Source organism: Pseudophryne corroboree, chromosome 4 (assembly GCF_028390025.1).
Source record: "Pseudophryne corroboree isolate aPseCor3 chromosome 4, aPseCor3.hap2, whole genome shotgun sequence".
Taxonomy (NCBI): Eukaryota; Metazoa; Chordata; class Amphibia; order Anura; family Myobatrachidae; genus Pseudophryne; species Pseudophryne corroboree.
In genome coordinates this window covers 126,565,396-126,637,484 of record NC_086447.1, presented here as the reverse complement: position 1 = coordinate 126,637,484, position 72,089 = coordinate 126,565,396, and the positions used below count along the sequence as shown (strand labels likewise).

General features: G+C 47.1%; 1 protein-coding gene and 1 long non-coding RNA gene across 2 annotated transcripts in view; both read right to left on the bottom strand.

Annotated features, from left to right (window-relative positions):
- Positions 1–12,037, bottom strand: part of PDIA6 (protein disulfide isomerase family A member 6) — a 50,044-nt gene extending 38,007 nt beyond the window's left edge. Inside the window, exons 1-5 of the mRNA XM_063919238.1 lie at positions 11,907–12,037; positions 10,487–10,628; positions 8,690–8,747; positions 7,913–8,039; positions 3,858–3,967 (exon numbers count right to left, since the gene is read on the bottom strand). Coding sequence (XP_063775308.1) covers positions 3,858–3,967; positions 7,913–8,039; positions 8,690–8,747; positions 10,487–10,628; positions 11,907–11,925 — 456 coding nt within the window. The 5' untranslated portion in view covers positions 11,926–12,037. The remainder of the gene's footprint in view (positions 1–3,857; positions 3,968–7,912; positions 8,040–8,689; positions 8,748–10,486; positions 10,629–11,906) is intronic.
- Positions 12,038–49,947: 37,910 nt separating this feature from the next.
- LOC134909030 (uncharacterized) lies at positions 49,948–57,302 on the bottom strand. The gene is made up of 3 exons (XR_010175832.1): positions 54,370–57,302; positions 53,031–53,987; positions 49,948–51,125 (listed from the first exon to the last, which is right to left on the bottom strand). It is a non-coding gene; the product is annotated as an uncharacterized LOC134909030 (long non-coding RNA).
- Between the last annotated feature and the right edge of the window lie 14,787 nt (positions 57,303–72,089).

The window sequence follows — 72,089 nt, the reverse complement described above, 5'->3', positions numbered from 1 at the left end:
ACAGCATAAAGGCTTTTTTATGGTAAGGACGATACGTGTTTGGAATTCCCTGCCTGAGGGAGTTGTAATGGCCGACTCAGTCAACACCTTTAAGAATGGGTTAGATAAATTCCTAATGGATAAGGATATCCATGGTTACGGGGCATAGTCACGCACTATGGTTATTATAAAAAAAGAGGGGTAAAATGTAACGGCAGTCATCAACTTCAGTCAAAATTTTATACAAAATAATTGTGCATAGGAGACCACAAATAGGTTGAACTCGATGGACAATTGTCTTTTTTCAACCTTAGATACTATGTTACTATGCATTCCTCTATTGTCTATGCAAGCTCCTAATCCTATGTAAATTTGATAATTCATTTAATTATAAATACTTAAATATTACCAACTTGTGTAGAATCTATAGATAATAAGAGTGGAGGTCACCTAGGGCCTAATTCATATCTGACCGCAGCAGCAAATTTGTTAGCTAATGGGTAAAACCATGTGCACTGCAGGGGGGGGGGGCAGATATAACATGTGCAGAGTTAGATTGCGGAGGGTTATATTGGGGGTCATTCCGAGTTGTTCGCTCGCAAGCGGATTTTAGCAGATTTGCTCATGCTAAGCCGCCGCCTACTGGGAGTGAATCTTAGCATCTTAAAATTGCGAACGATGTATTCGCAATATTGCGATTACACACCTCGTAGCAGTTTCTGAGTAGCTCCAGACTTGCTCGGCCTCTGCGATCATTTCAGTGCTTGTCGTTCCTGGTTTAGAGTCACAAACACACCCAGCGTTCGCCCAGACACTCCCCCGTTTCTCCGGCCACTCCTGCGTTTTTTCCGGAAACGGTAGCGTTTTTTTCCACACGCCCATAAAACGGCCTGTTTCCGCCCAGTAACACCCATTTCCTGTCAATCACATTACGATCGCCAGAACGATGAAAAAGCCGTGAGTAAAATTCCTAACTGCATAGCAAATTTACTTGGCGCAGTGCGGACATTGCGCATGCGCATTAAGCGGAAAATCGCTGCGATGCGAAGATTTTTACCGAGCGAACAACTCGGAATGACCCCCATTGTTTCTGTGCAGGGTAAATACTGGCTGCTTTGTTTTTACACTGCAATTTAGATTTCAGATTGAACACACCCCACCCAAATCTAACTCTCTCTGCACATGGTATATCTGCCCCCCCTCCCCATGCAGTGAACATGGTTTTGACCACTAGCTAATAAATTTGCTGCTGCGATTAGATCTGAATTAAGCCCCTAGATGCTGTATACAGTGGTTCTTAAACTCCATCATGTCTCTAGCAGTCCAGGTTTTAAGGATATCCATGCTTAAAGACAGTGTTGAATCATATTGACCATGGTACCAAGTAAGCTACCTGTACTGAAGCACGGATATTCTTGAAACATGGACTGTTAGCGAGCCTTGAGGACCAAGGGCCTGATTCAAAGATGGATGTAAACAGATTTGTTTTGCAGTGGAGCAATTATTGGTGGACTGTGTATACATGTAAGTTGCACTGCACATGTGCTGCAATGGTCTAACAGTGGTGGCAGCCAGTATTACTTCGCAAAGATGACTGACAGGAAGCGTGGGGGGGAGAACCACAGGGGAGTGGCGACAAAGGCAGGTGTGTCACAACGGTTTTCTTCCATACACCACTGTAATGGCTCTGGTGTCTCATTCCTGCGGCACAGCTTTGTGACCACTGTGCTACTTAAAACTCTGATAGTAGACTGATCTGTGATGGATGTGGTGTCTTTGTGCACAGATTTATAAAAGCAGTTGGTGGGCATCTTAATACAAACAGTCAGAAGTGACATTTACATATTTTCGCAGCTGCCAATGCATTTGCATGCCTTTCTGAATCAGGCGCCAAGTCTGGGAACCACTGCTTTATACATTCATCGTCAAGCTTGATAAATCCTAGTTATGGGCTACAGTACTTTCTTAGGAATGGGGAGACGTCACTGTTGGATAGATGAACACATATGCAGATCCTTTTTAAACTCATTTAAACATAAACGAGCTCCAGTTTGGAACCTATAATGGTCCATTTAAGACTGGCATGAGATGGTACTCTTGCGGCATCACTACAGGGGGATCCGAACACCTGCTCAGAAACTCGCTCCATACCAAGCCTTGTTCCCTTCCCTACTCGCTGTATGCACACATTGGGCTTTTACTTCCACACAGAGAGGGAAGCCTATGTCACATGCGCACACTGCCTTCCTTGGGCAATCCGCTACAATAGGTACCAGGATGAGTAGCACAACCAGCCCGCTGCCCCTACTGCAGGGGCTAGTATCAGCTCTCTCTACCATCTAATTTATTGCCATTCATTTTTATCATCTTAAAGTTACATGGGATTTTCTTGTTAGACGGAAATTAATATTTAAGAAAGGACCTTTTAGGTTTGGGAAGTCAAAGTTCCAAGAACATTCACGTTGGCATATGACCATATAGTAAATCTGTCCCGACTCACCATGCTGCTTTCTCCACTTAAACCCCAACATAAAGGCATTCTGATGAGCTGTTCTGCGCCCTAGCCAGCAGTGCCACAATAACTGGCACTGCAGCAACATTGCTTCTGGCATGGTAATAGTTTTTCTGCCAAACGAGGGATAACTGCGCATAATGGGGTTGGTATTGCTATCCCAGCGCACATTATCCCAACGCTGAAAACCCAGATGGAATTTGGTATTTTAATGCTAATCTACCCCTCCTGCAGCCTTACCCTTACTGTCCCCTCCCGGCACCCACAGCCTAACTCTATCAGTCCCCTGCCGCAACCTAACCCTAACTGTCTCTTCAACCTAACTCCAGTGCTTACCATCTGGACCAGTTTGGATTCTTACCATCGGGATGGCACAGATAACATTCCGACCATCGGTATCCTGAGGACTACGATATATTAACTACATTATGGCCCTCATTCCGAGTTGTTCGCTCGCAAGGCGATTTTAGCAGTATTGCACACGCTAAGCCGCCGCCTACTGGGAGTGAATCTTAGCTTCTTAAAATTGCGAACGAAAGATTCGCAATATTGCGATTACACATCTCGTAGCAGTTTCAGAGTAGCTTCAGACTTACTCGGCATCTGCGATCAGTTCAGTGCTTATCGTTCCTGGTTTGACGTCACAAACACACCCAGCGTCCGCCCAGACACTCCTCCGTTTCTCCAGCCACTCCCGCGTTTTTTCCGGAAACGGTAGCGTTTTTTCCCACACGCCCATAAAACGGCCTGTTTCCACCCAGTAACACCCATTTCCTGTCAATCACACTACGATCGCCTGAGCGAAGAAAAAGCCGTGAGCAAAAATCCAAACTTCATAGCAAATTTACTTGGCGCAGTCGCAGTGCGGACATTGCGCATGCGCACTAAGCGGAAAAACGCTGCGATGCGAAGAAATTTTCCGAGCGAACGACTCGGAATGACCTCCTATAGTCATGCCTGAAAATAAGCACTACTACATCTAGAGCACCAAGAGGAACAAAAGCAAACAAACTTAAACGGAGTCATCCGTGACTGCACAACTATTAATAGCTCAAACAAGGACATGTTTACTGTTACACATTAAAATCAGGATTGGGTCTGACATGTATAATCCGATATAAAACTTTCTGTACAGGTAGGCTATACAAATAGACAAGATGCAATGGGACTTCGACACTGTACATGTAGTACATTTTTGGTGGCTATGCCATTCAAGATATTTTTTTTGAAGAGAAGACCAGTCATTATGTCTGCACTCACATTTCCCGGCAGCGGTTATCTAGATGTTATCATGGTGTACCTCTGCAGCTCACCAAATAAAACAAGCAGGACCATACACAAAGTTCGCCTTGGCTTTGATACCTACCTGTTGCTTTCCAGATTCAGATCCTCCTCCTCTTCCACTCAGCCTGTCCTTCGCCATTGCCCGGAGCGCATTTATTGCCGAATCCACTATGCTCTCACTGGTTCTGCCGCCTGTATCGGGTTATATGAATATGTATAGATTACCTACCAATATGTGCACACCACTCCCATACAACAGGGTGCACCTCATCAGATTATGTAGCACCATTCCAAATCATTCTACTATTTGAAAGTATTGCTATAAGCTGTATCTACGGTGAATCGCGGTCTCTTACTAGGTCCCTCTATAGAATTCCATATCTAACTATAAAGGTAATATTTGGAGTGCAGATAGTGTGTTTTATTATGGATTGGGGTAAATAGTTTAAAAAAAAAAAAAAAAAACTATTCCCCTGAGGAGGAGTTTTATTTACCCCCAATGACATTCAACATAAATATAACTTAGGAGCACTCTAGAGATTATGGGGGAAATTTATCAAGCAGTGTCAAGAGTGGCAACAAATCAGCATTAAGGTACATTATATCCCCCACCCCCCTACATACCATGGGTCAGATACATTTTCTGCTCAGGCAAATAAAGCAAATCTTGTGTGTGTATAAAGAGCATTATCCACTACAGGTATTAGACTATCTATTCCTCTCCCATATTAGGGTGCGGTCTGTAAAGCTTGAAAGTTACCACAGCACCTAGCTTTTCTGGAAATCCTTTTTTTGGGATCCCCCTTCTCCAAGCCTACTTGTACATCAGATCCTAATAGAACTGTGGTCCCTCACAGCACAGAGGAGAGACACCATTAATTCATGGGAGTGTAAGACGGTGGATGGGAAAGTCAGATTTCCACTTCTAAGGGTGACCTAGACTTATTGGTGATGCAGACTCCAAGTGGACAACATATTTCAGATCTATAGCTCAGAAGAGTGATTGGGACAATACATTAAATCAAGAGCTTTAAGTGTAATTAAGTACAGGAACACATTTACAGATGCCAAAGTTATTCATTGGACAATAACTATTGCTCAGAACGGCAGCACTTAGGCAGGTTCAGATTTCTCCATAACAGACCCTTCCAAATAGGGATGTATAAAAAGGGAAGGTACTCACATTAAATAACACGATCCTTCAATATACTATATACTGTAGGTAGCTATACATTAATTTAGTTCACCGTCTCCAATAACCGCTAATAAGAACAGCATATAGATGACCATCCTAGTATACACTACCAGCAATGCATGATACATCCATACAGATAATTATCCCGGCTGCATCTTTAAAGACATGAATTTAATGTGAGATTTAACTAAAAGAACAAACTTTTTAGGTTAAATTACCAGTCAACCTATAATTTAAAAGAACCTTGGCACAGGGTGGGATCTCATTGATAACATTATAAGACAACTGGTTGAATCAGGATACATTGTACAGTGTAGGAACTGCTGGTTGATCGAGGAGGATCAGCAGTAACACAGATCACTTAAGTTCTCCTATGATATAGATCAGTGGTTCCCAAACGGTGTGCTGTGTCACCCAGATGTGCCTCGGGACACTTGCAGTGGTGCCCTGTGTTGGTGGTCCAGGACCAATTCAAATTTATGGTCACCGTAGTAGACACAACCAGTGCTTGTGGCTGCCAATCATAAAATATGTGGACAAACCGAAGAGAATCTTGTCCCTCACCACATAACTGACCCTAAGGATGACATATAAACACAATTTCCTTAATTGAATATTTTTTTCTAAATTTTTCGATTAGAAACTTTTGGCCTAGGGGTGCTGCGTAATAAAATTCTGATCCTCTAGGGCGCAGTGATTCAAAATTTTTTTTTTTTTAGGAACCACCGATATAGTTTATATGAACATAGAACAACCTTTCTATGACACAGTAGTTACAATGAGAATCATATACTGTATATCATACATATATTCAGGGCCGGTTCTGGCGCTCTGAGCGCCCCGGGCGGCGATAGGGGGCGTGGCTTTGTACAGGGGGCGTGGTCATTTACGTCCCCTGTACACACTGAAATGATGTGCGGTGCGCGATGACGTCATCGTGCACCGAACAGTAAAGGACCTCTCCACGAAGGGAAACTAGACGCGTACGCGTCTAGTTTCCCTTCACAGCAGCAGCAGGTGGGCAGCGGGGGGCACACAGCAGCAGCGGATCTTGCCCTGGTGCGGCGCCCTCCGGATGGCGCTCTGCGCCATCCGGAAGGCGGCGCCCCGGGCAAAAGTCCTGCTTGCCCGTGGCAAGAGCCGCTACTGCATATATCAACAGCATAGCATTATTTTAATCACCTATACTCCTTTCAGACATAAGACCCGGGAAATATACGGGTACAACCTAGTCTATCAACCCGGGAACTTCCCGGGTCTCAGTCTGAGAACCCCATTCACACTACACCTAAAAACCCAGGAAATTCCCGGATCAGATGCATTCACACTGAACCAATGTCTGCTCTGGAATTTGGTGTGTATTTAAAGGAGACCGTTTCATGTATATTATTTAGCCTTTGATATTTGTTAAATGCCAAATCTGTAGTTTTATATCCTAATTAAATTTTTCTTTGAAGCTATGCTACTTACTAGGTAATTCTATTTTTTCTTACTAAGGTGCTCCCGCTCACTCAGCTATCAGCCAGTATTACCATTCCTCAGTTTCAGATCTGCCCTTCTCATGTGCGAACTTCCTGTAAGTATACAGCATTTGCATAGTCTCATGTGTATCGTCTAAACGTGGCTGGGTTATGTTATAGCCATTAACCGAACAGCCAATCAGACCCTTTTCTTCTAACACGGGTCTAAAAACCCAGGTTGGATGCGTTCACACTAGAGCAGACTTGGGTTTTACCCTGGAAAAATCCTGGCAGAAAGGAGGGTTGTGAACACGGGTCTTCAGCCTGGGTCATTTCTGTTCACACAAAGCAAAAACCCAGGTTGACGCACGTTCACAGGCAAAAACCCAGATTTTTGCTGTATGTCTAAAAGGGGTATCAATTTATTTCTCATTACTTACAAACTTAATTTAAAACATTTTGCTTTCAATAAAAAAAAAAGAAAAAATTATATATATATATATATATATTTTATTAATTTTTTAATACAGTATTTATATTTATTAGTGAATTATTAGGTTCCCAAGTGCACTGCCACAAATAACTTTTTAATTTTTCAAATTTTGCATTAAATGTAAGAGTTATAGCAGTAGCACGTCCATATAAGAAAAAATAATATAGAAAAACACATTTGAACTTTTTGGCTATAGGACCTCTCAATTATTTGAGTGATATCCACTCTCGTGCGGGTTAATTGCCTTGAGTACACATTATCATTAATCAGCTGTAGCGTTATGAAGAGACATGACCATCAAGCAACACAATGAACCCAGTAATACTTTGCCTGAGATAACGTAAAAAGAAAATAGATTTTATCAATATTTTTAAACAAGACCACAATTACCACAAATATCATTAGATTGATGACATGGTACTAACTATTTAGGTTTTATTTTTGTAGAAACTGAATAAAGTAGACATAATGCTTTGTATTTCAGTTGGAAATGTACTTGGCAGAGTACAGATGGAGCTTTCGTTATTCAGGCTCTTTATGCGACTAGGCGCGCCTGCCAGGGGCGCACCTAGTCACTGTGAGCGTCTCCGTCTGGACGGGCACGTACACCCAGACGGAGACGTGCCCCATTCACATGAATGGAGCGAGTCTCCGTCCACGCGCCTGGACAGAGACGCTCTGAATGGGAGCGTCTCTGTGCACTCCAGGCGTGACTAGGCGGACGGATCGCCTAGTCACGCCTGCGCCTCGGTCAGGTGAAAAGACCGATGCGCCATCTGTAAGTAGTCATAATTCCAACATTGCATGTCGATACAGAATTTTATGGTTCGGTTGAGGCCACAATTAGAGTTATCCTGTAATTCGGGTTAAGCTCAGTTAGGTTTACGGTGGACATTGTGAATGTTGATATGCCGTCAGTATTCTGAATGTCAACATAATATACCCACACCCACTGGTATCACCAACAAAAAAAGAAAAACCTCACTTACCCGAATATTCTTCTGGCTTGTTCTTATTAGCACCAAACACTTTGATAGTGGGGTAGCCTCGCACAGAATACTGAGAACCCAAAGACTTGTGCTGATCACAGTCAACAGCTCCCAACTTCACAATTCCCTGTCACCAACATAAAACATTTGCGTCAACCACATCCAACACCCATACGTTTAAACACATAACAGAGCTAATATTGCCAACAAGCAATATTGATTTTCTTATATATTACACCTTTGTGAACTGCAGTACAGAACAACCAAGGGCTATGCTAAAAACTAGAGACATCACAAATGAATCAGCTGGATAAGTCTGAAGTGTTTTGACAGGCTCTTAAACCCTTTGTGTCAAGAAGTATTTTATACTTTCATGACAAGACCATAATTCAGTTTTATCAGGTGCTTGTTAAATCGAAATCTAGATTTTTCTGCTGAAGCAACATACGGCCACTAGGACCACCGGCTGCCAACATTACTATCAGAATTTGCTCTGCTATACTTTTTAAAAACAGGCTCATTAACCCTGTGGGCCAAGAATCACCTCCACGTTGATATGCGCTATATCTTTTCATCATATGAGGCAGCACTGGAAGATACAACTAAAGGATATAAATTAAGGAACTAAAACTATTAATGAAAAAAGTAAAAAAAAAAACAACGTTCCTGCAAATGAGATACATTGTAGTATGGAGAATATTGCATTTTCGCAATTTTACGTAGGAAAAAAAAAAATATATATGAGAAGACCCTCTGTGGTTGGAGACTTATATTTACCGTCAAGGCAGTGGCAGCTTTCTTCCATTCAGGGGTCAGTGCCTTACAGTGCCCACACCTTTAAAAAGGAACATCATATTCAGTCACACAAGAGAGCCACGACTTAGAAAACTGATTATAGTTATTAATGTACAGTTTAGCTGGTAGATAATGCCCCAGTCTCAATAATATTTGAAACCACAAAACTCAATGTTCACTTATTTTCTGTTTCCATCAGACTTCATGGGATGATTAATTCCTTCTTAAGCTAGTCGTTTGTCCATGAAAAGTAATAGGGTTTGGCGCTTTTCCGAAAAGGGATATGAGAGACAGAAGACTTTTATTCAGGGTTCAGATTGTCCTACAAAAATCAGACGCGTCAACCAATACATCTACTGACTGGAAAACCACAGTACTTTCCCAGACACTGATCTAGAACTCCACTATCCTCAATTACCCACTGTCTGTTATGTAACATGTTCTCAATGTCTTCCACAACACTGTACAGGAGTACATACAGGCAGAGCCGGCCATAGGTATAGGCAAACTAGGCAATTGCCTAGGGCATTTGATATGCCTAGGGGCATCAGCAGCTTCTCCTGATTAAAATGATATGCGGCATGCCTATATTCTGTGTGTAGCATTTCATATGCAGATACAGCCACAGTGGCATACAGTATATAGGCATGCCACATATTTTATTCAGCAGAAGCTGCTTGTGCATCCTAGCCACATAGCAATGCAAATAAGATGCATTTTCATTAAAATAATGTGCCAGACGTCAGCATTGAGGCAAGATTTAGGAGGACACATCTGTATCCAAGCAGAGGCAGAGGTCACAGTGTTCGTGGCAGTGTGAGTGCTGTGTGCATGTGAGTGGGTTGGTTGTGCAGTAGTGTTCAGAATATGTGTAAGGAGCATTATGTGTGTCATGTAAAAATGCATTAATAATGTGCAACATATGTGTAAGGGATACTGTGTCATTATGTGTATAAGGGAATTAATAATGTGCGGCATATGTGTAACAGGGTAATACTGTATGTGTGTCATTATGTGTATAGGGGACTAATAATGTGCAGCAAATGTGCAGGGGGCACTGTGTGTCATGGCACTATTAATGTGCAGCATATGTGTAAGGGACATTATGTGTAAAAGGGCATTAATAAAGGTTGTCATAATGTGTAAGGCACATTATGTTTATAAGGACATTAATAATGTGTCTCATATGTGTAAGGGGCCTTATGTGTATAAGCTGCTCTACTATGTGGCATTGCGTATAGAAAGGGCACTACTGTGTCCTCTAATGTGAATAAGGAGCAATAGGGTGTGGTGTAATGTGAATAAGGAGCAATTCAGTGTGATGTAATGTGAATAAGGGGCTCTAATGTAACGTTTATAAGGTAAAGTGATACTACTGTGGGATGTAATATGAATTATGGACACTATCGCATGATCAAATGTGAATAAAGTTGCAGTACTGTGTGGCGGAATTGGGGTTACTATTGTGTGGCCATGCCCCTTGCCAGCAAAAACACACCCCTTTTTGGGCTGTGCGCCAAATGTGCGAACTGTTCCTATTTAAAATATAGGGGGTACAAACACCAAAATAAGGGCTGTTATGGATGAGGGGTGGTGGTGCTGGGAAAGAGGTGCAAGGTCAGAGGCGGAACCAGCGGTGGTGCTAGGGGGCACCATCTAAAATCTTGCCTAGGGCATCATATTGGTTAGGGCCGGCTCTGCATACAGGGCATTATAAGGATTGTAACATATACAAGAGGAAGAGAATGCCACAGAAACAGGAGCCTATAGAACACTCACCACGGAGCATAGAACTCCACCAGCCATAAACTGTCACTCTGGATAACTTCTTTGTTGAAATTAGAGGGGGTTAACGTGACTACATCATCACTGGCAGTATACACACAATTCACTGCGAGAAACAGTGAGCAGATCACTGCACCTGCAAGGAGACAAAACACAAATAAAGGAATTACACACCGAAAACAATATTAACAGCAACATTTAGAGGCGCGAGGTAGATACACACATACATACATACATAGAAGGCATCACCGAGACACTGAAGCACAAGTCTGCAATGGTGCATAACTCCACATCTTATCACTTAGAAGTGGAACACCTGGCACACCCAGGAGGAAACAGTAACAGGTGTAGGACTATACAAGGTATCCCACGTGCACCAGTGGTAGACGTTCTTTCAGCCACATGAAGAGAGCCTATGGACTCTAATGAAGTAGCTTAGCTGGAGGTAGTCAATGAAGAGCTATGCTACTAGACGCAGCGTTCAGACGGCTATCTGTGATGTTTAGAGAAACACAGAGATAGCCATAAGATCAATTCTTACTACTTAAGATTATTAATAAGCCAAGTGAAAGGGTTATGTTATGCAACAGAACCCATTAGTCCAGTGGTCTCTTATGCTTACGAGAAACCACTCAACAGTAACAAAATAAAACAATGTAACCTCACGAGATAGACCATGGTTCTAATGTATAGGTCTTGGAAGAACAGAGGGGTCATTAGGAGGCACAGCAGGCTTACCAGTACACCATAGGGACCTAGGAATCATTCTGACATAGGGGCTCCAAATAAAACACAAATATATGTATAATATAGCAATGTAAACAGACAAGCCATCACTGTGACAGGGATCATTGGGGCTGCCCGTAGCATCCACAGGGGGTAATGCTGGATGGAACCTATGGGGGTACCACATGAGGAAGACTGGGTAACAGGGTTATGTACAGGACACTGTATCCTGTACTGCAGCAAGTGACCTGCTCTGCAACAATGTAGCATATACACAATACAATGTATATACAACAACTGTCTGTGTGTATGAGCACCCTGCAGTACCAGATTCGTGGATATATAGATAATGGATGTATAATGGGACACATGGGCTGCATATAATGTAACTATAGCAATATGGAAGCACCCTGTGTGTATGAGCAACCTGCATTAACTGTATATAGACAGATATATATTACACATAGACCATGGGTATATAAAGGGACACATGGTCTGCATATAATGCAGCCATAGCGACATGGCAACCCCCTGTGTGTAGGAGCATCCTGCAGTAAGTGTATGTATAATATAACTATAGCAATAGGGGCAGCCCTTAGTATATGAGCAGCCTGCGTGTAGTGGTACATAGCTATAGATGATATCACACAGACATTGCACAGGAGGCTGGAGCGGACCCCGGGCTTACCTAGCAGAGTCCCGTCCATGTTGACGTCCCTCCGCGGCTCGGTGTGCGCTGTGTGATTCTCTCCGCCTCACCGACTCAGAGCTACACAGTCACCTTCCGCCGTGTCCGCCGTCCATTGGTCACCCCGAGAGTCCCGTCACTAATATAGCCAATCAGGGGAGGCCGGGTAGCGAGCGCAGCCGCCTGTGACTCTCAGTCAGACCGAGCTGGGAGGATGTGATTGGCCGGAGGACTTTCGGAGGGCGTGGCCAGGACAGGACGCGGTGACGTCATCATAGTAGTTGTTGGGTGCTGAGACTAGTATTAACTTGGCTTCTATATGATATGGATCCGGGTGAGCCGCCTCCTGCGGTCTCCTATCTCTGCCCTTTGCGCTTATCTGCCTTTCTCTACACCGTGCAATTACTCACTTATCGTCTTATCTCATTTGGGTGCGCTGATATTTTACAGACAAAGGAGGGAGGGAAAAATAAATATAAAAAAAATTAGTAGTGGGGCTTTCTGCCTACAGGGTAACAGCATCTTTCATTACAGCGTTATGGCTAGCAATCTTAAAATGCACCTGATGTATAGTTAAATAGGGGGCCATTCCGACCTGATCGCACGCAGCACTTCCTCACAGCCGTGCGATCAGGTTTGAACTGCGCATGCGCAGTGTCTGCATTGCACAAGCGCGTCATTGCTCGGCGACGGGCAGCAACGCCACAAACTAATAATGCGGTCGCAGCGGCGACCGCAAGAAGATTGACAGGAGGAAGGCAGATCCGGGCGGCAACTCACCGTTTTCGGGGAGTGGTGAGTCCAACGCAGGCGTGTCCAGGCGTTTGGAGGGCGGATGTCTGACGTCAATTCCGGGACCTGCATCGCTGGATCGATCGCACAGGGTAATAACTCATACCCTGGTCTTCTTTTACAGGAAACTTTTTTTGCATAGCAGGGCTGCACAAGCGTTCGCAGCCCTGCTATGAGGAAATACACTCCCCCATAGGCGGCATCTAGTTGATCGCATGGGCAGCAAAAAGTCACTACATGCGATCAACTCGGAATGACCCCCATAGGTCTATGAACTAGCGAAAGCAGAAATTTGCACGGATCAAATCCTTATGTAAAATTGCATCGGAAATCTAAATACAGGAATAACCAATGCAGAAGTTATTGCAAGCGTACAACCTGCATGCAGAGCCAGCCCTGACCAATTTGGTTCCCTAAGCAAGATTTTGTCTGGTGCCCTTCCTCCGCACAGGCACATGAAAAAGGGTCATGGTCTCACGGAAGGTCGTGGCCTTGTGGTGCTGTGCTCCCCTTACCCCATTCCACACAGCCTCCCCCTCCCCCCCTTGTGTCTCTGCAGTCCACACAGCCTCATCCCTCCTTGTGTCTCTCGAGCCCACATAGCCTCATCCCCCCTTGTGTCTGCCATGCCACGCAGCCTCATCCCTCCTTGTGTCTCTCCAGCCTACACAGCCTCATCCCCCCTTGTGTCTGCCATGCCACGCAGCCTCATCCCTCCTTGTGTCTCTCGAGCCCACATAGCCTCATCCCCCCTTGTGTCTGCCATGCCACGCAGCCTCATCCCTCCTTGTGTCTCTCCAGCCTACACAGCCTCATCCCCCCTTGTGTCTGCCATGCCACGCAGCCTCATCCCTCCTTGTGTCTCTCTAGCCTACACAGCCTCATCCCCCTTGTGTCTGCCATGCCACACAGCCTCATCCCTCCTTGTGTCTCTCCAGCCTACACAGCCTCATCCCCCCTTGTGTCTGCCATGCCACACAGCCTCATCCCTCCTTGTGTCTCTCCAGCCTACACAGCCTCATCCCCCCTTGTGTCTGCCATGCCACGCAGCCTCATCCCTCCTTGTGTCTCTCCAGCCTACACAGCCTCATCCCCCCTTGTGTCTCCCATGCCACACAGCCTCATCCCCCCTTGTGTCTGCCATGCCACGCAGCCTCATCCCTCGTTGTGTCTCTCCAGCCTACACAGCCTCATCCCCCCTTGTGTCTGCCATGCCACACAGCCTCATCCCTTCTTGTCTCTCCAGCCTACACAGCCTCATCCCCCCTTGTGTCTGCCATGCCACACAGCCTCATCCCTCCTTGTGTCTCTCCAGCCTACACAGCCTCATCCCCCCTTGTGTCTTCCATGTCACACAGCCTCATCCCTCCTTGTGTCTCTCCAGCCTACACAAGTGTCTCCCCAGCTCCAGAACATTGTTAAAATAGCCACACTTATATAATATCTCAATCAACATGAGTGAATCCCGGCCACAGGCCACAAAAGTGTCTCTCTAGCCACCATACTTACCTTCTTTGATGTCCTCTGCCCACCCGCAGCCGTGGCTCCCAGGTGCGTTTTAAGAGAGGAGGAGGCCCGTTTGCCGTGTCCACCACCTGGGCCCCCTCCTCTCTGCCGGGCATCGGCGCAGCGCTGTAGAGAGTCTGAGCACTCCTCTCAGACCCATGCTCAGACCCTAATGCGCATGCGCAGACCTCCAGGTAAATGGCATGGCAGCCATTTTCAGCGAGATTTCTGCAACGCTGATGCCATCTGCATGGGACTCGGGAGGGTAAGTATTAAAAAATGGGTGCAGTGTGGGCCCCCCCTGGACTCAGGGGCCCATGTGCACTGCACTCATTATAAATACACCAGTGTTGGCTCCCCTGCTTTGCCTGTCTCAGGGGTGCTGCTTGATGTCATGACGTTGCACACACTGCTACGATAAACAGCCACCACCAGAGCATACTTGCCGGAGAGTAGAGGCAGCAGATCACTTTGGGGGTGGGACTGGACTGTCATATTATTAGGTCCCGCCCCCAAGCCAGAGAAATGCCTGTGATTCGCAGGTCCGTAGGTAGGGGTGGGGCTAAAAGATGTGATTTGCATTTTTATCCACCCCCTTTCCACTGCAGATTATTTTTTAAAATAATTTTTTCTTTGTCCTGTCTGCTTTAATATGAAGCGGGCAGGATGCAGGCGCTTGCGGGAGAGTCACACACCCTTCCAGGGCTGTGGGGGACTACACTAAAAATTGGTAGTCTCCCACAGCTTCCGGGAGGGTTGGCAAGTATGTACCACAGCCTGAAATTGCTAACTAGACCTTTGATGTCCAGTCTGCCCCCAGGCTTTTCAGATGACCCTAGCATTTTCCTATACTGCCAAGAGCCGGTTGTGCCTGCATCTACTTTGTGTAGGAGCAGAAGGTAAAGTCTACAAAACAAACTGCAGAAGTTGCTGGAAGCGTCTGATATGTGAAGTTCACAATGGTGGGATGACTCTCACGACTGGGTTGCTAACTTGGAGGGGTATTCTCTTTTTAGGAGGGACAGGGCTAACATAAGAGGAGGTGTATGTCTTTATGTTAATCCATCACTTAAACCATACCTAAAGGAGGTTATCTATGAGGGAGACTGGCGATAATGTGGAGACACTAGGGGTAGAAATCTCAAGTGGGGGAATTGATGCAAAAAAACTAATCATAGGCACGTGCTACAAACAGCCGGATATTAGCATATATGAGGAAGAACAACTATTGCAGCAAATCAAAACGGCTGTGGGATTAGGGGACATCCTTGTCATTGGGGATTTCTCTATCGTCCTAAGTGGATGCTGGGGTTCCTGAAAGGACCATGGGGAATAGCGGCTCCGCAGGAGACAGGGCACAAAAGTAAAGCTTTTACAGGTCAGGTGGTGTGTACTGGCTCCTCCCCCTATGACCCTCCTCCAGACTCCAGTTAGATTTTTGTGCCCGGCCGAGAAGGGTGCAATTCTAGGTGGCTCTCATAAAGAGCTGCTTAGAGAGTTTAGCTTAGGTTTTTTATTTTACAGTGATTCCTGCTGGCAACAGGATCACTGCAACGAGGGACAGAGGGGAGAAGAAGTGAACTCACCTGCGTGCAGGATGGATTGGCTTCTTGGCTACTGGACATGAAGCTCCAGAGGGACGATCACAGGTACAGCCTGGATGGTCACCGGAGCCACGCCGCCGGCCCCCTCACAGATGCTGAAGCAAGAAGAGGTCCAGAATCGGCGGCTGAAGACTCCTGCAGTCTTCTTAAGGTAGCGCACAGCACTGCAGCTGTGCGCCATTTTCCTCTCAGCACACTTCACACGGCAGTCACTGAGGGTGCAGGGCGCTGGGGGGGGAGCGCCCTGGGAGGCAAATGAAAACCTTTAAAAAGGCTAAAAATACCTCACATATAGCCCCAGAGGCTATATGGAGATATTTACCCCTGCCTAAATGTACTAAATAGCGGGAGACGAGCCCGCCGGAAAAGGGGCGGGGCCTATCTCCTCAGCACACGGCGCCATTTTCTGTCACAGCTCCGCTGGTCAGGAAGGCTCCCAGGTCTCTCCCCTGCACTGCACTACAGAAACAGGGTATAACAGAGAGGGGGGGCAAAATAAATGGCTATATATATATATTAATATAAAAGCAGCTATAAGGGAGCACTTAATCATAAGGCTATCCCTGTCATATATAGCGCTTTTTGGTGTGTGCTGGCAGACTCTCCCTCTGTCTCCCCAAAGGGCTAGTGGGTCCTGTCTTCGTATAGAGCATTCCCTGTGTGTCTGCTGTGTGTCGGTACGTGTGTGTCGACATGTATGAGGACGTTATTGGTGTGGAGGCGGAGCAATTGCCAAATATGAGGATGTCACCTCCTAGGGGGTCGACACCAGAATGGATGCCTTTATTTGTGGAATTACGGGATAGCGTCAACTCGCTTAAGCAGTCGTTTGCCGACATGAGGCGGCCGGACACTCAATTAGTGCCTGTCCAGGCGCCTCAAACACCGTCAGGGGCTGTAAAACGCCCCTTGCCTCAGTCGGTCGACACAGACCCAGACACAGGCACTGATTCCGGTGGTGAAGGTGACGAATCAACCGTATTTTCCAGTAGGGCCACACGTTATATGATTTTGGCAATAAAGGAGATGTTACATTTAGCTGATACTACAGGTACCACTAAACAGGGTATTATGTGGGGTGTGAAAAAACTACCAGTAGTTTTTACCGAATCAGAAGAATTAAATGACGTGTGTGATGAAGCGTGGGGTGCCCCGATAAAAAACTGCTAATTTCAAAGAAGTTATTGGCTTTATACCCTTTCCCGCCAGAGGTTAGGGAGCGCTGGGAAACACCTCCTAGGGTGGACAAAGCGCTAACACGCTTATCAAAACAAGTGGCGTTACCCTCTCCTGAGACGGCCGCACTTAAAGATCCATCAGATAGGAGGATGGAAAATATCCAAAAAGGTATATACACACATGCAGGTGTTATACTACGACCAACTATTGCGACTGCCTGGATGTGCAGTGCTGGGGTAGTTTGGTCAGAGTCCCTGATCGAAAATATTGATACCCTGGACAGGGACAATATTTTACTGTCGTTAGAACAAATAAAGAATGCATTTCTTTATATGCGTGATGCACAGAGAGATATCTGCACACTGGCATCACGGGTAAGTGCTATGTCCATTTCGGCCAGAAGAGCTTTATGGACACGACAGTGGACAGGCGATGCGTAGAGGAGTTATTTGGGGTCGGTCTATCGGATTTGGTGGCCACGGCTACGGCCGGGAAATCCACCTTTCTACCTCAAGTCACTCTCCAACAGAAAAAGGCACCGACCTTTCAACCGCAGCCCTTTCGTTCCTTTAAAAATAAGAGAGCAAAGGGCTATTCATATCTGCCACGAGGCAGAGGACGAGGGAAGAGACAGCAACAGGCAGCTCCTTCCCAGGAACAGAAGCCCTCCCCGGCTTCTACAAAAGCCTCAGCATGACGCTGGGGCTTCGCAAGCGGACTCGGGGGCGGTAGGCGGTCGTCTCAAAGATTACAGCGCGCAGTGGGCTCACTCGCAGGTAAATCCCTGGATCCTGCAGATAATATCTCAGGGGTACAGGTTGAAATTAGAGACAGAGCCACCTCGCCGTTTCCTGAAGTCTGCTTTACCAACGTCCCCCTCAGAAAGGGAGACGGTTTTGGAAGCCATTCACAAGCTGTATTCTCAGCAGGTGATAGTCAAGGTACCTCTTCTACAACAAGGGAAGGGGTATTATTCCACTCTTTTTGTGGTACCGAAGCCGGATGGCTCGGTAAGGCCTATTCTAAATCTGAAGTCCTTGAACCTGTACATAAAGAAGTTCAAGTTCAAGATGGAGTCACTCAGAGCAGTGATAGCGAACCTGGAAGAAGGGGACTTTATGGTATCCTTGGACATCAAGGATGCGTATCTCCACGTTCCAATTACCCCTCACACCAGGGGTACCTCAGGTTCGTTGTACAAAACTGTCACTATCAGTTTCAGACGCTGCCGTTTGGTTTGTCCACGGCACCTCGGGTCTTTACAAAGGTAATGGCCGAGATGATGATTCTTCTTCGAAGAAAAGGCATATTAATTATCCCATACTTGGACGATCTCCTAATAAGGGCAAGGTCCAGAGAACAGCTAGAGATGGGATTAGCACTGTCTCAAGAAGTGCTAAAACAGCACGGGTGGATTCTGAATATTCCAAAATCCCAGTTAATGCCGACAACTCGTCTGCTGTTCCTGGGGATGATTCTGGACACAGTTCAGAAAAAGGTTTTTCTTCCCGAAGAAAAAGCCAAGGAGTTATCTGACCTGGTCAGGAACCTCCTAAAACCAGGAAAGGTGTCTGTACATCAATGCACAAGAGTCCTGGGAAAAAATGGTAGCTTCTTACGAAGCAATCCCTTTCGGCAGATTCCATGCAAAGGGAGCTGCTGGACAAATGGTCAGGGTCGCATCTTCAGATGCACCTGCGGATAACCCTGTCGCCGAGGACAAGGGTATCCCTTCTGTGGTGGTTGCAGGAGGCTCATCTATTGGAGGGCCGCAGATTCGGCATGCAGGATTGGATCCTGGTGACCACGGATGCCAGCCTGAGAGGCTGGGGAGCAGTCACACAGGGAAAAAATTTCCAGGGAGTGTGGTCGAGCCTGAAAAAGTCTCTTCACATAAGCATTCTGGAACTAAGAGCAATCTACAATGCTCTAAGCCAGGCGGAACCTCTGCTTCAAGGAAGACCGGTGTTGATCCAGTCGGACAACATCACGGCAGTCGCCCATGTAAACAGACAGGGCGGCACAAGAAGCAGGAGGGCAATGGCAGAAGCTGCCAGGATCCTTCGCTGGGCGGAGAATCACGTGATAGCACTGTCAGCAGTATTCATCCCGGGCGTGGACAACTGGGAAGCAGACTTCCTCAGCAGACACGACCTTCACCCGGGAGAGTGGGGACTTCATCCAGAAGTTTTCCACATGCTATTAAACCGTTGGGTAAAACCAATGGTGGACATGATGGCGTCTCGCCTCAACAAAACACTGGACAGGTATTGCGCCAGGTCAAGAGATCCGCAGGCAATAGCTGTGGACGCGCTGGTAACACCTTGGGTGTACCAGTCGGTATATGTGTTTCCTCCTCTGCCTCTCATACCAAAGGTATTGAGGATTATACGGCAAAGAGGAGTAAGACTAGTGGCTCCGGATTGGCCAAGAAGGACTTGGTACCCGGAACTTCAAGAGATGGTCACGGACGATCCGTGGCCTCTACTTCTGAGAAGGGACCTGCTTCAGCAGGGTCCTTGTCTTTTTCAAGACTTACCGCGGCTGCGTTTGACGGCATGGCGTTTGAATGCCAGATCCTAAAAGGAAAAGGCATTCCAGAAGAAGTCATTCCTACCTTGATAAAGGCAAGGTAGGAAGTCACCGCGAAGCTTTATCGCCGTATTGGGCGAAAATATGTTGCGTGGTGCGAGCAGCGGAGTGCTCCGATGGAGGAATTTCAACTGGGTCGTTTTCCTACATTTCCTGCAATCAGGATTGTCTTTGGGTCTCAAATTGGGATCTATTAAGGTTCAAATTTCGGCCCTATCAATATTCTTCCAAAAAGAATTGGCCTCGGTCCCTGAGGTCCAGATTTTTATCAAAGGAGTACTGCATATACAGCCTCCTGTGGTGCCTAAGGTGGCACCGTGGGATCTAAACGTAGTTTTAGATTTCCTCAAATCCAATTGGTTTGAACCACTAAAGAATGTGGATTTGAAATATCTCACATGGAAAGTGACTATGTTACTGGCCCTGGCTTCGGCCGGGAGAGTATCTGAACTGGCGGCTTTGTTTTATAAAAGCACTTATTTAATTTTCCATTCGACATAGGGCAGAGCTGCGGACGCGTCCGCATTTTCTCCCTAAGGTGGTATCAGCGTTTCACCTGAACCAGCCTATTGTAGTGCCTGCGGCTACAGACGACTTGAAGGACTCCAAGTTGTTGGACGTTGTCAGAGCCTTAAAAATATACATTTAAAGGACGGCTGGAGTCAGAAAATCTGACTCGCTGTTTATACTGTATGCACCCAACAAGTTGGGTGCACCTGCTTCTAAGCAGTCGATTGCTCGTTGGATTTGTAACAAAATTCAACTTGTACATTCTGTGGCAGGCCTGCCACAGCCTAAATCTGTTAAGGCCCATTCCGCAAGGAAGGTGGGCTCATCTTGGGCGGCTGCCCGAGGGGTCTCGGCATTACAACTCTGCCGAGCAGCTACGTGGTCAGGGGAGAACACGTTTGTAAATTTTTGCAAATTTGATACCCTGGCAAAGGAGGACCTGGAGTTCTCTCATTCGGTGCTGCAGAGTCATCCGCACTCTCCCGCCCGTTTGGGAGCTTTGGTATAATCCCCATGGTCCTTTCAGGAACCCCAGCATCCACTTAGGACGATAGAGAAAATAAGAATTTACTTACCGATAATTCTATTTCTCGGAGTCCGTAGTGGATGCTGGGCGCCCATCCCAAGTGCGGATTATCTGCAATACTTGTACATAGTTATTGTTACCTAATTCGGGTTATTGTTTAGGAAGCCATCTTTCAGAGGCTCCTCTGTTATCATACTGTTAACTGGGTTTAGATCACAAGTTGTACGGTGTGATTGGTGTGGCTGGTATGAGTCTTACCCGGGATTCAAAATCCTCCCTTATTGTGTACGCTCGTCCGGGCACAGTACCTAACTGGAGTCTGGAGGAGGGTCATAGGGGGAGGAGCCAGTACACACCACCTGACCTGTAAAAGCTTTACTTTTGTGCCCTGTCTCCTGCGGAGCCGCTATTCCCCATGGTCCTTTCAGGAACCCCAGCATCCACTACGGACTCCGAGAAATAGAATTATCGGTAAGTAAATTCTTATTTTTAATTACCCGGATATAAACTGGAGTAACGATTCATGTGCTAAAGCGAGGGGCAGCAGGTTCTTAAATATGTTTAGGGATCACTACTTGTCTCAATTAGTCGAGGACCCAACTAGGGGTAAAACTACCCTGGATCTAGTAATTACTAATAATGTGGACATTATATCAAACACTAAAGTTGGGGAGACTTTGGGTAACAGTGATCACTATATGATCACATTCGACATCAGTTTCAGGAAACATAGCTACAGGGGTTCCACCAAAACTTTTAACTTTAGGAAGGCTAATTTCAGTATGCTTAGATGTGCACTTAATGACATAGAGTGGGAGGTTCAGTTTAATAACAAGAACACTTCGGAAATGTGGGATGTTTTAAAAGGGTTGCTGGATAGCAATATTCATAACTTTATTCCCATGGGCAGTAAACGCAAGAGTATTAAACTCAAACCGATGTGGCTTAACAAGAAAAGGCAGAAATGGATTAAAAAAAGCGGTCTTCCAAAGCATTTAAATCTAATGGAAAGGAGGAGTCTTTCAAGTATTACAAGGAGAGTAATAAGAAATGCAAAAAAGCAATAAGAGCAGCTAAAATGGAAAATGAAAAGCAAATCGCTATAGAGAGTAAAACCAATCCTAAAAAGTTTTTTAAATACATAAACGGTAAAAAGGTTAAAAAAGGAGACTATAGGTCCATTAAAAGATGAATTAGGAGAATTGATAAATGATGACGAAATAAAAGCAGAAATACTGAACAAATTTTTTTCATCAGTATTCACCAGTGAAGAACTGATGGTGGGAGTAGAGCATAACAATTGTGACAGTAATGATTCATGGTTAGATACTTGTTTAAGCGAAGAAGTAGTCCGGGAGAGACTAAGCAAAATTAAGATTAATAAATCACCTGGTCCTGATGGACTTCACCCGAGGGTTCTTATGGAGCTTAGTTCACAACTAGCACGACCCTTATACTTGATTTTCAATAGTTCAATTAGAACAGGCATGGTACCGAAGGATTGGCGTATAGCTGAGGTAGTGCCATTATTTAAAAAGGGATCCAAAAATCTTATGGGAAACTACAGACCAGTTAGTTTAGCATCTATAGTGGGGAAAATATTGGAAAGAATTCTAAGGGACGTCATACAGGAGTATCTAAAGTCCGCTAGGATTATTAGCAAGAACCAGCATGGGTTTGTGAGGGACAGGTCATGTCAGACTAACTTAATTAGCTTCTACGAGGAAGTGAGCAATAATCTTGATCAAGGAAAAGCAGTGGATGTGGTCTTCCTAGATTTTGCAAAAGCCTTCGATACAGTTCGTCACAGGAGATCAAATTAAAGGAGATTGGCCTAGGAAAAACTATTTGCACATCTATAAGCAGCTGGTTGGATAGCAGGGTACAGCGAGTAGTGGTCAACGGGAAGTCCTCAACCTGGTCCCCAGTAGTCAGCGGGATACCACAAGGGTCCGTACTCGGACCACTACTGTTCAACATATTTATCAATGACCTAGAAATAGGCCTGGAAAGCACAGTGTCAATCTTTGCAGATGATACTAAACTGTGTAAGGTAATTAATTCAGAATTGGATGTGGAGTCCTTGCAGAATGATCTATCTAAACTTGTACTCTGGGCGTCTAAATGGAAAATGAGGTTCAATACAGACAAATGCAAGGTTATGCATTTTGGGACTAAAAACAAACTTGCATCCTACATATTAAATGGGGAACGCCTAGGGGAAACAGAGTTAGAAAAAGATTTGGGGGTATTCATTGATAATAGGCTTAATAACCGTACACAATGTCAAATCGCAGTAAAGATGGCAAGTAAGGTGCTAGCGTGCATAAAAAGGGGAATTGAGACAAGGGACTCGGATGTAATCATGCCACTGTATAAGCCATTGGTACGTCCGCACCTGGAATATTGTGTTCAGTTTTGGGCACCATTGTATAAAAAAGACATCAGTGAACTCGAAAATGTTCAAAGGTGAGCTACTAAATTGATTAAAGGCCTAGAAGGACTGGACTATAAGGAAAGACTTACTAGGCTGAATATGTATACACTAGAAAAGAGGCGCCTAAGAGGAGATATTATTAATATCTTCAAATATGTAAAGGGACATCACAAAGAGTTATCAGAGGAATTATTTATTTCTCTGACGTCCTAGTGGATGCTGGGACTCCGTAAGGACCATGGGGAATAGCGGCTCCGCAGGAGACAGGGCACAAAATAAAAGCTTAAGGATCAGGTGGTGTGCACTGGCTCCTCCCCCTATGACCCTCCTCCAAGCCCCAGTTAGATTTTTGTGCCCGGCCGAGAAGGGTGCAATCTAGGTGGCTCTCCTGAGCTGCTTAGAATAAAAGTTTAGTTAGGTTTTTTTTATTTTCAGTGAGTCCTGCTGGCAACAGGCTCACTGCATCGTGGGACTAAGGGGAGAAGAAACGGACTCACCTGAGTGCAGAGTGGATCGGGTTTCTTAGGCTACTGGACACTAGCTCCAGAGGGACGATCACAGGTTCAGCCTGGATGGGTCACCGGAGCCGCGCCGCCGTCCCCCTTACAGAGCCAGAAGAGACGAAGAGGTCCGGTGAAATCGGCGGCAGAAGACATCCTGTCTTCAGACTAAGGTAGCGCACAGCACCGCAGCTGTGCGCCATTGCTCTCAGCACACTTCACACTCCGGTCACTGAGGGTGCAGGGCGCTGGGGGGGGAGCGCCCTGAGACGCAATATAACAGAATACCTTAGGTGGCAAAACAGAATACATCACATATAGCTCCTGGGCTATATGGATGTATTTTAATCCCCTGCCATTTTACACAAAAAAGCGGGAGATAAGGACGTCGTGAAGGGGCGGAGCCTTTCTCCTCAGCACACAAGCGCCATTTTCCCTCACAGCTCCGCTGGAAGGACGGCTCCCTGACTCTCCCCTGCAGTCCTGCTTCAGAATCAGGGTAAAAAAGAGAAGGGGGGGCACGTTTGGCAGCAAATAAATATATTAACAGCAGCTATAAGGGAGTAACACTTATATAAGGTTATCCCTGTATATATATATATAGCGCTGGGTGTGTGCTGGCAGACTCTCCCTCTGTCTCTCCAAAGGGCTAAGTGGGGTCCTGTCCTCTATCAGAGCATTCCCGGTGTGTGTGCTGTGTGTCGGTACGCGTGTGTCGACATGTATGAGGAGGAAAATTATGTGGAGGCGGAGCAGTTGCCTGTGTTGGTGATGTCACCCCCTAGGGAGTCGACACCTGACTGGATGATTGTATTTAAACAATTAAGTGATAATGTCAGCAATTTGCAAAAAACTGTTGACGACATGAGACAGCCGGCAAATCAATTAGTGCCTGTCCAGGCGTCTCAGACACCGTCAGGGGCGCTAAAACGCCCGTTACCTCAGTGGGTCGACACAGACCCTGACACAGATACTGAGTCTAGTGTCGACGGTGACGAGACAAACGTAATGTCCAGTAGGGCCACACGTTACATGATCACGGCAATGAAAGAGGCATTGAACCTTTCTGACACTACAAGTACCACAAAGAAGGGTATTATGTGGGGTGAGAAAAAACTACCAATATTTTTTCCTGAGTCAGAGGAAATAAATGAGGTGTGTGAAAAAGCGTGGGTTTCCCCCGATAAAAAACAGCTAATTTCTAAAAAATTATTAGCATTATATCCTTTCCCGCCAGAGGTTAGGGCGCGTTGGGAAACACCCCCTAGGGTAGATAAGGCGCTCACACGTTTATCAAAACAAGTAGCGTTACCGTCTCCTGATACGGCTACCCTCAAAGAACCAGCTGATAGAAGGCTGGAAAATATCCTAAAAAGTATATACACACATACTGGTGTTATACTGCGACCAGCAATCGCCTCAGCCTGGATGTGCAGTGCTGGAGTCGCATGGTCGGATTCCCTGACCGAGAATATTGATACCCTGGATAGGGACAATATTTTGTTAACTATAGAACATTTAAAGGATGCATTACTATATATGCGTGATGCACAGAGGGATATTTGCACCCTGGCATCAAGAGTAAGTGCTATGTCCATCTCTGCCAGAAGAGCGTTATGGACGCGACAGTGGTCAGGGGATGCGGATTCCAAACGGCACATGGAAGTATTGCCGTATAAAGGGGAGGAGTTATTTGGGGCTGGTCTATCGGACCTGGTGGCCACGGCAACGGCTGGAAAATCCACCTTTTTACCCCAGGTCACTCCACATCAGCAGAAAAAGACACCGTCTTTTCAAACTCAGTCCTTTCGTTCCCATAAGTACAAGCGAGCAAAAGGCCATTCTTTTCTGCCCCGGGGCAGAGGAAGAGGAAAAAGACTGCACCATGCAGCCGCTTCACAGGAGCAGAAGCCCTCCCCTGCTTCTGCCAAGTCTTCAGCATGACGCTGGGGCTTTACAAGCAGACTCAGATATGGTGGGGGCCCGTCTCAAGAATTTCAACGCGCAGTGGGCTCACTCGCAAGTGGATCCCTGGATTCTACAGGTAGTATCGCAGGGGTACAAACTGGAATTCGAGGCGTTTCCCCCTCGTCGTTTCCTGAAGTCTGCTTTACCAAAGTCTCCCTCCGACAGGGAGGCAGTTTTGGAAGCCATTCACAAGCTGTATTCCCAGCAGGTGATAATCAAGGTACCCCTCCTGCAACAAGGAAAGGGGTATTATTCCACGCTGTTTGTGGTACCGAAGCCGGACGGCTCGGTGAGACCAATTTTAAATCTGAAATCCTTGAACACTTACATAAAAAGGTTCAAATTCAAGATGGAGTCACTCAGAGCAGTGATAGCAAACCTGGAAGAAGGGGACTATATGGTGTCTCTGGACATCAAAGATGCTTATCTCCACGTCCCGATATACCCTTCTCACCAAGGGTACCTCAGGTTTGTAGTACAAAACTGTCATTATCAGTTTCAGACGCTGCCGTTTGGATTGTCCACGGCACTTCGGGTCTTTACCAAGGTAATGGCCGAAATGATGATTCTTCTACGAAGAAAAGGCATTTTAATTATCCCTTACTTGGACGATCTCCTGATAAGGGCAAGATCCAGGGAACAGTTAGAAGTCGGAGTAGCACTATCTCAGGTAGTGTTACGTCAGCACGGGTGGATTCTAAATATTCCAAAATCGCAGCTGATTCCAACGACACGTCTACTGTTCCTAGGAATGATTCTGGACACAGTCCAGAAGAAGGTGTTTCTCCCGGAGGAGAAGGCCAGGGAGTTATCCGAGCTAGTCAGGAACCTCCTAAACCAGGACAGGTCTCAGTGCATCAGTGCACGAGGGTCCTGGGGAAAATGGTGGCTTCTTACGAAGCGATTCCATTCGGAAGATTCCATGCAAGAACATTTCAGTGGGATCTACTGGACAAATGGTCCGGATCGCATCTGCAGATGCATCAGCGGATAACCCTGTCGCCAAGGACAAGGGTGTCTCTCCTGTGGTGGCTGCAGAGTGCTCATCTACTAGAGGGCCGCAGATTTGGCATTCAGGATTGGATCCTGGTAACCACGGATGCCAGCCTGAGAGGCTGGGGAGCAGTCACACAGGGAAGGAATTTCCAGGGCCTGTGGTCAAGCTTGGAAACGTCTCTTCATATAAACATTCTGGAACTAAGGGCCATTTACAATGCCCTAAGTCAAGCAAAACCTCTGCTTCAGGGTCAGGCGGTGTTGATCCAATCGGACAACATCACGTCAGTCGCCCACGTAAACAGACAGGGCGGCACGAGAAGCAGGAGGGCAATGGCAGAAGCTGCAAGGATTCTTCGCTGGGCGGAAAATCATGTGATAGCACTGTCAGCAGTATTCATTCCGGGAGTGGACAACTGGGAAGCAGACTTCCTCAGCAGACACGACCTTCACCCGGGAGAGTGGGGACTTCACCCAGAAGTCTTCCACCTGATTGTAAACCGTTGGGAAAAACCAAAGGTGGACATGATGGCGTCACGTCTAAACAAAAAACTGGACAGATATTGCGCCAGGTCAAGGGACCCTCAGGCAATAGCAGTGGACGCTCTGGTAACGCCGTGGGTGTACCAGTCGGTGTATGTGTTCCCTCCTCTGCCTCTCATACCAAAAGTACTGAGAATCATAAGAAGGAGAGGAGTAAGAACTATACTCGTGGTTCCGGATTGGCCAAGACGGACTTGGTACCCGGAACTTCAAGAGATGCTCACGGACGAACCGTGGCCTCTACCTCTAAGAAAGGACCTGCTACTGCAGGGGCCTTGTCTGTTCCAGGACTTACCGCGGCTGCGTTTGACGGCATGGCGGTTGAACGCCGGATCCTGAGGGAAAAAGGCATTCCAGAAGAAGTCATCCCTACTCTGGTCAAAGCCAGGAAGGACGTAACCGCAAAACATTATCACCGCATTTGGCGTAAATATGTTGCGTGGTGTGAGGCCAAGAAGGCCCCTACAGAGGAATTTCAACTGGGTCGTTTCCTTCATTTCCTGCAAACAGGACTGTCTATGGGCCTAAAATTAGGGTCCATTAAGGTTCAAATTTCGGCCCTGTCGATTTTCTTCCAGAAAGAACTGGCTTCAGTACCTGAAGTTCAGACATTTGTAAAAGGGGTGCTGCACATACAGCCTCCTTTTGTGCCTCCAGTGGCACCTTGGGATCTCAATGTGGTGTTGAGTTTTCTAAAGTCACATTGGTTTGAACCACTTTCCACTGTGGACTTAAAATATCTCACATGGAAGGTGTCGATGCTGTTAGCCTTGGCTTCAGCCAGGCGTGTGTCAGAATTGGCGGCTTTATCATATAAAAGCCCTTACTTAATTTTTCATTCTGACAGGGCGGAATTGAGGACTCGTCCTCAATTTCTACCTAAGGTGGTTTCTGCATTTCACATGAACCAACCTATTGTGGTACCTGCGGCTACCAGGGACTTAGAGGACTCTAAGTTGCTTGACGTTGTCAGGGCCTTGAAAATATATGTTTCCAGGACGGCTGGAGTCAGAAAATCTGACTCGCTGTTTATCCTGTATGCACCCAACAAGCTGGGTGCTCCTGCTTCTAAGCAGACGATTGCTCGTTGGATTTGTAGTACAATTCAGCTTGCACATTCTGTGGCAGGATTGCCACAGCCAAAATCAGTAAAAGCCCATTCCACAAGGAAAGTGGGCTCATCTTGGGCGGCTGCCCGAGGGGTCTCGGCTTTACAACTTTGCCGAGCAGCTACTTGGTCAGGGGCAAACACGTTTGCTAAATTCTACAAATTTGATACCCTGGCTGAGGAGGACCTGGAGTTCTCTCATTCGGTGCTGCAGAGTCATCCGCACTCTCCCGCCCGTTTGGGAGCTTTGGTATAATCCCCATGGTCCTTACGGAGTCCCAGCATCCACTAGGACGTCAGAGAAAATAAGATTTTACTTACCGATAAATCTATTTCTCGTAGTCCGTAGTGGATGCTGGGCGCCCATCCCTAGTGCGGATTGTCTGCAATACTTGTATATAGTTATTGTTACAAAGATTCGGGTTATTATTGTTGTGAGCCATCTTTTCAGAGGCTCCTTTGCGTTTATCATACTGTTAACTGGGTTCAGATCACAAGTTGTACGGTGTGATTGGTGTGGCTGGTATGAGTCTTACCCGGGATTCAATATCCTTCCTTATTATGTACGCTCGTCCGGGCACAGTATCCTAACTGAGGCTTGGAGGAGGGTCATAGGGGGAGGAGCCAGTGCACACCACCTGATCCTTAAGCTTTTATTTTGTGCCCTGTCTCCTGCGGAGCCGCTATTCCCCATGGTCCTTACGGAGTCCCAGCATCCACTACGGACTACGAGAAATAGATTTATCGGTAAGTAAAATCTTATTTAAAAGAACACAGTTTAGGACACGTGGGCACTCACTGCGACTGGAGGAAAGTTCCGAACGCAACGGAGGAAAGGGTTCTTCACTGTTAGGGCAATCAGGATGTGGAACTCCCTGCCAGGGAAGGTGGTAATGGCGGACTCTGTAATTGGATTTAAAAAAGGAATGGATAAATTTCTGAATGAAAAAGCTATCCAAGGTTATAATACTTAAAATTTCAACGTGGTTAATCCGGGGGTAACATGAGTTATAGTAGCTAACTAGTCAATCATTATTTAGCAAGTATGTAGAATCATCACAACTTAAAGCAGGTTGAACACGTTGGGCAATTTGCCTCTATTCAACCTCAAATACTATGTTACTATGGCGCAAGTTGTGCACATGCGCAACACATTTTAAATTATATACAAAAATATAACATGAATGTTGGCTAGCGTCCGTGCCCTAGGACTGCACATATTTTAATAACTACATTTTCAAAGTTTGATCTCTCCCCATACTAGTATATGGGGACCGTGAACTGTGCTATGCACAGGAGTTATCACTGATCTCTCCTGCATTACAGCAATGCTGGATTGGTCTGTTACTAAAACATGAAAACTACTGTTTCAACATACTTATTCCTCTTGATGAATACGTTTCTTAATCAGGGTTACATTATATCCATGCATTTATCTTTTAAAGATGGGATCATTGGTATGTGCAGCAATTTCATTATTGTGTGTCCATAGAGAGAAAGCAAGAGAGGGGTATTCTGTGCTGAGGGGTAGGTCAAGCAGGGGGTATGTCCAATAGGGATGGCCATTGATCATTGATAGTTTGCTACCAGTTGTCCATGGTTTCTCCATCGATGAGGAGATCTGATTGCTTGATCCGATTATCTTGCTTGGCGGAGACCAGGTTCATCAACGATGGCTGAGAGTCAGTGATGTTTTCTTTTAATCTCGGTGCAGAGGGGACATAGTTTAGCCTTGCCCCTGGCGGGCTGTTAATTCCTTCCCTGATTTGCCAACCGCGTACCATTCCCCACAGCAGGCATGTAACCATACCCCCTGTAACCATAGGCTTATAGGGGGTATGGTTACATGCCATTGATGTTAAGCACTGATAGTGAACTCAATGGTGACTATCGATGGTTAATGATGGCCAAACCAGGGGTGTGTCTAGCACTGTTTTCACTATTTCACTCTTGGTTATCATAATGTACCCCCAATTTCCCTCATATGATCACTCAATCACCCCCTATATCATCATATCCCCCATTAATGTCCCCATCTCCATCTGCTCTTTTACCTATGACCATATCATGCCACACACGAATGCCCTAATTCATATTATGCAAAATAGAACTCAAACCATTGGTGTATCTAGAATGGTTGGTGAGTGTGTGGTGCACACGGGCCCCTGGGTCCAGGTGGTTAACCATAGCTGCCACCCCCTGAGAGTTATCTGTAGCTACCCCCCTCCCAGATGTTTAGCCATAGCCACCACCCCTGGAGGGTTAGGTTAGGGGAGGGTAAATATACCCCATCCACAGTCGGGATTTCAGCGTCGGGATGCCGGTGTCAGTCACGTGACCGCCGGCATCCCGAATACCTGTATTAAATACCGAACCCGCATAGACAATATTAAGGCAGGATCTTACTGTTGCATATTGTCAGTGATTATTCTTTCGGGTGTGGTAAAGAAGTTAGATATTGTAAAGATACACAGTCAATAGGTCTACACCAGTGGTCGCCAACCCGTCGCTCAAAAGCGATGCATAGCTCGCAGCCGCAATCCTGGTTGCTGGACCCCTGCTGGCTGCTGCCGCTGTCCGACTTCGGTGGGGTAGTCCGCAACTGACTCCTCCTGCTGGTCCGTAACACTCCTCTGCCTCGGAGGAGACAGATGCTAGAGGTCATACTTGACTTCTATCGCCTGACAGGCAGCACAGCGCCATAGCTACCCGGAAGTGCTCAGCGCTGGCGCCAACCAGAGAGGATGCAGCTTTCTACAAAGGTACATCTTCTTCCATGACACCCACAGCATTACACCCGTGGCAACAAGCATTACACACCTGACAATGAGCTTGATACCCAAAGCATGGAACCCCTGGCGATGAGCATGGAACCCAGAACATAAAATCCCTGGCAACAAGCAAGCATGGATTCCGGAGCATGAAACCCATGGAAATGAACGTGGAACCCATGGAAACGAGCATGAGACCCCAGACAATTAGCAGGTCATTTAAAAGTAATTATAGGCCTTACTGTGGGGCATAATGTGTAATGGGCATTACAGTGTGTGGCATAATGTACCACAGGCATTATGGTTTAGTTCAGTGTAGTGTGTGCGGCGGGATCCCTGGATTTAGACCTAAATTGGGTCGGGATTCTATCCCTGGGATTTCGGTATTAGAAAGCCCCCTTGTTTTTCAATGCCAGGCAGTGTTCAGCGCCCTCAGGAGGCTCAGATGCTACCAAGCTCCCTCCTGCCGGCTCCCCATGTCCCATGCTGTGCGCACTGTGTAGCGTGATGTGAAGTCAGAGGTCAGCGCTGCTCGGACAGCACCTCGCCACCTGCAGCCAGTGAACCCACCCGTGCTCTCAGGGGATGGTGAGTAGTTGTGTAGGCTGGGAAGGGGGGAGAGGGGCACTGAAGATTTAATTTTAAAATCTTCAACCGAATCCCGGGATTGATAATTTTTCAATCCCGATACCCGGGATTGAAAAAAAAGGCCCGGGATTGGCCTCCCTAGTGTGCGGGGAGCGAGTGCAGGGTAAGCGGTAGTGTAGTGCAGTGTAGTGTGTGCGGGAAGCAGGTGCAGGGTTAGGGGTAGTGTAGTGTAGTGCAGTATAGTGTGCGTGGGGAGCGGGTGCAGGGTCAGGGGTAGTGTGTGTGCGGGGAGCGGGTGCAGGTTAGGCGGTAGTGTAGTGCAGTGTAGTGTGTGCGAGAGTGGGTGCAGGGTTAGCGGTAGTGGGTGCAGGATTAGGGGTAATGTAGTACAGTGTAATGTGTGTGGGGAACGGAGGCAGGGTAAGCGATAGTGTAGTGCAGTGTGTGAGGGGAGTGGGTGAAGAATTAGGGGTAGTGTAGTGCAGTACAGTGTGTGCGGGAAGTGGGTGCAAGGTTAAGGGCAGTGTAGTGTGTGCGAGGAGCAAGTACAGGGTTAGGGGTAGTGTGTGCAGGGAGCGGGTGCAGGTTAAGCGGTAGTGTAGTGTGTGTGGCGAGCGGTTGCAGGGTAAGTGGTAGTATAGTGTATACGGGGAGCGGGTGCAGGGTAAGCAGTAGTGTAGCGTGTGAGGGGAGCGGGTGCAGGGTTAGGGATAGTGTGTGGGGAGCAGGGTTAGGGGTGGTGTAGTGCAGTGTAGTGTGCGTGGGGGATCAGTACTAATTGCCGCCGGTCGGAATCCCGGCGGTCGAAATACCGACGCCGGAATCCCGACCACACAATCCCGACAGGGGTGGTGAGCGGAACGAAGCCCCTTGCGGGCTCGCTTCGCTCGCCACGCTGCGGGCACGGTGCCTCGCTACGCTCGGCACACTATTATATTCTCCCTCTATGGGTGTCGTGGACACCCACGGAGGGAGAATATGTCGGGATTGTGGCGGTCGGGATTCCGGCGTCGGTATTTCGACCGCCGGGATTCCGTCCGGCGGCATCCTGACCGCATCCCGTGCGTGGGGAGCGGGTACAGGGTAAGCGGTAGTGTAGCGCAGTATGTGTGGGGAGTAAGTGCAGGGTTTGAGGTAGTGTAGTGTGTGTGGGGAGCGGGTGCAGGGTAAGCGTTAGTGCAGTGTAGTGTGTGCGGATAGTGGATGCAGTGCCGTTTCTAGCGGCGGGCGAGCCGTGCAACCGCACGGGGCGCCCGCCGCGGCACTTTGTGACTACTCCTCTCCTCCCTCTCTCTTCCCCCCGAGCGCTCCTGCTCGGGGGGCGGGGCTTCGCGGAATGACGCGTCACGACGCAAACGCGTCATTCCGCGAAGCCCCGCCCCCCGAGCAGGAGCGCTCGGGGGGAAGAGAGAGGGAGGAGAGGACTGGAGATAACCATCGACGGAGGAGGCGGCCGGCGCGCGGGACCCGAAGAGCGGAAAGTTGTAAGTATTCTCTCTCTCTCTCTCTCCTCCCACTTGACACTTGCCGCACTGTGTAAAATGGGGATACCTGCCGCACTGTGTAAAATGGGGATACCTGCCGCACTGTGTAAAATGGGGACACTTGCCGCACTGTGTAAAATGGAGATACCTGCCGCACTGTGTAAAATGGGGGCACCTGCCGCACTGTGTAAAATGGGGATACCTGCCGCACTGTGTAAAATGGGGGCACCTGCCGCACTGTGTAAAATGGGGACACCTGCCGCACTGTGTAAAATGGGGGCACCTGCCGCACTGTGTAAAATGGAGACACCTGCCGCACTGTGTAAAATGAGGATACCTGCCGCACTGTGTAAAATGGGGGCACCTGCCGCACTGTGTAAAATGGGGATACCTGCCGCACTGTGTAAAATGGGGATACCTGCCGCACTGTGTAAAATGGGGACACTTGCCGCACTGTGTAAAATGGGGATACCTGCCGCACTGTGTAAAATGGGGGCACCTGCCGCACTGTGTAAAATGGGGACACCTGCCGCACTGTGTAAAATGGGGATATCTGCCGCACTGTGTAAAATGGGGGCACCTGCCGCACTGTGTAAAATGGGGGCACCTGCCGCACTGTGTAAAATGGGGGCACCTGCCGCACTGTGTAAAATGGGGACACCTACCGCACTGTGTAAAATGGGGATACCTGCCGCACTGTGTAAAATGGGGACACCTGCCTGCGTACTGTGTAAAATGGGGGCACGTGCCTGCGTACTGTGTAAAATGGGGACACCTGCCTGCGTACTGTGTAAAATGGGGACACCTGCCTGCGTACTGTGTAAAATGGGGATATCTGCCTGCGTACTGTTTAAAATGGGGATACCTGCCTGCGTACTGTGTAAAATGGGGATATCTGCCTGCCGCACTTTGTTAAATGGGGACACCTGCCTGCCGCACTTTGTTAAATGGGGACACCTGCCTGCCGTACTGTGTAAAATGGGGACACCTGCCTGCCGCACTTTGTAAATGGGGACACCTGCCTGCCGCGCTGTGTAATATGGGGACACTTGCCTGGTGTAATGTGTAAAAAGGGGACTTTTATTTTTATTTTTTCCCCCTGTGGTGGGTGTGATATCAGACGAGGCCACGCCCACTGTAATGAGACCACGCCCATTTTAATCAGGCCACACAGCCTTGTCGGGAGCGCGCGCGCCGAAGGCGCGCGCATGCTTTTTTCTGGCTATATGGGGGGGCACGCAATTTTTTCTTATAGCAATGGGGGGGGGGGGGGGGCGCATTTTGAAATCTCGCACTGGGAGCCAAATTGTCTAGAAACGGCCCTGAGTGGATGCAGGGTAAGCGGTAGTGTAGTGCAGTGTGTGAGGGGTGCGGGTGCAGGGTAAGCGGTAGTATAGTGTATGCGGATAGCGGATGCAGGGTAAGTGGTAGTGTAGTGCAGTGAGTGAGGTCAGCGGATGCAGGGTAAGCGGTAGTGTAGTCCAGTGTGTGAGGGGACCGGGTGCAGGGTAAGCGGTAGTGTAGTGCAGTGGTTGTGTGTGCGGGGAGCGGGTGCAGGGTAAGCGGTAGTGTAATGTAGTGCAGTGTGTGCATGGTGTGGGTGTAGTGAGCGGTAGTGCAATTTAGTGTGTGCATGGTGAGGGGCAGTGTAGTGTGTGCAGGAGGGGGTGCAGGGTAAAGGTTCCAAAGAAAGTCACTGCAATTTTTCCTTAAAATATGAATTTTAGGAAAAGTTGTACTTGCTCTGAAGGTGCTCCCCCCAAAAAATAAAAAAATTGACCACCGTGTGGAGAAAGGAAAATAAAACTAACTGGCTGGCAAGCTCTCTTACTCTCTACTTACACCCTACACTCTCCCTGTCACATTCCTCCAGTTTTCGGAGTAGTGCTGGCGGGTTCGGTATGATTTACCAGCAGATGGGATGCCAGCTGTCAGTATACCGACAGCAGCACCCTGTCTGCCGGAATCCCTGCAGCGAGTTCGCTTGCCAAGCTTCAGACCCAGTAGCTCGCTTCGCTCACCACAGGTTTTATTCCCACCCGGTTGGTGGCGTGGACCCACCAACCGAGTGGGTATACCGGACGGCTGATCTGGATTTCGTATGTTGGTATTTCACAGGCTTGTCAGAATTCTGGCGTCGGTCTCCTGAACGCCAGAATCCCAACAGCATTTTAACTTGGCGGCACAGTGGGGCATGTATCTGGCACCAAATGGGGCATATGTAACTGGCACTGAGTGGGGCCTGGCACTGTGGGGCATGTAACTGGCACTGTGGGGCATGTAACTGGCACTGTGGGGCAATGTAACTGGCATTGTGGGGCAATGTAACTGGCACTGTGGGGCAATGTATCCGGCACTGTGGGGCAATGTATCTGGCACTGTGTGGCATGTATCCGGCACTGTGGGGCAATGTATCTGGCACTGTGGGGCAATGTATCTGGCACTGTGGGGCATGTAACTGGCACTGTGGGGCATGTAACTGGCACTGTGGGGCATTATATCCGGCACTGTGGGGCAATGTAACTGGCACTGTGGGGCATGTATCCGGCACTGTGGGGCATTGTATCTGGCACTGTGGGGCAATGCAATTGGCACTGTGAGGCATGTATCCGGCACTGTGGGGCAATGTAACTGGCACAGTGGGGCATGTATCTGGCACTGTGGGGCATTGTATCCGGCACTGTGGGGCAATGTATCCGGCACTGTGGGGCATGTAACTGGCACTGTGGAGCATGTAACTGGCACTGTGGGGCATGTAACTGGCACTGTGGGGCAATGTAACTGGCACTGTGGGGCATATATCTGGCACTGTGGGGCATTGTATCCGGCACTGTGGGGCAATGTTACTGGCACTGTGGGGCAATGTAACTGGCACTGTGTGGCATGTATCTGGCACAGTGGGGCATTGTATCTGGCACTGTGGGGCAATGTAACTGGCACTGTGGGGCATGTATCTGGCACTGTGGGGCATTGTATCTGGCACTGTGGGGCAATGTATCTGGCACTGTGGGGCAATGTATCCGGCACTGTGGGGCATGTAACTGGCACTGTGGGGCATGTAACTGGCACTGTGGGGCAATGTAACTGGCACTGTGGGGCAATGTAACTGGCACTGTGGGGCATATATCTGGCACTGTGGGGCATTGTATCCGGCACTGTGGGGCAATGTTACTGGCACTGTGGGGCAATGTAACTGGCACTGTGTGGCATGTATCTGGCACAGTGGGGCATTGTATCTGGCACTGTGGGGCAATGTAACTGGCACTGTGGGGCATGTATCTGGCACTGTGGGGCATTGTATCTGGCACTGTGGGGCAATGTAACTGGCACTGTGGGTCAATGTATCCGGCACTGTGTGGCATGTATCCGGCACTTTGGGGCAATGTATCTGGCACTGTGGGGCAATGTATCTGGCACTGTGGGGCATGTAACTGGCACTGTGGGGCATGTAACTGGCACTGTGGGGCATTGTATCTGGCACTGTGGGGCAATGTAACTGGCACTGTGTGGCATGTATCCGGCACTGTGGGGCATTGTATCTGGCACTGTGGGGCAATGCAATTGGCACTGTGAGGCATGTATCCGGCACTGTGCGGCAATGTAACTGGCACTGTGGGGCAATGTAACTGGCACTGTGGGGCATGTATCCGGCACTGTGGGGCATTGTATCCGGCACTGTGGGGCAATGTATCCGGCACTGTGGGGCATGTAACTGGCACTGTGGGGCATGTAACTGGCACTGTGGGGCAATGTAACTGGCACTGTGGGGCATGTATCTGGCACTGTGGGGCATTGTATCCGGCACTGTGGGGCAATGTAACTGGCACTGTGGGGCAATGTAACTGGCACTGTGGGGCATGTATCTGGCACAGTGGGGCATTGTATCTGGCACTGTGGGGCAATGTAACTGGCATTGTGGGGCATGTATCTGGCACTGTGGGGCATTGTATCTGGCAATGTAACTGGCACTGTGGGGCATGTATCCGGCACTGTGGGGCATTGTATCTGGCACTGGGGGGCAATGTAACTGGCACTGTGGGGCATTGTATCTGGCACTGTGGGGCAATGTAACTGGCACTGTGGGGCATTGTATCTGGCACTGTGGGGCATGTATCTGGCACTGTGGGGCATTGTATCTGGCACTGGGCTCCAAAAACCCTAGTTACGCCTCTGGGGGAGAATTGTAACCTGGAGATATCAGTGATATCTCCTGCATTACAAACCTGATGAATGGCCCTGACACTAGGGGTAAATTTACTAAGACGGGAGTTCAGGTATTATCTTCTAGAACGTGCTAGATATATGAGAAGTAGAATCTGCTATGCGCAACATCCCATCTTAAATAGAACTCCCATCTTAATAAAATTTACCCCTTAATTACTACAAAAGTAGTTGAAAATGTTAATGATAGTGACGATAAATAGACCCCAGAGTAGCTGAAGGGGGGAGGAGCACTGGTGGCACGTATAGTGCATAGGTATAACAGGAGGGCCCTAAAGCATGCCCTCCACACCCACTCACTAGACTAAGCCTATGCGCCAATGCCCTGTAACCACCTATTCAGCTGTAAGTGGAGAAGAGACTGAGACGTATACTACTCAGAATCACCCATAGAAACATACGCTCGGCTCCAGTGCATGCAAAGCGCTAAAAATAGAAATTAAGACTAGCCCGCAGAATAGATTTACATTCAGTATTGTATTACTATATTGCCCCCTAATCAGCCCATTCACTCTACATGCCAGTGCTGTGCTCATGACATACAAATCTGCCCCTTCTGTCTTGCATATCTGTCTCCCGTTATCTCCTCATGTATGGCTTAATAGCGTGTATAAAGCTGATCTCATCTGCTTCCTTCATTTTCTCTCTAGACCTCCCTATGTGTCACCCCCTCTTGTCTCAGCCTTTACCCAACCCATACGTTTGTATATTTCCTGTCTGCCTTCCATTAGATGCTAAACTCAGGGGCAATTGCAGGAATCCTGGAATAGGGTTTCCAAATGTTTGATCTTAGGGCGATTGGGCCATGAAGGATTAGGATGATTAACATTTAACAAGCTATAGTCTGCCCCAAACATTGGGGGTAATTCAGACCCATACCTCCCAACTGTCCCGATTTTCGCGGGACAGTCCCGTTTTTTGGGGACTGTCCCACCCGCGGGCCGCAGTGTCCCGTGGTGGGGGGGGGCAGTTGGGAGGCTCTGTCTCTCGCTGCCCTGCTTAGCAGAGCAGCGGTGAATAGACGCTGTGCGCATGCGCACAGCGTATATTCATTGGAGACAGAGGGAGAGGGGGCATGCCAGCAGCTCACAGAGCGCTGGGCATGCCCCTTCAGTGACAAAAACGGGGGCGTGGCTTGCGACCGCGGGTCCTCCGTGAAGCCACGCCCTCTTTTCGTAGGTCACGCCCCCTTTTCGGGAGCGCGCGCGACTTCGCCGCGCGTGTGTCCCTCTTTACAGAAGGGAAAAGTTGGGAGGTATGCAGACCTGATCGTAGCAGCAAATTTGTTAGCAGTTGGGCAAAACCATGTGCACTGCAGGTGGGGCAGGTATAACATTTGCAGAGAGAGAGAGAGTTAGATTTGGGTGGGTTATTTTGTTTCTGTGCAGGGTAAATACTGCCTGCTCTATTTTTACACTGCAATTTAGATTTCAGTTTGAACACACCCCTCCCAAATCTAACTCTCTCTGCACATGTTATATCTTCCCCCCCTGCAGTGCACATGGGCCCTCATTCTGAGTTGTTCGCTCGCTAGCTGCTTTTAGCAGCATTGCAAACGCTAGGCCGCCGCCCTCTGGGAGTGTATCTTAGCTTAGCAGAATAGCGAACGAAAGATTAGCAGAACTGCTACTAAATAATTCCCTGCAGTTTCTGAGCAGCTCCAGACCTACTCACAGACTGCGATCACCTCAGTCCGTTTAGTTGCTGGTTTGACGTCACAAACACGCCCTGCGTTCGGCCAGCCACTCCCCCGTTTCTCCAGCCACTCCTACGTTTTTACCTGGCACGCCTGCGTTTTTTAGCACACTCCCTGAAAACGGCCAGTTTACGCCCAGAAACACCCACTTCCTGTCAATCACACTACGATCACTCGAGCGATGAAAAAACGTTGCTCGAGCTTGTGTAAATCTACTAAGTTTTGTGTTAAATTACTAAGCGCATGCGCGCTGCGTACCATGCGCGTGCGAAAAACGTCAACGAGCGAACAACTCGGAATGAACACCATGGTTTTGCCTAACTGCTAACAAATTTGCAGCTACGATCAGGTCTGAATTCCCACCATTGTGCAGTGTATGTAATATAGCACGTCAGGCCCAATATGCAGGCCCAGTGAACACGGTACACCACTTACCAGATCCTGTTTCTGGTATGATTGAGCATGGGTGTGGTATAGGAAACTACATTCATTAGGGCTACAGGGGTCTATTTACTAAGCCTTGGATGGAGATAAAGTACCAGGCAACCAGCTCCTAACTGTCATTTCTCAAACACAGCCTGTGGCATGGCAGGTAGGAGCTGATTGGCTGGTAATTTATCTCCATCCACTTTATCTCCATCCAAGGCTTAGTAAATAGACCCCTGTGTCACTAGGTTGACAGGCAAAAGGTCAACATGTACAAAAGGTTGACATATGAAAGGTTGACACTAGAAAAGGTCGACAGGTACAAAAAGTTAGACAGTCAAAGGGTCAACATGACAATGATCAACACTAAAATGGTCGACACACTTTTTTTTGCATTTTTGGGTTTAGTGTGGATAGTTTTGTCATCTGGGAACACCATTTGTAGAAACGCGGCCCCTCGCGGGCTTGCTTCGCGCGCCATTATTTGGGCATGGTGTCTCGCTCTGCTCTACTTGCCACAAGATCACTGAAGGTTACGATTGTATCATGGATAGTCAAGGAAGGAACAATTCCAAAAATATGAAATCCACACAAAAAAGTGTGTCGACCAGTATCATGCCGGCCATATTTACCGGTCGAACTTTTGAACATGTCGACCTTTCAAATGTTGACCTTTTATCCATGTTGACCTTGTTTCTGTCGACCATATGGGGTGAACCTAATGACTGTCGACCTAATGTATGTCAACCTATAGCCCGGTTGCCATTGAGTAGGGAAAAATAGGAACATCCGCTGTCACTGGTCATGTGCAGCAGCTCCATTCTGCCCTTTATTCTACATGTAGTAGCCACTGGCCAGGCTGTGGGGAAGTGGGTTTCCAGGCAACTGGAAATCCCCCCTGCATTTGCCTATGAAATTCGCTTGAGCAGTTCCCTTTCTCCTGCTGTCTTATGGGCTGCTCCCACCTTGTCCATCTGTGCATCCTCATCTTACCTCCTGCATGTTTCTTTATGTCATTGTTTATGCCCACTGCCCATCATGGAACCCATCTATATGGGTGCTCGAGCACCCTCTAGATTTGTGATGCCCACAGTCGCGTCTGTGTTTAACCTCTAGGAGTCATATGGATGTAATGTGAGCGCTCCCAATAGTTTTACAAAAGTTGGTTCCCATGCTGCCTATTACGTCTTATGTACAGTTTATGTTCCTTAAATGTGCAGTCCTTTTATAATAATAATAATAGTAGTAATAATGATAATATTACGTTGAATGCTGGAACATGGCATAGTTATAATTAATGTGTAACTGCAACCCCTGAGGAGACTTCATTCTGTTCTTAGTGTAGTACATGAAATATAACTCTCATTCACACAGCAATTAGCTGCCATTAGTGGGGTTTTTGTTTGAATGTCTGTTTGAATTACACATGCCTGACCCTTGTGTGCGTCACTTGGTGTCTTTGGGTAGCACTTAGGCTCCTGTTGTTTGTTCCTCTGAAAAATAGAAGTTGACAACAGAACTTGTGCTGCATATCTATGGGGGTAATTCCAAGTTGATCGCAGCAGGAATTTTGTTAGCAGTTGGGCAAAACCATGGGGGTCATTCCGAGTTGTTCGCTCGCAAGCTGCTTTTAGCAGCTTTGCACACGCTAAGCCGCCACCTACTGGGAGTGAATCTTAGCATATTAAAATTGTGAACGGAAGATTAGCAGAATTACGAATAGACACTACTTAGCAGTTTCTGAGTAGCTCCAGACTTACTCGGCATCTGCGATCAGTTCAGTGCTTGTCGTTCCTGGTTTGACGTCACAAACACACCCAGCGTTCGCCCAGACACTCCTCCGTTTCTCCAGCCACTCCCGCGTTTTTCCCAGAAACGGTAGCGTTTTTTCACACACTCCCATAAAACGGCCTGTTTCCGCCCAGAAACACCCACTTCCTGTCAATCACATTACGATCACCAGAACGAAGAAAAAACCTCGTAATGCCGTGAGTAAAATTCCTAACTGCATAGTAAATTTACTTGGCGCAGTCGCACTGCGGACATTGCGCATGCGCATTAGCGACTAATCGCTCCGTTGCGAGAAAAAAATAATGAGCGAACAACTCGGAATGACCCCCCATGTGCACTGCAAGGGAGACAGATTTAACATGTGCAGAGAGAGTTAGATTTGGGTGTGGTGTGTTCAATCTGCAATCTAATTTGCAGTGTAAAAATAAAGCAGCCAGTATTTACCCTGCACAGAAACAAAATAACCCACCCAAATCTAACTCTCTCTGCACATGTTATATCTGCCTCCCCTGCAGTGCACACGGTTTTGCCCAATTACTAAAAAAATTCCTGCTGCGATCAACTTGGAATTACCCCCATTGTACAGTCACATCTCAGCTGTGATTTATTACCGAGAATTTGGATTTAGTATAACACAAGAACCCAATTCCCAGCTGATGTGAGGCTTCACTTCCCTCGCTGGTTCTCTCCCTCCCTCTTAGGAAGATAGAGCAGAAACGCAACTGCGGGGATTGTCACATGGGAGTACACCACCATTCCTTGTACACACTGAGGGTCTGAGTTATATGTAGTAGTAGTAGTAGTAGTAGTAATAATAATAACGATAATAATAATATTTCTATATAATACCCCTTTCACACCGCCTGAGGCGGGTCGCATTAGGGAGTCTGACATGGGAGCTCCCAGGGTGCGACCAGCCTCAGGCACCCCGCCGTCACTGTCTGCAACCCAGCATATTGCTAGGTAGGTGACGCCAGCGGTGACGTGGCAGGGGCGGTGCTTGGAGATCACATGATCTCCAAGTGCCGCCCATACACACACAGTGAACGGGAAACGAGTTGCATCGACCCGGCTCCCGTTCACACCACACAGCTCACTACCAGGGTTGAAATACTGGGTTGCTCGACCCGGTATTTTTTCCCTGGCACCTTTCAGACCGCACTTAAACACGGTGTTAAATTTGATTAACTTTCAGGAAAGAAAAGCAATACCTTAAATGCACAACTGTTCAGGCCGCTGTGACAGCTAAGCGTGAGTGTGAAAACCCCTATCAAATGTGTTCACGTTGCGTAAGCACGCCGTCACGCTGTAAGCACAAAGTAGCTACACGTGCGGCGGAATATACTTTATAACCCCTAACAGGAAAGGAAATGCGACACCAATTGTATATGTAATGTTGAGGTCCAACCCAGCAACAAGTATTTACTTAAAAGGGAAACACAATAATACAAGAGAAGAAGCTACAACCAATGATACATATGTTTGATCGCCTGCGCCTCCCGGTCCCGGTCCTCAGTCAATCTGGATAGATGACCTTCAGAGAATGTGTGTGACCGCCCAGGAGGCTTGGCTATTATACAATAGTCCAAAATGTGAAACAAAGGAAACTGTAATCTCTTCATCCATAGGTCAAAGGACTGGACATTTACAGTACATGAGGGTTCATAGGTGGGTTTGAATAGGTGGGTGATGCCTGGTCCAGGTGGACTTGCAGATGTCCTCCTCTGGGTTCCCGCCGAATATCAAGAGTACAGTAAATACAGTGTACTATTAATATTGTACTCCTGCGCATATCTATGCGCAGGAGCGTGCTACTTTCTGCAAAGAGCAATCAGAATATTGCCCTTGAAATACTGTACAACTGGATACCAAACAACGCCTCCTAACCTAATTCTGTCCCCTCATATCCTGTAAAGTTGAATCCCTCTGTTGTTATACCTTGGAAGTAAATGTAACTGGCTGGTGTGGTGCGTGTAGGCTATGTGTAAATTATGTACTATGTGGATTAAATATCAGATATGTCTTTGTGGCTTTTCCATGCGAATGCATATGCTACCGTATTTACTCATACCACGCGCTAATACGCAGGACCTCGTGAGCCAATATACGCAATGTGCGAGTATGCGCACGCACGGCAGAACAAGCACTCGCACAGAGGCCACTCTGTGTGGTGTTTGCACGTGATGCATGTGACTATAATATTTTCGACTTCGACAACGGGTTATGCGCGCTCATATGCCAATAACCTGTGTTCATAGCTGGCAGTCTGAAAGGGGTATTAGAGAACTATACAGTTGTGTATGTTTTTTTATTCTTTTTTAGGAACTAAAGGGAGCATTAAGGAAATGCTTGAGTAAACAGGTATAGCTAGGTACATAAGATATATCAGGGTATATCTACTAAGCCTTGGAGAGAGATAAAGTGGAAGGAGATAAAGTACCAGCCAACCACCTCCTAACTGTCATTTCTCTTACGTCCTAGAGGATACTGGGGTTCCATTTAGTACCATGAGGGTATAGACGGTCCACTAGGAGCCATGGGCACTTTAAGAATTTGATAGTGTGGGCTGGCTCCTCCCTCTATGCCCCCCCTACCAGACTCAGTTTAGAAAATGTGCCCAGAGGAGCCGGTCACGCTTATGGAAGCTCCTGAAGAGTTTTTCTGCATTTATTTTATATGTTTGTTATTTTCAGGCAGGGCTGGTTGGCACTAGCCTGCCTGCTTCGTGGGACTTAGGGGGGAGGAGAATGGCCCAACCTCTTGAAGGGTTAATGGTTCCGTTCCCCGCTGACAGGACACTGAGCTCCTGAGGGAACTATTCGCAAGCCCCACCACGGCGAGCGTACATTCCCGCAGCACGCTGCCACCCCTAACAGAGCCAGAAGATTGAAGAGTGGTGAGTACTAAGCCGGCGTCCCAACTAGCGGGTCGCTGGCCATTATGGTGGCATGAGGGTATGGAGTCACACGGCTTCTAACCGGGGCGGAATGTGTCTCCAGACACAGTACACAGCTGCGTCTCAGTACACTGTACACAGTACTCACACTGGCAAAAACTGCCTTAAAACGGTTTTGTCTCCATTTTAAACACCAGATTACCTCAGCCAGTATAAAAAAAGCGGGAAGACCGCGTGCCATTGAAATGGCGGGGCCTTCACTATGAGCGGTTCCAGCAGCTCACCTCTGCACCCTGCTCAGACGCTGACTGACAGGGACGCTCAGCTCCTCCAAAGAGACTCCAGATTACTTCAGCGGTACCAGTGGGTCAAAGCAGGGGGGGAGCGATTATTAGTGTACTAAGGGGGACATGTACAAAGCAGTGATAAAAGTGCATAAGTGAGCCAGTGGAGAAGTTGCCCATGGCAACCAATCAGCATTGACGTAACATTTATAATTTGCATACTATAAAAGTATACAGAGCAGCTGATTGGTTGCCATGGACACCTTCTCCACTGACTTACTTCTCCACTTTTATCACTGCTTAGTACATGTTCCCCTAAGTCCCCTATCAGGATACTTAGTCTGCGACCCGGCTAAGCTTGGCATTAGCGATAAGGGCGTGGTGGGGACTGGCTCCAAATAACTCTGTGTCTCCCTGAAGTGCTCTTTGTGGGTTAATTGTGCTTAACCTTTTCCTGTGTGTGTGTGCTGTCACATTTACATTATGTCAGGCAAAGAGTGTGTTTCTTGTACAGTGGAGTGTTCCTCTTCACCAGGGGGCTTACTACTGAGTACTCAGGGCAGTGCACCTTCCCAGAATAGCGGGACTGAACCAGAGTGGGTAAATTCCATTAAGGGAATGATCTCAAGTATTTCTACAAAGCTATCCCGCAATGAGAAAGAGACACAATACTTAAGACAGACTGTGGATGAGTTTATGAATAGAGACTCAGTCCCCAAACCAGCGTCTCAATCCCCTCCCATTTGTCGGCAAAAGCAATCTCTGGCCCATATCCCGCAGTCTGACTCTGACGCTGATGGGTCAGACATGGAGGAGGGTGAGGTGGATTTGGAGGGGGTGGGGGGGATGCTACTCTGTCACAGGGAATAGAGGCTCAGAGATGTTCTGCAAATTCCTGATAAGGTGTCAGAGGAGTGTGAGGAATCTTATTTTAATGTAAAAAAAGAAGTCCTCAGTCACATTTCCTGCGTCAAAGGAATTGAATAACCTGTTTGAAGAATCGTGGGTTAATCCTGATAAGAAATTTCAAATCCCTAAAAGGTTACTCTCATCTTTTCCTTTTCCTCTAGAGCAGGCATTTTCAACCAGTGTGCCGTGGCACACTAGTGTGCCGCAACCAGTTGCAAGGTGTGCCGTGGAGCCAGAGCAGCTTCCTGCACCTTCAGAGTGCCTTGATGATGTGGGGGTGTGATATCATAGGTCACGGCTGCCGCATCTCACCACCCAGTCAACCCACCCGCCTGCATACACATCTTCCAGTTCCCGCCTGCATCCACAGCTTTCCTTGCCCATCCACATCCACACCTGCCCGACCGCCCGCTGCTCAGTATTCGCAGCAATCCACTATGAACAACCCCCGCCACTGAGGGACAGGGAGGAGGACAGCTAACCGGTAGGGGCTAATATGTTCTCTCTCCTGTGAGGAGCAATAGGATTTATGGATTTATAGGGGAACAATGTGAATAATTTATGTGGGGAGAAATGTGACTGATTTACGTGTGAGCAACATGATTTATGTGGGGAGCAATGTGATTGATTTATGTGGGTAGCAATAGGATTTATGTTTGGAACAACATGATTTATGTGGGGAACAATGTGATTGTTTTTTCTGTGTAGGCCAATGTATGTGTAAATTTTTTATTATTGTTAAGGCCAATGTGTGTTTTTTTTTTTTTTCTGTGGGGAACGGATGGTGTGCCTTGGCAATTTTGAAATAGTGTTTGGTGTGCCGTGAGTAAAAAAAGGTTGAAAATAACTGCTCTAGAGGATAGGGAAAAATGGGAAAATCCACCGATAGTGGACGCATCAGTCTCTAGGCTGTCACGTAAAATTGTATTGCCTGTCCCTGGTGCAGCCTCCCTAAAAGATACGGCTGATCGTAAAATTGAGACTACACTCAAATCGTTGTACACAGCTGCTGGGGTGGCCCAAAGACCCACTATTGCATGTGCGTGGATCACAAAAGCCATTGCTAAATGGTCAGGTAACCTAATTGAGGTGTTAGATTCCTTGTCTAGGGGGGGATGTTGTTTTACTCCTGCAGCATATACAGGACTCTGCTAACTTTATGGTGGAAGCCATAAAAGAGATTGGTTTGCTTAATGCACGTACCACCGCTATGGCAGTGTCAGCACGTAGGGGCTTATGGCTACGCCAGTGGAATGCTGATGCGGACTATAGGAAAGGCGTGGAAGGCCTGCCATTCACAGGAGAGGCCTTGTTTGGAGACGAACTAGACAAATGGATCTCCAAAGCAACTGCGGGTAAGTATACATATCTTCCTTCCGCAGCTCCCCCAGCCAGGAAAGCTTATTCAGCTTCAAATTTACAGTCCTTTCGGACAGCCAAGTTTAAGGGGCAATCCAGAGGTGCTTCTACGTCTACCCGAGGTGCAAGAGGTAAACCACAAAAACCAGCAACTGCTTAGGAACAGAGCTCAGGTTCTGCTTCCTCAAAGCCTTCAGCATGATGGTGGACCGTGATGCCTGGAGGGCTGTCAGGTTGGAGCCCAACTAAAATTCTTCAGTCACATCTGGTCAAGTCCGTGCCGGGATCCCTGGGTCATAGATCTTATTTCCCAGGGCTACAGACTGGAGTTCCAAGACCTCCCACCTCATAGATTCTTCAAATCAGCCTTACCAGCTTCACAAGAGGCAAGTATAACTTTACAGCAGGCCATCCAAAAACTGGTACAGACTCAGGTCATTGTTCCAGTTCCACCTCATCTGCACAACAAGGGGTACTATTCCAACTTGTTTGTAGGACCAAAACCAGACGGTTCGGTACGACCAATTCTGAACCTGAAGTCCTTGAATCCATTCTTAAGAGTTTTCAAGTTCAAGATGGAGTCTCTGAGAGCAGTGATCTCAGGTCTGGAGGAAAGGGAATTCCCGGTGTCTCTGGATATCAAGGATGCGTACCTTCACATTCCGATCTGGCCGCCTCATCAGGCTTATCTACGGTTTGCACTGCAGGACTGTCATTACCAGTTCCAGGCCCTGCCATTTGGTCTCTCCACGGCACCGAGGAGGCAGAGATGATGTTTCTCCTTCACAAGCAGGGAGTGAACATAATTCCGTACCTGGACGATCTTCTGATAAAGGCGCCTTCCAGGGAGAGGTTGCTGGACAGCACTGGCCTCTCAACCAAACTTCTCCAGGGTCACGGGTGGAATCTCACCTAGAGCCAACATGGAGGCTCCCATTCCTGGGAATGATATTGGACACAGAGTCGCAGAAAGTGTTCCTTCCATTGGAAAAGGCATTGGTAATCCAGTCGATGGATGTCCTGAAGTCAACCCGGATATCGGTGCATCTATGTATTCGCCTTCTGGGGAAAATGGTGGCGCCTTGTATACGGAAGGTTTCACGCAGGACCCTTCCAGCTCGATCTGTTGGACAAATGGTCCGGATCGCATCTTCACATGCACCAGAGTATCCTTCTCTGGCAGTGAATTCCATATTCGTATTGCCCTTACATTGAAGAATCCCTTCCTGCACTGAATATTTATTTATTATTACCAGTTATTTAGATAGCACCAGGGCCGGCAACAGAAATTTTGGGGCCCGGTACGTGGATATCTCTGCACCCTCCCCATCTTAAACCCCCTTGACCCCTCCTCCAAACATCCCTCCCTGTGCCAATACATGGATCACCAAATACACACACATTTTTATATATATATATATATATATATATACACAAATCAAAGGGTATATTGGCGGCACTCACAAACTTGGTTATCCCAAGAATCAAGCGGACTCTCCAAATTACAACTTTTCGGTTTATTCAACCGTCGTCAGGTACCTGATGATGGTTGAATAAAGCGAAACGTAATTTGGAGAGTCCGCTTGTGATTCTTGGGAGAACCAAGTTTGTGAGTGCCGCCAACATATGTACCCTTTGAATTGCATGATTTTTGATGGAGGGCACCCGGCAAACCATTTATTACAAGCAGAGGAGTGCAGAGTGATTTGTGTGTGGTGAGGGTGCCAGAGGACCCAGGGGTGACTTACCACAGCCAGGGTGACTCTGTGTGTAGGGACAGTGGTTGGGCTGCTGTGGGACTGCTGCTGTCTGTCACAGTGATGTGCCCGATTAAAGGCAGTTTTTCAAGCTGCCTGCTGGGCTCAGGGGGATTGCTTGGAGCTCCTCGGCGGTGGCGGCGGCAGAACGGCAGGGAAGAGCCGGAACATGCAGTGTCATGCGTTACTACGTCATGACGTTCACCGCCGGGACCACACCAAGTGACGGGTAACTGTGGGGGAGGAAGGGGAGGCTGAATTTGGGACATGCTGATTGTCTGCTCCGACACAGCAAGCGGAGCGGATAGTTTCAAAATAATTTATAGACTCTCTGGTTACTTTTTTTCTGCCTGATCCTCTGGGCCCCTCTGATGCTAGGGGCCCGTTACGGGTGTCCCCTTTGACCCCCCCTGTCACCGGGCCTGGATAGCACACACATATTCCGCATCGCTTTACAGAGAATATGTGAACATTCACATCAGTCCCTGACCCAGTGGAGCTTACAATCTATATTCCCTACCACATGTACACACATACACAATCACACTAGGGTTAATTTTGTTAGGAGCCAATTAACCTATCAGTATATTTTTGGAATGTGGGAGGAAACCGGAGTACCCAGGGGAAACCCACGCAAGTACGGGGAGAATATATAAACTCTGCATAGTTTGGGCCATGGTGGGAATCGAACCCATGACCTCAGTGCTGTGAGGCAGTAATGCTAACCATTACACCATCCGTACTGAATATGCAATTTGCTCTCCTCAAGCATTAGTGGGTGTCCACGCGTTTTGTGTAGAGGTCTCTTTATAAACAAATCATCTGATATCTCCGCATATTGCCCATTTATATATTTGTAAATATTAATCATATCTCCTTTTAGTCATCTCAATTCTAGTGTGAACATATCTAACCTAGAAAGCCTCTCCTCATAGTCCAGTGTCTCCAACCCCTTAATCAATTTGGTAGCTCGCCTCTGAACCTGTTCAAGTTTTAACATGTCTCTTTTATAGTGTGGTGCCTAGAACTGTACATAATACTCAAGATGCGGTTGCAACAATGATTTATACAGTGGCAGATTACGCTCTCATCCCTTGTCTCAATCCCCCTTTTAGTGCATGCTAACACCTTATTTGCCTTTGTTGCTGCGCTTAGACATTGGGGGTAATTCAGAGTTGATCGCTGCTAGACTTCGCATTGCAAGCGGTGTGATTTAGCCAAATGCGCATGCACAAAGTGACGAATGCGCATGTGCCGGGCCCGCCGTACGGCGTATGTGCAGATATACACATGGAATTTGTGAACGCTGCCACGTAACGACAAAGAGGCGTGTTGAAGGCGGTGCGGGGGTATGGCTTCGCAGGCTAGCGAAAAGGAGCGTGAAGGTGGGTTTCTTGCTGGGGAGTGTGCTAAGGTCTGCAGGCGTGGCTTTAGCACTGCTGCAGAGCAAATCGCTGTCAATGCACACTAGGCGTTCGCAGCTGGCGAGTAGGTCTAGGGTTGCGCACAGCTAGCGAACGCTTGCAATGCAAACGCCTCAACAGCTCATTGCATCTCTAGCTCTCTCTGAGATGGTATGTACTTTTACACTCCCTGGAAATGGTATGCATTTTAACACTCCCTGGATATGTGCAACTCACAATCAACACACATGTTTGTTTACAACTATTACATGTGTACTGCACATGTACAACGTGTTGTTTGTCAAGCAATTGTACACATTACACACAACTGTTTTTTTTGTTGTTTTTTTTTAGACCCTCTTTCTGGGTACACATTGCTTAGAGCTGACACATTGCTTTGAGTTATCTATCAAGTTGCATTGTGGGGGTCATTCTGACCTGATCGCTCGCTGGAGTTTATCGCAGCGCAGCAATCAGGTCAGAACTGCGCATGCCAGATGGCCGAAGGCCGTTGTTGCCTAGCGATCGCCACTGAGGCAGAGGCGGTCGCTGGGTGGGAGGGGGCTGGACAGTACCCAGTAGTGAAGTACCCACATCTACTGGGCAACAAACACAACAAGAGACTGGTCTCAGTGGCTGAGGAAGATGTGGGGCAAATTGAGGAAGTTTCTGGGCCCAATACCCAAATGCAACAATCAACACCACAAACTGAAGAGGAAGGTGGGACAAGTTCACAGGCTAATGCCTCACAGGCAGGGAAAGAAAAGAGAAGGCGCCAAACCCCATTCAGCAGGGAGTTTGACATTCTGGTCCCACAAACCATTGAGAAAATTAATTTTTGAAAACAGAACATGGGCGCTGGAAACAAAGACCGCATCTGGCGAGAAATCAAAATGTTCTCCTTTTTTTACCCGCCTGAAGGGGTTGTTGCTCTGTGTTGGGTCTGCGCACGGATCTTCGAGGGACTTGCCCAGTGGGATCTTGTTCCTGGGCACGGCTAGGGGATGAGCCAGGTGTTGTAACCTCCCTGAGACTCTGGCCAAGGAGGTCTGCGATCGTCTGCATGCCTTGCCCAATAGTGGTCGAGATGTCATGCATTCCTTGTGCCACAGAGGAGGAGATGTCACACATGCCTTGTTGCACAGTGGAGGACAGCTCAAGGACCGGGGAGGACAGCTCACGGACCTCCCGGAGCATCTGGTCATGGAAGTCGGTGTTAATACTTCCATGGGTGACAATTTGGCCCAGAAGCTCCGGGAGACTGGGTTGGTGTAGTGTGCCAGTGTGTTGCTGGGATGGTGGCCTTTCTTGCCCCACACTGGAGCTGTCACTGCTTCCCCCCTCCTCAGCCTCAGTGAGCTACACCTCCTGTGCTGTGATTGGAAAAAGAGACAAAAGGGAAAAAAAAACAAAATTAGGAACCCACATTTAACAAATTTATAAAGTAAACATTTGCCAAAATAATTACACATTTACATTCCAAGGCATGTGGACAGGGCCGGTGCTAGGGTGTTCGGCGCCCTCCTGCAAACTATCAATTTTGCGCCTTTCTACAAATACAAATGTGACCGATCTCATCCTCAGAGCTATAACTAGACATTTTGGTCCGTCCCCCCCCCCCCCCCTCAAGATCCATAAATATAGGGTCATAAAAAAATTACATAAAATATAGGGGCGTAAAATAATTATGACGCACAGTAGTCTCCATCATTCAAAATTACACCACACAGTAGTACCACTTATATACATTACGCCAGGTAGTGCCCCTTATATACATTACGCCAGATACAGCCCCCTTTTACATATTGCACCAGGTAGAGCCAGTCACACATTATTTCAGGTAGAGCACCCTTTTACACTTTGCGCCAGGTAGAGCACCCTTTTACACATGCCGCTTCCTCCAGCAGGGGGAAGCGCCAAAAATATAGGGGCCACAGAATAGTACCAATTCACATTACACCGCACAGTAGTGTTCGCTAGTCACATTACACCGCACAGTAGTGTTCGCTAGTCACATTACACAGCACAGCAGTGTTCGCTAGTCACATTACACCTCATAGTAGTTTCCATTAGTCACATTACACCGCACAGTAGTGTTCGCTAGTCACATTACACCGCACAGTAGTGTTCGCTAGTCACATTACACCGCACAGTAGTGTCCGTTGGTCACAGTACACTGCACAGTAGTGTCCGTTAGTCACATTACACAGCATAGTAGTGTCGGTTAGTCACATTACACTGCACAGTAGTGTTCATTAGTCACATTACACCACATAGTAGTGTCAGTTAGTCACATTAGACTGCACAGTAGTGTCCGTTACTCACATTATACTGCACAGTAGTGTCCGTTACGCACATTATACTGCACAGTAGTGTCCGTTACTCACATAACACCGCACAGTAGTGTTTGCTAGTCACATTACACCTCATAGTAGTGTCCATTACACACATTACACTGCACAGTAGTGTCTGTTAGTCACATTACACTGCATAGTAGTGTCCATTAGTCACATTACACCGCATAGTAGTGTTCACTAGTCACATTACACTGCACAGTATTGATTGCTAGTCATATTACACTGCACAGTATTGTTCGCTCGTCACATTACACCACATAGTATGTCCTTTAGTCACATTACACTGCACAGTAGTGTCCGTCAGTCACATTACACAGCACAGTATTGTCCGTCAGTCACATTACACAGCATAGTAGTGTCCGTCAGTCACATTACACAGCACAGTAGTGTCCGTCAGTCACATTACACCGCACAGTAGTGTCCGTTAGTCACATTACACAGCACAGTAGTGTCCGTTAGTCACATTACACCGCACAGTAGTGTCCGTCAGTCACATTACACAGCACAGTAGTGTCCGTCAGTCACATTACACAGCACAGTAGTGTCAGTCAGTCACATTACACCGCAAGTAGTGTCCGTCAGTCACATTACACAGCACAGTAGTGTCCGTCAGTCACATTACACAGCACAGTAGTGTGCGTCAGTCACATTATACCGCATAGCAGTGTCTGAAAAAAAGAAAAGGCAGCTGACAGCGCAGCCAGGAGTCAATCTTACATCAGATGCATCGGCAATGTAATTGCGGATGCATCGCTAGGTGGCGCTACACATGCTGGGCAGCCTTGCTTTGTACTGGGCGCCCCTGAGCATGTGCAGAGATGAACGCAGATCCGGCTGCGTATTCAGCGATCTGCGTTCATCTTTGAATGACCCCCTATGCCAGGTACAGCCCTCGTTCCCTCCACAGTGCGGCCTCGGTACCTGCAGGAGGTCCCGGCTCGGGCGCTGCTCCTCCTCTCTCTTCTTCGCCGGTTTCATGCAGGCTCCGTTACTCCAATGGCTCTTTAGTATGCTGTCAGTGACGAGGGGGAGGGAGCGGGTACTAATTACTTGGGCCTGGGGCTGATGGAGGGGCCCGGAGGGGGCCCTGGTCCGCTACACTCCCACCTTACTGGGCAGCAGCAGCAGCTCTCATCTTGGCAGCACAGCACATGCTGAAGGTGCTGTGCTGCAGTGGGGCAGAGAGGCTGCTGCTAATACTGATCCACTCACTGTGTGTTCCTGTATGAGTGAGTGGGGGGAGTGTGATCACAGTGATCACACTCCCCCCTCGAAATGATCCTGGCTGGGGGGCTCAGGGATCGGGCACTGCACCCACCCTGCACTGTGCAGCAAGGACTTTAAAAAGAAACACCCGAAAGGGGCGTGGCCACGGCTCCCGCGATTAGGCCATGCCCCCACCCTTTAAGCAGATCAGGAATCGGGATGTCAGCAGCGCAGTGTGTGGGCTGAGGCCGCACACTGCATACACTCTCTGGGGAGGAATACACACTCTGGGGAGGAGGAGGGGGAGGGAGCCGCTCTGCACGCTGCCAGCGCCGCTACCTGTCATCCAGTGTGACAGGCGCAGCGGCAGCTGGCAGCAGCAAGGATGCAGAGCAGGGAGAGGTTGAGCGCCTCTTCAGTTTGGCGCCTCCCTGCACTGCATTCCTTTGCTGAGCGGCTTGCGCCGGCTCTGCATGTGGACATTCAAGGGCAGGTGTGTCGATGTCCATTTCGGACACACCTGCCACCTCCTCATATGACACACAGACCATCGCTTGCTCCTCTAGGTCGGTAAATTCCACAGTCTCAGGGAGTGACTCTCCCCCTGTTGCCCTCGAAGCTTTCCAATGCGCAGACTTTTTCTGCTTCAGCCGGGACTTGAAGTCAGACCAACTACATATGTTTTTGTGGTTGGGGAAAGGAGAAGAAAAAAAACATTATTCAATTTTATTCCTACTTTTTTTTTTTATTTACAAATTTTAACAATTGTATACATGAATCAGTCAGAAATATCACACCCTACATTACTTTGGACAACTTCTACTTGTACACACACATAGCACTAAAGTTTGGAATATGTAAATTAAACTTCAAGATACAGTAGATGGAGAAAGATAGCAAACACAGATTAAGCTGATCATTTATCTACCACCTTCTAGAAGGTTACATATGTAATAGTCTTGGTTGCTACAGGCAACATTACTTCTAAAAATGTGCTTCCATCTTAGTTAATGCAGACAATAGTGTTTTACAGTGTGCCTCAGTATGTACTTACCATCTCCTGACTTCTTGGGGTATGCGGACAATTCGTCCCACCACATTAACTGCATCTGTGATCTCCCTCCAGATATGGTCCTTGGTCCCAGCGCCCATGTTCTTATTGCCAAAATGAATCTTCTCAATGGCTTGTGGGACGAGAATGCCCAACTCCATCCTGGTAAATGGTGGTTGTTGCCTGCGATGCAGTAGCATGAGAACTAGTTCCATCTTCCTCTTCACTGTGTGGGCCTGATTCTTGCGTTTGGGTAGTTGGCACATAATCTTCCTCAGTTTGGTCCACATCTTCCTCAGCCAGGGAACTCACACCATACTTCACTACTGGGTTCTGCTCCTGTCTCCTCTTCAAAGCCAACTTCTTGCTCATGTGCCAACTGATCCAGTCTTTTATGGATTCTAATTTCTTATGCCTTTATGGCAGCATACCCTGCATGTATTTTTCTGTATTCCTGAGCAAAATCACGCGCCATGATGCTGGTAGCATGTGCTTATGGTCCAGGGTTTTTTTTTTATACCTGCGTATGCATGCTTAGCGTAAATTACCACAGATGATGCATAAGCAATTGGTAAATTTCCTTTGATTGTTACCACTATTTAAGCATTTCTAGCCATCCGTGGTTTGGGGGTGCATCCAGGAGTTAATCAGTTGGAGTTGGTGTGTTTGCGGATTTTCATAGGTGGAGAGTGTTTATTTGTGGTAAGATATGTCTGTGTTTAGATGTTCAGAAGTATGCATTGTTTTTAAGTTTTCCATGGAGTAATGTAAAAATAATGTGTTATGCAGAGACGTGTAGTTGTTATTTGTTGTAATAATTGTGTAAACTATGTTGTATGCTGATGTATTTGCACCACGTCCCTGTGTGGTGCGTCGCGTTTCTTTGTTGTGTGAACGCACAGAGTGTAGGCCAAACAATTTTATATCTTTTTGGTGTTCTGGTGTTTTGTCTTTGTATGTATTGTAGGATGCTTGTAGTGGTGATGGCCTGAATTTTGTAATTTATAGGTGTACATTTATTATCAAAGGAACAACAGTATATCTATCTGCTGGTAAGTATGTACATGCTCATAGGTGTGTGTTGTGGAGTGGGGTGTTGGGTTATCTTAGTGTGCTTATTATGTTTTTGTTTTTTTCTTCTGAAGGAAGCATATTTTTTAGTTATTGTATTTTGGCAAAGTAGCCCATTTTCTCAGTTGTGGCCTTTTGCCTTTTTTTTTCAGTTCTCAAGTTCATCTGCGGGTAAGTATTTGCATGCTCATAGGTTTGTGTTGTGGGGTGGCGTGTTGGGTTATCTTAAGGCCAATACACACTAGGAGATTTTCATTTCAAAAGACTTTGACAACATCTTTGAAAGATATATCTTTCACCCAAAGCAGTGCATACATACTGAGCTGTTTTCCCAAAGTGCAAAAGATTTTCAGGAGGCAAAAGACTTTGCTGAAAATCTTTCATTAGAAAGGCTATTTAGTTACATTATGGGCTGGGTTTGAATTCCAAGGGTGGGAGCATGGGCCATTGTAAAAAGGGGGACTCTGCTGCCATAATGTGTAAAAAGGGGGACTCTGCCTGCGTTTTATATATTATGTATATATTATACATAAACATTGGTGGCCAGTGGTGCCAGAACATATACATTGCTGGTCTCTGCCAGCAATGTATATATTACTGGCATAAATAATCATTGGTGGGCAGTGACACCAGTAATATATACATTGCTGGCCTGTGCCAGCAATGTATATATTACTGGCTTAAATAAAAAGCATGAACTAAACATTGGTGGCCAGCTTCATGCAGTGACTCACTTCACTGCTGGAGGGAGCACGCTGAGCAGGAGGAAGTAGGCGGGGATGCGGCGCCGGAGCAGGTGGGACTTGGGGCGAGAGCAGGGCCGATCCGGCGACTCACTTCAATCACTGCTGGACGGAGCACGCTAAGCAGTTGGGAGCAGGCTAAGCAGGAGGAAGCAGGCGGGACTGCAGCACCAGAGCAGGTTGGATTTGGAGCGAGAGCAGGGCGGGTCCGGCGGGCATAAAATAGTTCATCTTCCAGCCATCATCGCTCGCGGCCATATACACTGAGCGATGATGGCTGGAAAATGAACCATCACCTGCAAACATGCTGGTAAAAACCAGCCAACGGTCCACCTCGCTGGCGATGATACGGGAGTGTGCTGGGAGACTTTGACCTCAAAATCATTCAAAACGGCGGCAAAAATGAACGATTTTGAGGGCAAAGTCACCTATTGTGTATGGGCCTTTAGTGTGCTTATTATTTATGTTTTTTTTATATTTTCTTTGCAAGGCAGCATTAATTGTTGTAATTTGTATGCCCTAAGTAGCCTTGTTTTTGTGTTTTACTTATTTTTTTCTGTTGTTTTTGTATTTTCTGGTAAGTATATGCATGTTCATTATAAGTATATGCATGCTCATTGTGTTGTTGTGCTGTGTTGTGTTTTTTTGTTTAATACTTAAAAATGTTAACAATGGGGGTCATTCCGAGTTGTTCACTCGTTATTTTTTTCTCGCAACGGAGCGATTAGTCGCTAATGCGCATGCGCAATGTCCGCAGTGCGACTGCGCCAAGTAAATTTGCTATGCAGGTAGGTATTTTACTCACGGCATTACGAGGTTTTTTCTTCGTTCTGGTGATCGTAATGTGATTGACAGGAAGTGGGTGTTTCTGGGCGGAAACTGTCCGTTTTATGGGAGTGTGTGAAAAAACGCAACCGTTTCTGGGAAAAACGCTGGAGTGGCTGGAGAAACGGAGGAGTGTCTGGGCGAACGCTGGGTGTGTTTGTGACGTCAAACCAGGAACGACAAGCACTGAACTGATCGCACTGGCAGAGTAAGTCTCGAGCTACTCAGAAACTGCACAGAGAAGTCTTTTCGCAATATTGCGAATCTTTCGTTCGCAATTTTGATAAGCTAAGATTCACTCCCAGTAGGCGGCGGCTTAGCGTGTGCAAAGCTGCTAAAAGCAGCTTGCGAGCGAACAACTCGGAATGACCCCCAATGTTCCTTTCTTCCTGGTGTGCAAAATTTAGATATGTATTTTCCAACATCTGTAAGTGGTTATTTTAATATTGAATTGTTTGTGATGAATGTTTAGGTAAAATTATTGGATTATGATTTTACACTCTGTTAAATGTGTCTTTCAGATGGTGTTGGCTGCCTGTATGCCTTATACCATACGTGTATGCTTTATACCATACCTCCCAACATTTGAGCCATGGAAAGAGGGACATCTGCGTGGTGCAGCCGCGCCCGATTTTAAAAAGGGGTGTGGCCTGTAAAAAATCTGTCACTCAGGGGGTATGCCCAGCACTCTCTGAGCTGCTGGCATGCCCCCTCTCCTCCTGTCTCCAGTGAATAGATGCTGTGCACATGCGCACAGTGTCTATTCACCGCTGCAGAGCAGCAGTGACAGGAGCCTCCCAACTGCCCCCCCCCACCGCGGGACACTGTGGCCCGTGTGTGGTACAGCGGGACAGTCCCCAAAAAACGGGACTGTCCCGTGAAAATCTAGACAGTTGGGAGGTATGCTTATACGGCCAACCCCAACCTGCCCCTCATCCTTGGAGGCAATGGTGGCATGCAAGGCCTAGTATCTTCCGTACCCATGTCACCCTTTTTGGAATGCCAGATGATGAGGTGGTGCGGCGCTATAGACTGCCCCCTCATGTCATCCTAGAAACTCTCAATAATAGAGAGTGATCTAGAGAGTACAATTCAGCATCTTACATCAATTCCACCACTGACACAATTCCTTGCTGTCTTACATTTCTGCACCTCAGGGTCCTACCAGCATGTGGTTGGAGTCCTGGTAGGCATCACCCAGGCAGCATTTTCAAGGATCCTGAGGTGCGTAATTGCTGCATTTTTTAAAAGAACGAAGCAGTTCATTTCAATGTCATTTCATGTGGGGTCCCTAGCTGTGTTGAAGCAAAAATTCTGTGAAGGGGGGAATCGCTTCCCACATGTTATTGGGGTAGTGGATGGGACACTTGTTCCACTTGTGGCACCAACACATAATGAAGAAATCTTTAGGAACAGAAAACTGTTCCACTCTTTGAATGTGATGGTTGTTTGTGACCCATACCTCCAGATCCTTTTCCTGAATGCCCAGTACCCAGGAAGTGGCCATGATTCCCACGTGATTCGGCAATCAGGGATATGGCAAAAATTAAGCTTTTTGGAAGGCCAAGGCGAATGAATATTGGGTGAGTTTTAGCCGCATCATGTAGTAAAGTTTGGTATTTACTTGTTAATCATATGTTTGACTTCTTATTGTATTGTGTTTTTGCAGGAGATTGTGGATATCCTTGCACCCCCTGGTTCATGACTCCTTACAGCAGACCAACACCAGGGCCACAATCGGCATTTAATTCCGCCCTTACAACACAATTGGAGTCCTAAAAGGACGCTTCCGTGTGCTCCACCACACTGGTGGTGACCTCATGTATTCACCGGAAATGGTAAGTAAAATTGTGGTCCTGTGTGTAATCCTCCACAATATGCATAGTGGAGATGGAATTTGTGTGTTTTGACTAGATAAGGGGAGAGATATATATTTAATTCAGAAATATGTAGGCTAATAATTGTTTGTAGATGCAAGTATAAGTTTTTATATGTTATTAATCAGTAGCATATGTGAAGACCATAATCAGCTTTGCAGTGGCATTCTTAATGGACTGTAGTGATGATTTTCGGAATATGTTCTTAGGTGTTTAATGCTTAATTTTCACATTCTTCCACAATTATTACAGATCCTGAGGTTGGAGACCATGACTAGGCCATAAGGAGGCAGCTCCTGGCCATGCAGGCCAACATACAAGCCCTGGTGGCCAATGTGGCAAATTTGTTGGAGCTTTTTTAATTTTTTGGAAAAAGTTTTATTAATATATTTGATTTATTTGAGTTTTAAGTCAACTTTAAAAACTATGCTATTGTGTTGCATTTCTATTAAACAGAATTTTATACATTTTTATCTGTCTTTTTTCTATATCATGTATCCTCTGGTCCTTCAATATGTGTCTATTTATCTTTCTCATACATTCCATTTTTGTGCCTTTCTTTTTTTAATTTTATTTTGGGGGGGGGGGGGGGGGGGGGTTAACTACGTCACTTTTTTAACAAACTAAATATTTGAAAAAATGTTTTTTGCAAATAGTATTAAGTGCATTATGCAAGTAGGACAACAAACATATTTTTTGTACACAGTGTGTTTGTTGCCTTAATTGCTGAATGTTATTGGGCAATTAGGTTGACAAACCCTTCATTTTGCAGTGTTTGATCACTTAATTGATCAGTCACATTACAATTCCTTAGGTTGATTGTGTGATTCAAAAAAAACCCAAAACCAAAACAAAACCCACTATTGTGTGATTATTAGCAAGCTAGCTAATGCAACGCACATGTACGACAAACTCCGTGCTGCTAGCGCTGCGGATCGAAACCTTACAAATTCATCGCTCCTGTGTGATCCGAAATAGTAAACTCCCCTATTGTGCACTGCTGCAGGTTTGTTTGCACTCGTGCGCGATGGGTGTGTTTTTTTGTCCGTTCACGTGTTTGCATGCTTGCGAACGCTGCTTGCGTGCACATTGAACAGCAAACAGGTCTGAATTAGGCCCATTGTGTACTGCTGCTAAATCTACTATCAATGAACACCCCCAAATCCTTTTCTAATACCGTTTCCCCTATATTTTCCCAATTTAATTAGTAATTTGCATGTTTTTTCTTAGTCCCAAAGTGCATATCTTTACATTTTTACACATTAAATCTCACACTCCAGTCCGTTGCCCAAACTTTCAGTTTAAATAAATTGTTCTGAAGAGACTCCAAATCCACATCTGACTTAATTACCCTACATATTTTAGTATCATCTGCAAAAATTAACACTATGCTTTCTAGTCCTTCTCCTAGATCATTTATAAATATGTTAAACAATAGTGGCCCCAGCACAGAACCCTGTAGTATTCCACTGATTACTTTACCCCAGGTGGAAAATTTCCCATTAACCACCACTCGCTGTTCCCTGTTATAAAGTCAATTACACCCCCATGTACAAATAGTGTTTCCTATACTAAGCTCCCTTAATTTGAAAATCAGCCTCCTGTGAGGAACTGTGTCGAAAGCTTTTACAAAATCCAGATACATCACATCTACTGCATTACCCTGGTCAAGATTGTCGCTTACTTTCTCATAGAAGCTAATCAAATTAGTTTGACATGACCTATTTCTCACAAAAGCATGCTGGTTCTTATTAATAGCATGGGAGTTCTCCAAGTACTCCTGTATGCTTTCCCTTAGTATACATTCCAAAAGTTTTCCCACTATTGATGTTAGACTAACCAGTCTATAGTTACCAGGATGGAGTTTAATGGCCTTTTTAAATATTGGGACTACCTCTGCTATACGCTAGTCCTTTGGTACCTAGCCTGATGTAGGTGAATCAGTGAAAATCAGATACAGTGGCCTTGCTATTTCAGCGTTTAGCTCCATTAGAACCCTAGGATGAAGTCCATCTGGACCAGAAGATTTATTGGCCTTAATTTTTTTTAATCGTTTACGGACTACTTCCTTAGCCAGATAAGTATTAAGCAACGGGCCTTTAGCATTACTATTATTATTGTTACTCACTAATCCCACTATCTTGTCCTCTCTAGTAAACACTGATGAAAAAAATCTGTTCAATATTTCAGCTTTTTCTTTGTCATAATTTATCAAGAATCCCAGTTCGCTTTTTTAATGGTCCTATATTCTCTTTTATTAGCCTCTTACCGTTATGAGGCTAATGTACTTAAATAATTTTTTAAGTGTTAGTTTTACTCTCCCTAGCGATTTGCTTTTCGTTTTCTATTTTAGCTGCTCTGATTTCCTTTTTGCATTTTTTGTTACATTCCTTGTAATACTGCAATGACTCCGCCTTCCCATCTGATTTAAAAGCTTTGAATGCTTGCCTCTATTTATCCATTTCTTCCCCTACCTTTTTGTTTAACCACATTGGTTTGAATTTAATACTCTTATTTTTACTGCCCATGGGGATGCACTTATGAGTATATTTGTCTAGCATTAATTTAACATCATCCCACATTTCAACAGTGTTCTTTCCCTGAAACAAAGTTCCCCAGTCTATGTACTTTAGTGTGTGTTTCAGCCTGTTAAAATTAACCTTTTTTTTAAAGTTAAGAGTCTTAGTTGAACTCTTAGGATGCTGCTTTTGAAAACTAATGTTGAATGCAGGCCCGGCGCCACCCGCTCAGGAAGGTCTGCAAAGCAGGGAGGCGCCGGGTGGGAGAGGCGCTGTCCCCGCTCTGCGACCTTGCTGGTCCGCAGTGCTGCCGTCCGCTGCCGCAGGCTCTGACTGTCAGTGTCAAAGTGACAGGCAGCTCCGACAGAACGAACATAAGGTCTCCTCCTGTGTGCTGTGTGTGAGCCTGTCAGGTGCCGCCTCCTTCCTTCTCCTCCACGGCTTGTTCCTCCGCGCTGCACCTAGCTGGAAGATAGGCAGCAGTGCGCGCACCAGCACCCCCACGCCCCCCTTCCCCCATACCCCCTTCTCCTGAGTCTCCTCTCTGTCACTGAGGAGACACAGCAGTTTTCAGCAGACTCCCTCCCTTCCCATCAGTGCAGGATTCACGGGGCACCGATAAACAGGAAGTCACATGATGCACAGGAGGAGCCAGCCAGAAGAGGAGCAGCGTTGCAGTGTAGCAGGCTAGCAGCCTGCAGCACCACAGGCACACATAGGAACAGAGGCCCAGCTAAGTCTCAGGTAAATTATGCTGCAGATAAATGGAGGGAGGATGAGGTGGGGGGAAGAAGGGGAGAGAGTTAAAGTGTCAAATTCATGTTTTTTTGGGGGGAGGAGTGACATATTAATATGTGCTGGGGGGTTATGTCATATTGTGTTCTTTTTGGGGGTTGGGTGGGTTGTATTATATTTGTTTTGGGGGGTAGTGTTATATTAATGTGTGCTAGGGAGTTGCATATTAACGGGGGGGGGGTAAAGTGTCATATTCATGTGTTTTTTGGGGGGAGGAGTGACATTAATATGTGCTTGGGGGGTAATGTCATAGTAACGTGTTTTGGGGGGTAGTGTCACTGTCATGTTATTGTGTGCTGGAAAGGGGGGTAGTGTTATATTAATATAAGCTGGGGGCAATATCATTTTAATGTTTTTTTTGGGGGGGTGGGTTGTATTATATTTGTTTTGGGGGGGTAGTGTCATATTAATGTGTGCTAGAGAGTTGCATATTAATGGGGGGAGATAAAGTGTCCTATTCAGTGGTGTAACTACTGTGGAGGCTTGGAGGCGCAGGGCTACGGGGGCACCGCCACTGATTCAGAGCAGATTGGCATGCGGACTAGTCGTCCGCATGTCAATCTGCTAAATGTCCCTTCCAAAATGGCCGCAGCCATGGAGGAGACATTCTAGAGGTCATACTTGACCTCTAGCGTCTAGGAAGGCACTCTGCAGGCTGCAGCCCTGCCAACTTGCTACCCTGGTGCGGCGGCGGCAGCAGCAGCAACAGGAGGATCGGTCAGCAGTGCACGCGGCACACTAAACAGCGGGGAGCGGTTTGGGCAGCATTACTCCCCATGACACCCAGTGCATGAAATCCCTGGCAACGAGCATAACACCCAGCGCATGAAACCCCTGGCAACAAGCATGACACCCTGAGCATGAAAACCCCTAGCACCGTGCATGGAACAAAGATCATGAAACCCTTGAAAACGATCAGGTAATTTCAAAGTAATTAGAAGCCTTACTGTAGGACTTAATGTGTAGTGGGCATTGCGGTGTGTGGCATAATGTATCATGGACATTGTGACTGCATGGCTTGTATGTTCCAGCGAACCAGATGCAGCTTGCCGCAGCTAGTCGCAAGCACAATGCGGCCGTTGCGGGTAGGATGAGAGCGAACACATCTGTATTTATAGGAGGGCGCAAAATTTATAGTTTGCAGGAGGGCGCCGAGCACCCTAGCACCGGCCCTGGTTGAATGTGATCATATTATGATCAGTGTTACCCAAGATCTAGCCTACTGTGGTATTTACTATTATCTCCACGTTGTTAGTTAGTACTAGGTCCAGTATAGTCCTTACTCTGGTTGGTTCTTCAACTATTTGCGACAAGTAGTTATCTTTTAGAATATTTAAGAACCTTTTACCCCTAGCTGTATCACATGATTCTCTGGCCCAGTATATGTCCAGATAATTAAAATCCCCAATGATTAGGACCTCCTCCAGTCATGTAGCTTTCTCGATCTGCATCAAGAGTTGTGCTTCCTCGGTCACACTAATATCAGGCGGTTTATAACATGTCCCTATTAAAAGTTTTTTTGTACATTTCTTTCCCATAGAAATTTCAACCCATAATGTCTCCACAATATCTCCAGTTCCCTTGTAAATAACCTCTTTTAAGTATGGTTTTAGATAAAGACATACACCACCCCCTCTTTTAATAGCCCTGTCTCTGCTGAAAAGAGTATAACCCTCCAAGTTAGCTGCCCATTCATGAAAATCATCCCATCATGTCTCCGTGATAACTATAATATCATATTGTTCCTTCATTACAAGCATTTCTAATTCCCCCATTTGCAAGCATACACTTTAGGTTCACCATAATAATTTGAATTGGTCCTGATCCACTAACCCAGGGTTCCTCTGCAAGTGCCCCAAGACACCACAGGGTGCCACGGTACCCAGCTTGGGAACCTCTGCCTTAGTATATCCCAAATTACTATTTTCATGATTTATTACAAAATAACACAGTATCAATAAAAGCTACAAGCATAAACACACAATGTGCCTGAGTCACAAGCTACGTTAATGTCAGATGTAGATGTGCGATATTTTTTTACTGTGCTCGTGTCTAAATCGCAGCACGCATGCATCCCAATTGTGTTCATATGGAGTCGCAGTTGAGATTTCAGACAGTGCACTTGGATTTATTTGGGAGCTGCAAACAAAAGAGATAGTTTGTAGAAAAGGCTAAAATTATACAAATAAAACAGCAGAAATAAACAGTAAATCAGTGAGAGGTTTATATTTACAATGTGAATGTCAACATTCACTACCTTCAAGATTTCTCACGTACTGCTCCCTTTCTCTGGATTATCTACCTCTCCCCCTCAGACTCTCCACCTCTCTACAAAACTTCAAGCTGGCTCTGAAAACCCACTTCTTCACCAAACCCAGCCTAATATCATCCTAACCCTCTATTCTGTCTGCCCCATCTGTGTCACCCCTGTCTGTCTTCCCATCTCCGTTAGAATGTAAGCTCTCACAAGCAGGGCCCTCTTCCCTCATGTGCTTTTCCTTCTCTTACATAAACCATCTTCAACGGCAGTGTCATCTGCTGCTGTAGCTATGTTTATTTACCCAGTACTTGTCCTATATTGTTTTCAACTGTAAGTCACTATTTCTCTTACATCCTAGAGGATGCTGGGGTCCACATTAGTACCATGGGGTATAGACGGGTCCCTTGGGAGTCATGGGCACTACCAGACTCAGTTTAGAAAATGTGCCCAGTGGAGCCGGTCACAGCTAGGGGAGCTCCTAGGGGCTTTTCTAGTTTTATTATTTTTTAAGAGCTGTTGGGTACAGGGAGGCTGCTGCCAACAACCTCCCTGCTTCGTGGGACTTAGTGGGGGAGTAGGATCCAACCCTTGAGGTTAATGGCTCTTATCTCCTCTGACAGGACACTGAGCTCCTGAGGGTGTCAATCACAAGCCCCCGAGGTGACCGCTCGCTCCCGCAGCATTGCCGCCACTCCCTAACAGAGCCAGAAGATGCAGTGGTGAGTATGATGGCGGGCATGGCGGCACAGAGGTGGGAGTGCAGCATTGATGCTGCGCTCCGGAGGGCTCAGCGGTACAGTTGTGCGGTGCTGTGAGGGGCACCCTGGGCCAGCGCAATACCCTAACACTGGTCATCTGAGCTAACAGGGGCTAATCCCACTGTTAGCAACAAGCAACCTCACGCCAGTATAAAATAACAAGAGCGGGAAGACGCGCCATTACAGGGGGCGGGGCTTCTCCTCAGAGCAGAGGATCCAGCACTCACCAGCTCCATTTTCTCCCTGCAGATCACACTACAGAGACGCTGACAGGGAGCGCTGCCCTCCACTTCACTCCAGTTATTCTCTGCGGTACCAGGGTGTTATAGATGGGGGTAGAGAGTGTTATTCACTGTTAGTCACTGTTTAATCTATTAAGGTTACTCAGTCAGCGCCAGGCATTTATCATAATAACTGCCTACTGGGGCACTGTGTGTGCTGGCACCTTATACTCTGTGTCTCTCTGAAGGTACTTGGGGGAAACTGTGTCTGACATTTTCCTGTGTGTGTATGTTATATATCTCACATTACCATGTCTAAGGACTCTGTATCTTGTGCTGCAGAGTGTGTGTGCTCTCCAGAGGAGTCTATTCCATGTACTCAGGAATGCAATGTACTGTCTCAGCCTTCTGAATCCAAACCCCCATGGGTGGATTCCAGTGGCGTGCTGTGAGGTCAGTGGCTGGTGAGGCACTGCAGCTGTAATGTCTACCGAGTCTACCGATGACCCCTACCGCTGTCGAGCCAATGCCCGCTAGGTTATGGCTAAAACCAAGTTGAAGAAAAGACCTCTGACGTCACCATGGGGAAGAGCAAGGCCAGAACATGGTACCCGAAATGAATGCTCACCACGTTTCGGGCACGGTGGCAAGCGGAGGTTACTAACGTTGGTGGCGTGGATAGTGAAAGAACTATCCCACCAGCCTAGCTCCTCCCCCCTGACGTCAGAGGTCCTTTAGCCCACTTGGTTCTAGCATCTACCATGCCTGCTACCGCCACTGTCCCTGCGTGGGCCAAGGAGGCCCAGTTGGAGATGGTACACGGACTCCCTCCTTGCTAAATACACACGTGTGTGTGTGTGTGTGTGTGTGTGTGTGTGTGTGTGTGTAAAAAAAATACCTCACATTACCCCACACAGTATGAACCAAATTCACATTACCCCACACAGTATGAACCGAACATCACACTACGCCACACAGAATGAGGCGAACATCACATTACGCCACGCAGTATGAGGCGAACATCACATTACGCCACGCAGTATGAGGCGAACATCACATTACCCCACACAGTATGAGCCGAACATCACATTACGCCACGCAGTATGAGGCGAACATCACATTACGCCACGCAGTATGAGGCGAACATCACATTACGCCACTCAGTATGAGCCGAACATCACATTACGCCACCCAATATTATTTACCAGCCAACTCCCTTTAAGATAACACTAATACCAAACCCCTAGATAATATTAATATATACCCCAACTCCATATACAGTATAAAAAAAAATAAAAAATATCCCCCCACAGATACTTACCTCTCATTGTGGGAGGCTGCAGACTCTGTATATTCCAGGCTTCACGGAGCTGGCAGGGGAGGAATCACATCTTCCAGACAGCCACACTAGAGCAGGAAAGGGGCGTGGTATTCGGTGTGAGGGGGCGGGGCCTCAGGAGGGGAGGAAGCAGGGATATATTGCTGCAGTAGATTGGTGGCAGGTCCCAGGGGGAGGGAGCAGCCATGCAGATAGGGTAGGGGGAGCAGGCATCGGGCACTGCTGCTGCTGATGGCTGTACTGCAGCAGACATGTCAGACTGTGTGACATGTCTGCATTCTCAGCCACACAGCAGCTGAAATGAATGGGGGTGGGGGGGCAGCGGCCGCAGCTTACAGCGTCCATCGAAGCCTCGCCTGCTTAGTAAGATAAGGGGGAAGGGGGGGGATATGATCCACCACTGGCCAATCGCATCTGCATGTGAGAGCGTGGGGCGTGCTTTCATATGAGCTGAAAGCATGCCCCTTCGAAAGCGGCACCTCTGTTAGGTGCCGCTTTTGCTGCTTTTTTTAACAGGCTTTCCTTGCCCAACCCTTGGCCCCACCCCCCACTTCCATCCCCTTAACACTGACAGTGGGAGGCACCGAGAGCTGTGCCTCCATAACACATTTAAAACAGTTTTTTTTACAGGGGAATTTTTTTTTAAGTAATTTCAAGGCAAAGTCAGATACTTATGGCACAGAATTTGTGTCATAAGTATCTTCTTAGTACAGGTTGAGTATCCCATATCCAAATATTCCGAAATATGTAATATTCCGAAATACGGACTTTTTTGAGCAAGACTGAGATAGTGAAACCTTTGTTTTTTGATGGCTCAATGTACACAAACTTTGTTTAATACACAAAGTTATTATTCATATTGTATTAAATGACCTTCAGGCTGCGAGTATAAGGTGTATATGAAACATAAATGAATTATATGTATGTACACAAACTTTGTTTAATGTAAAAAGTTATGAAAAATATTGACCAAAATCCTCTTTAGGCTGTGTGTATAAGGCGTATATAAAACATAAGTGCATTCTGTGCTTAGACTTGGGTCCCATCACCATGATATCTCAGTATGGTATGCAATTATTCCAAAATACGGAAAAATCCCATATCCAAAATACTTCTGGTCCCAAGCATTTTGGATATGGGATACTCAACCTGTAGTATTATTTGAATTATTAATGACAGGGGAGGCACTGCCTCCCCTGACTGCACGTCCCTGGTGGATTCTATTAAGGGAATGATATCCCAGATTTCATCTAGGATAGCTCATAATGAGACTGAAACACAGGTTTAGAAAAGATCTGTAGAGGGTTCATCATTTTCTGCTCCCGCTACCTCATCCAAAACCCCTGATATATATGCTAAAAAGCGTGTTCTTGCCCAAATAATGCAAGTCGACACGGATACCGACTCTGATACAGGAGACGGTGAGGGGGATATCCTGGGTGGTGAAGCATCCCTTGCTAAGGGGGTGCAACTCATGATTGAGGCTATTAGGGATATTTTACACATTACTGATAAGGTACCTGAGCAGGTAGAGGAGGCTTACTTTACTGACAGTAAGAAAGTAAGAAAGCCTCCCTTACCTTCCCTGCGTCTAAGGAATTAAACACATTGTTTGAAAAATCTTGGGAAAACCCAGAGAAAAAACTCTCATTGCTTTTCCTTTGCCTGAGGAAGATAGGAAAAAGTGGGAAAACCCGCCGGTAGTAGACGCTTCTGTTTCTAGATTGTCTAAGAAAGTGGTTTTGCCTGTCCCTGGGTCCACCGCTTTAAAAGAGCCGGCCGACCGCAGGATTGAGACTACACTCAAATCTTTATACACAGCAAATGGCATAGCTTTAAGACTCACTATTGCTTGTGCATGGATTTCTAAAGCCATAGGGGAGTGTTCAGGCACTTTACTAGAGGAGTTAGAGTCTATGGATAGAAGTGACATTGAATTGTTTTTACGTCACATACAGGATTCTGCAGGTTTCATGGTGGAAGCCATGAAAGACCTTGGAGATCTGAATGCGAGAGCTTCTTCCATGGCTGTCTCAGCACGCGGATGCGGAATCCAAGAAAAGTGTGGAGAACCTACCTTTCACAAGTCAGGCTCTGTTTGGGGAAGCGTTAGATGCGTGGATCTCCACGGCAACTGCGGGTAAGTCAACTTTTCTTCCCTCTGCTACACCAACGACTAGGAAATCATATCCTACATCTGCGATGCAGTCCTTTCGGACCGCTAAAGTTAAAAAGTCCAAATCCCCCTCCACTTTCTTCAGCGGTGGTCGGGGAAAATCCCGAAAAACCTGCACCAACAGGTTCCCAGGAACAGAAACCTGGTTCTGCTTCCTCTAAATCCTCGGCATGACGGTGGACCTCCCAGTCTGGAGATCGGGCAGGTGTGTGCAAGACTAAGAAATTTCAGTCATGTCTGGGCGTCCTCATGCCTGGATCCCTGGTTACAGGATATTGTTACCCAGGGGAACAGACTGGAGTTTCAAAAACTCCCACCTCAAAGATTCTTCAAGTCAGGCTTGCCAGCTTCGCTGACAGAAAGTGCTATCCTACAGGAAGCCATTCAAAAATTGCTAAGGTAAAATGTAATTGTTCCAGTTCCACCTCACCTACAACACAAAGGTTATTATTCAAACCTGTTTGTGGTACCGAAACCGGACGGTTCGATAAGACCGATATTAAACATAAAGTCATTGAACCCCTACTTGAGGAAATTCAAGATGGAGTCTCTGAGAGCGGTGATATCAGGTCTGGAGGAGGGGGAATTCCTGGTATCCCTGGATATCAAGGATGCGTACCTTCACATCCCGATCTGGCTGCCTCACCAGGCTTATCTCAGATTTGCGATCCTGGACTATCACTATCAGTTTCATGCGTTGCCGTTTGGTTTCTCCACGGCACCAAGAGTGTTCACCAAGGTGATGGCGGAGATGATGCTACTTCTCCGCAAGCAGGGTGTGAACATAATTCCTTATCTGGACGATCTGCTGATAAAAGCATCTTCAAGGGAGAAGCTGTTGCAGAGCATTGCTCTCTCAACTCAAATACTCCAGGATCATGGATGGATCCTGAATTTTCCAGAGTCGCATCTGGAGCCGACAAGGAGACTGTCCTTCCTGGGGATGATCCTCGACACGGAAGTACAGAGGGTGTTTCTGCCAGAGGAGAAAGCATTGGTGATACAAACAATGGTCCGGGATGTCCTGAAGCCAGCCCGGGTATCGGTTCATCAGTGCATTCGTCCTTCTAGGGAAGATGGTTGCCTACTACGAAGCTCTACAGTATGGAAGATTCCATGCACGGTCTTTCCAACTGGATCTCCTGGACAAATGGTCGGGATCTCATCTTCACATGCACCAGAGGATACGTCTGTCACCGAAGGCCAGAATCTCGCTCCTCTGGTGGCTGCAAGCCTCTCACCTACTAGAGAGCTGCAGGTTCGGGATTCAGAACTGGATCCTCCTAACCACAGATGCAAGTCTCAGAGGTTGGGGGGCAGTCACCCATGGGGAAAACTTCCAAGGAAGGTGGTCAAATCTGGAATCCATCCTTACCATAAATATTCTGGAACTAAGAGCTGTGTACAACGGTCTTCTACAAGCGGCACATCTTCTGAAAGATCAGGCCATTCAGGTTCAGTCGGACAATGTAACGACAGTGGCCTACATAAACCGACAAGGCGGAACGAAGAGCAGAGCTGCAATGTCAGAGGTAACACGAATCATCCTCTGGGCGGAAAAGCACGCAGTGGCGTTGTCAGCAATCTTCATTCCGGGAGTGGACAACTGGGAAGCGGACTTCCTCAGCAGACACAATCTCCATCCAGGAGAGTGGGGCCTCCACCCAGAGGTGTTCGCAGAGGTGACAAGTCTTTGGGGCATACCTCTAATACCTCACGCCTTAACAAGAAGCTTTGGAGGTATTGTTTCAGGTTGAGGGATCCACAGACAGTGGCGGTGGATACCCTGGTAACTCCGTGGGTGTTCAAGTCAGTGTATGTGTTCCTTCCACTTCCACTCATCCCAAGGATTCTCAAAATAATCAAAAGAACAAGAGTTCAGGCGATCCTCATTGGTCCGGACTGGCCAAGAAGGGCTTGGTATGCGGATCTTCTGGAGTTACTGCTGGAAGATCCGAGGCCTCTTCCTCTTCGAGAGGACCTTCTGCAACAGGGGCCATTCGCTTATCAAGACTTACCACGGCTACATTTGATGGCATGGAGGTTGAACGCCAGATCTTAGCTCGGAAGGGCATTCCGAACAAAGTTATTCCTACTGTGATACAGGCTAGGAAAGGAGTAATGTCAAAATATTACCATTGGATTTGGAAAAATTATGTGTCTTGGTGTGAATCCAAGAAGTTTCCTACGGTGAAGTTTCAACTTGGATGGTTTCTCATCTTCCTGCAAGCAGGTGTGGATGTGGGCCTGTGCCTGGGCTCCATAAAAGTCCAGATTTCGGCCTTGTCCATTTTCTTCCAGAAACAATTGGCTGCCCTCCCTGAGGTTCAGACTTTCTTGAAATGGGTTCTGCACATCCAACCTCCCTTTGTGCCTCCGACAGCACCTTGGGATCTTAACGTGGTGCTGCAGTTCCTGCAATCGGATTGGTTCGAGCCTTTACAGGAGGTTGAGGTCAAGTTTCTTACCTGGGAGACTGTCACACTGTTGGCATTGGCATCTGCTAGACGTGTGTCCGAATTGGGGACATTGTCCTACAAGATCCCCTACTTGATTTTCCATGAAGATAGAGCTGAGCTCAGGACACGTCAGCAATTTCTTCCGAAGGTTGTGTCGGCTTCTCATATCAACCAACCTATTGTGGTGACAGTGGCTACTGACTCCTCAATTACTTCAAAATCCTTGAATGTTGTGAGGGCTTTGAAGATTTATGTGAAGAGAACTTCTGGTCACAGAAAGTCGGATGCTCTGTTTGTCCTTTATGATCCCAACAAGATTGGGTGTCCTGCTTCTAAGCAGACGATTTCTCGCTGGATCAGGTTTACTACACAGCATGCGTATTCTACGGCAGCTTGCCGTGTCCACAGTCTGTTAAGGCCTACTCTACTCGTAAGGTGGGTTCTTCTTGGGCGGCTGCCCAAGGTGTCTCGGCTTTACAACTTTGCAGAGCGGCTACTTGGTCAGGGTCGAACACGTTTGCTAAGTTCTACAAGTTCGATACTTTGGCCTTTGAGGACCTAAAGTTTGGTCAATCGGTGCTGCAGGTGTCTCCGCGCTCTCCCTCCCGTACTGGGAGCTTTGGTACATCCCCATGGTACTAATGTGGACCCCAGCATCCTATAGGACGTAAGAGAAAATA